The 69,112-nt window shown below is 42.6% G+C and overlaps 7 protein-coding genes across 9 annotated transcripts in view; all 7 read left to right on the top strand.

Moving 5' to 3' along the window:
* Positions 1-1,743, top strand: part of LOC122128523 (transcription termination factor 1-like) — a 4,094-nt gene extending 2,351 nt beyond the window's left edge. Inside the window, exons 6-8 of the mRNA XM_042710132.1 lie at positions 509-574; positions 839-924; positions 1,194-1,743. Coding sequence (XP_042566066.1) covers positions 509-574; positions 839-924; positions 1,194-1,333 — 292 coding nt within the window. The 3' untranslated portion in view covers positions 1,334-1,743. The remainder of the gene's footprint in view (positions 1-508; positions 575-838; positions 925-1,193) is intronic.
* LOC105900814 (transcription termination factor 1-like) overlaps positions 1-13,996 on the top strand; it is an 18,910-nt gene extending 4,914 nt beyond the window's left edge. Inside the window, exons 3-11 of the mRNA XM_031583438.2 lie at positions 4,688-5,081; positions 8,288-8,473; positions 8,694-8,772; positions 9,114-9,238; positions 11,254-11,461; positions 11,777-11,863; positions 12,763-12,828; positions 13,165-13,250; positions 13,524-13,996. Coding sequence (XP_031439298.2) covers positions 4,688-5,081; positions 8,288-8,473; positions 8,694-8,772; positions 9,114-9,238; positions 11,254-11,461; positions 11,777-11,863; positions 12,763-12,828; positions 13,165-13,250; positions 13,524-13,663 — 1,371 coding nt within the window. The 3' untranslated portion in view covers positions 13,664-13,996. The remainder of the gene's footprint in view (positions 1-4,687; positions 5,082-8,287; positions 8,474-8,693; positions 8,773-9,113; positions 9,239-11,253; positions 11,462-11,776; positions 11,864-12,762; positions 12,829-13,164; positions 13,251-13,523) is intronic.
* Positions 13,997-23,526: 9,530 nt separating this feature from the next.
* Positions 23,527-24,835, top strand: LOC122128517 (transcription termination factor 1-like). Its single transcript, XM_042710133.1, has 4 exons — positions 23,527-23,538; positions 23,755-23,820; positions 24,102-24,187; positions 24,453-24,835. Exons 2-4 carry the CDS (start codon positions 23,765-23,767, stop codon positions 24,584-24,586), a joined length of 276 nt encoding a protein of 91 aa, XP_042566067.1. The 5' UTR covers positions 23,527-23,538; positions 23,755-23,764; the 3' UTR covers positions 24,587-24,835.
* Positions 24,836-26,906: 2,071 nt separating this feature from the next.
* Positions 26,907-37,298, top strand: LOC105910998 (transcription termination factor 1-like). Its single transcript, XM_031583440.2, has 10 exons — positions 26,907-26,991; positions 27,441-28,197; positions 29,598-29,783; positions 30,004-30,082; positions 30,402-30,526; positions 34,484-34,691; positions 34,983-35,069; positions 36,021-36,086; positions 36,479-36,564; positions 36,830-37,298. The coding sequence occupies exons 2-10, from the start codon at positions 27,498-27,500 to the stop codon at positions 36,964-36,966; spliced, it is 1,674 nt and encodes a 557-aa protein (XP_031439300.1). The 5' UTR covers positions 26,907-26,991; positions 27,441-27,497; the 3' UTR covers positions 36,967-37,298.
* Positions 37,299-41,246: 3,948 nt separating this feature from the next.
* LOC105906091 (transcription termination factor 1-like) lies at positions 41,247-46,381 on the top strand. The gene is made up of 9 exons (XM_031583443.1): positions 41,247-42,008; positions 42,381-42,566; positions 42,778-42,856; positions 43,200-43,324; positions 43,788-43,995; positions 44,316-44,402; positions 44,990-45,055; positions 45,478-45,563; positions 45,833-46,381. Exons 1-9 carry the CDS (start codon positions 41,354-41,356, stop codon positions 45,967-45,969), a joined length of 1,629 nt encoding a protein of 542 aa, XP_031439303.1. The 5' UTR covers positions 41,247-41,353; the 3' UTR covers positions 45,970-46,381.
* Positions 46,382-50,100: 3,719 nt separating this feature from the next.
* LOC116224218 (transcription termination factor 1-like) lies at positions 50,101-55,527 on the top strand. Of its 2 annotated transcripts, XM_031583442.2 has the most exons (10): positions 50,101-50,173; positions 50,709-51,393; positions 51,766-51,951; positions 52,163-52,241; positions 52,586-52,710; positions 53,173-53,380; positions 53,621-53,707; positions 54,141-54,206; positions 54,626-54,711; positions 54,981-55,527. In XM_031583442.2, the coding sequence occupies exons 2-10, from the start codon at positions 50,733-50,735 to the stop codon at positions 55,112-55,114; spliced, it is 1,632 nt and encodes a 543-aa protein (XP_031439302.1). In that variant the 5' UTR covers positions 50,101-50,173; positions 50,709-50,732; the 3' UTR covers positions 55,115-55,527. The 2 variants fall into 2 exon arrangements, with proteins under 2 accessions (XP_031439302.1, XP_031439301.1); XM_031583441.2 differs by lacking the exon at positions 50,101-50,173 and having other exon boundaries at positions 50,213-51,393.
* Positions 55,528-59,724: 4,197 nt separating this feature from the next.
* On the top strand, positions 59,725-66,126 carry LOC116224079 (transcription termination factor 1-like). 2 transcript variants are annotated; one of them, XM_042710131.1, is made up of 10 exons: positions 59,725-60,171; positions 60,751-61,429; positions 61,816-62,001; positions 62,222-62,300; positions 62,715-62,839; positions 63,311-63,518; positions 63,791-63,877; positions 64,514-64,579; positions 65,141-65,226; positions 65,496-66,126. In XM_042710131.1, the coding sequence occupies exons 2-10, from the start codon at positions 60,778-60,780 to the stop codon at positions 65,630-65,632; spliced, it is 1,626 nt and encodes a 541-aa protein (XP_042566065.1). In that variant the 5' UTR covers positions 59,725-60,171; positions 60,751-60,777; the 3' UTR covers positions 65,633-66,126. The 2 variants fall into 2 exon arrangements, with proteins under 2 accessions (XP_042566065.1, XP_031438592.2); XM_031582732.2 differs by having other exon boundaries at positions 59,726-60,171; positions 60,670-61,429.
* Positions 66,127-69,112: the final 2,986 nt, after the last annotated feature.

Raw genomic sequence — 69,112 nt, 5'->3', positions numbered from 1 at the left:
GTACGTTTCAAACTGTTACTCTGGTTACCTGTAGATCCAGCTGATCAAAGCGTAGGTTTCAAACTGTTACTATGGTTACCTGTAGATCCAGCTGATCAAAGCGTACGTTTCAAACTGTTACTCTGGTTACCTGTAGATCCAGCTGATCAAAGCGTACGTTTCAAACTGTTACTCTGGTTACCTGTACATCCAGCTGATCAAAGCGTACGTTTCAAACTGTTACTCTGGTTACCTGTCTGCCTTCTTGTCCTGGTCCTCTGTCTCGCCCTCCTTGCTTCTGTCTGGTAGGCAAAGACAGATAACCACTAACTCTCATCCAAAAAGCAACTTCCTTAAGCCTCACTTCTCAAGCTTCACGTGTCTCTAACTTCACTCGAAACAGCTGCTTTGAGTAATGCTCCAGATTCAAATACCTCCGTCTGGACATTCAAGAGATGCCGCTTGTGTGAGAGTCTCCTGTGATCACCTTATTTCTGAAGTTAACTCAGTTTCTGTGTGCCCCGCCCAGGATCAATGAAATGGCTGTGGAGGAATCTGGAGACATTGTCTGGGATGACCTCACTCATCTCTTTGGGTAAGGGGCTCATGTTAGCAAGTACATGGGAGACTGACAAGTACAACGCTTCTGTTCTTGAGTGCTGGTTACTTCCTGTCCTGCTAAGGTCATAATCAAAATGGGTTGGCCTATTGGCCTTAAATATGCGTTTGCATTGAAACTAGTCTTTGACCCGGCTGTTAGACTCCCTGTTTATGCACAATTGTGTGTTAGTGTGATATTCGAGTGAGTTGTGTGTCAGTGTGATGTTGAGTGAAAGTTTCCTGTGATTTCTCTATGAAGCAACACCCCACCTGCCTACTTACAGAAGAAGTTCTACCAGCTGAAGGTGACCTATATACCACACGTGAACAGAAAGTCCTTCCGTGGTGAGTACTGACCCCTGCTGGTTCATGTATCTCTCTCGGTCATGTCTAATACTGTTGTCTGTTTTCTGGTGGAGTATGCAAAAGTGATCTTGGGTTTGAGAAAAGCACTACATCACGAAAACAACAACTTCACATTTGTTGTCTTCTTCCCTTCTCCTCTGCTTCTCCACCTTCTCCTTTCTTCTGTCTTGCTCTTCTTCCCCTGATGCATTGTCTCTCTGTCTGTCCCCTTCTTCAACCTCCCTCCCTCCCTCTGTCTCTGATGGCAGACATCATTGATTTCCTGTATGAGAAGACCCTGCCAAAGCTGGAGAAGGACCTGAAGGGCTGTAAGGATGCTGAAGATGCTGATGAGCCCGCAGAGCTGCGACAGTCTTACAAGCTGTCAGAGATCTTCCCCAACCTCTGAAACACCCCAACGCCACCCCCACTCATCACCAGAGAGACAAGTCACTCTTCCAAGATGTCAGAGATCTTCCCTGGTCTCTGAAACACCCCAACCCTGACCCCACTCATCACCAGAGAGACAAGACTCTTACAAGCTATCAGAGATCTTCCCCAACCTCTGAAACACCCCAACCCTGACCCCACTCGCCTAACCTCCTCACTAGGGGCCGTGTGAAGTTTGAAACACTAGTGACTGAATTAACATTTAATTGCTCAGGCCTTTTCCAAAGAAGTTCAGATATTTGTAAATGATTGAAGAAAATATTAGCTTTGTCATTTTTTTTTTACATTTCCTGAAACTGGTGTATTTTAGTATTTTTGTAAAATGTATTTTTATGCACTGAGTTCAATAGTAAATCAAGGAGTTTTAAACCCAGTGTCTGTTGACCATTTTGTTTTATGTGGATTTTCTTCTGGTCACCAGTGGAGAAAGACATTAGGCCTTTTCACCAGAGTTTTACTTCATCAGTGTCATCACCGGTTAGCCCTTTGCCATCAGACTGGCCAAACTGTGTCTGTCACAATCGGGCCGGTCATATAAGCATGTAACCTCGGCCCTAATCTCATATTAGTTGTTGGCGCTGTAAGGGCTTCTGTGGCTTGACTATTAACAATCAGTATAATAACCAGTGTGGGTAGAATATTAACAATCAGAATAAACACTAGGATATTCATAACAAGCTATTAAGACTACTATACTACTACAAAATGATTGACACTATTGATATGAGTTACATTATGGGCACTCTGTTTGAATATGTATCAAGTCTGGGCCTAGGGATATGTGGGGAGCCTTAGGGGTGACCATGATAACTATCTACACTCATGCCCTCTGAAGGGGTGACCATGATAACTATCTACACTCATGCCCTCTGAAGGGGTGACCATGATAACTATCTACAGTCATGCCCGCTGAAGGGGTGACGATGATAACTATCTACAGTCATGCCCGCTGAAGGGGTGACGATGATAACTATACACTCATGCCCACTGAAGGGGTGACCATGATAACTATCTACAGTCATGCCCGCTGAAGGCCGCTAAAACCTTCCCTGATTATTCCTGAACAACCAAGAACAAAGAGTTTTATTCGGATCAGAAAAGATTAATGTTTTTCTCCATCACAGACCTACATATCAGACACAACACTTGGTTGAGCTGTAAGGGCTTCTGTGTCTTGGTTGAGCTGGAGGCCCTAGAGCAGGGGTACTCAATTAGAAACCCAAAAGGTCCACTCGCCAAATGTCCATTCAGTCCAGGGTCCGGAACAGTGACTCCAACAAAAACGTTCAAACTACCGTATGCACAAAAGGTTATGTGGTCTGGCCTTATTTGTGTGAAAGGTGACACTTTTTTGTGGTTTAAACTTGGGCATAAAAGGTGTGACGGCCAGGGGGAGGCACTGATGTAAGTGTTCATTGGGTGTGCTCCTGTATTTGTTTTTCACCATATTCATGGTTGAAAAGGCAGACTCACAACAGTATCTCTATCCTAAACTGTTGTGTTATACTGCATATTTTCAGTTTAAGTACATTGAGAGCAACTAAAGCCAGAAAAAATTCCTTGTATATGAAAATGTACTTGGCCAATAAACATGATTCTGATGTATGTTGAGGTATGCACGCTCTTGTTGTGTGGCTGATCTAACTATTACACTGCATGTTGCTTGGTATGATTGCAGATGGTTTATTTTTCTGCCCCTTACCTCAGAGTATTTTTGTTCGAAGTGTGCATGCTTTGTTTCATAGTGACGTTTCACGTTACCACTTTTGACAAGGGCAACCGTCTCGTTACAGATTAAACACATCGGTTTTGTGCTCCCCACAGGCAGCACAAATGCATACTTGTCAGTCCACTCTGTCTTAAATTCGCGATTTTTGGAATCAACTTTTCTCTTTTTGTCGGGTTTAAAGCACGCCATGATTTTCGTTTGCTGAGAAAAAAATACCGTTCACATATCTATCTGCCAGCATTGTTGCCATTGACACACACAACCTGCGTGACCCACAGAGCTCGCGGCCAACATTGAGTGAGTGAGTTGTCATAGTGATGTTATTATTACAGCTCCTGATTGGACCTCTAGATTGGACACGGAAGATAGAAACCACATCGAATAGGACAAAAATATATAGCACGAAATCACGCAACAATGAAAACTCGCTTGGATCATGATTTAAATTAAAATTTTGATTTTGGCTTCGGTCCACATTTGATTGCGTCTGGGTCCGGATCTGGACCGGGGTCCGCCTATTGAGTACCCCTGCTGTAGTGGATTATCAAATGTGAGTCGTTAAAATTAATTACAGCTACCAGCCAGTGTCCATGGTCGTCTACCTTTACTTCAATTGATATCCCACGTTTACTTTGTTACATTGCTGAAATGGTACTAAAGTGTCTAAACCATAGACATATGTCTGAACCACTGATGACTGATGATTTGAATCTGCTTGCTTCCGATTCTATCTGCCCCAGGTACAACTCCAGACCACGAGGTGGTGGTAAGATACATCTTTGTGAAAATGTGCCAATTCAGAGTCATCGCCGAGAAACACAAAATCACATGGATTAAGTTGTATTGGTCTGTTTGGGTTGTCGGAGCAAAACAACAATGCTTTATATATTTAACAACACACTGGCTATGCTAGTTTTGATTACATAGTGTATAATGTTGCTTACATTGTGTGCGAAAAACATATGCCGTACTACTGTCTGTAATTCCTAACTAGTTTAACGTTAGTCTAAACATTCGCTAGCTAGCTACATTCAAATTACATACCCAGCCATTGAACAAGCATATCTTGCTTGGAGGAGAAAATACAGTTGTGGTTTCGGACCCTCAAGTTAGCATTTCATCTAAATACTAATTTAACTAATTTAATTTTCATTTAATATATGTATTATCACTATGAAATATGTTCTCAGATGTCTCTTCCTCTACATTTTGAAGTAAACTGCAGATCAGTTTTAAGTGGCACAAAGATTCAGCGAAGACACGGGGATTTCCATGTTCCTTTATTGACGCTGTTATAGGGGGGAAAAACGACTTGAGGTGACCATGACGGAGGCAGAGCTGGTCTTTCATAAAAAGAAGAACAAGAACAAGAAGCAACTTTTAGAGGCGGTGACGGACCCCGGCAATCCTCCTGAGACAACCACTACGGAAGTCGACTCTCATAAGAAACATAAACACAAAAAGAAGAAAACAAAGAGTGAGAAAGATGACTGTAGACCCGTCGAGGGCCAGTGTGACACAAGAGAAGGGCAGAACAAAAAGAAAAGAAAACACGATGTAGGGAACGTAAGTGTGACACAAGAGGCTGCAGATGCTGCTGCTGCTCAGGAGAGAGAGGTGAAGAAAAAGAAGAAGAAGAAAAGGAGAATTGAAGAGCCAGACCGTCCTGGAGAGAACTCAGAAGCAGAGGCGGCACTCACAGCGGTGCAAACCAACCTTGAACCAGTCCCCCAGAAACGAGTGAAGCGCAAGGTGAAGGTCAGAAAGACACACACACAGCCTGCTGCAGACACACACTCTCCCACAGACGCACGGTTTCACCCAGATGATGTGCCTGAAGCGCCTGTGCTGGGCGTTGACGATGCCATCCGGCAGGAGATCCTGGAGTTCCTGCCTCACTTCACGTTTCACAGCACCGTCATGGTTAAGAATGTCATCAGGTACGACCTGCCCCGCTTCAGGGTATACAAGAAGCAAGGTGAGTAAGCAAGCTTTATTTTAGCCATTGGGAGTATCCAAAGCCTGCAGTGCCCTGTGAAACAGGGTGATTAAGTTTGCATTTTGGGGGGAAGGAGTTTATCTTCATTCAGGCATTGGGAATATGTGAGGCCTGCAGCAGTGTTATGTATATGTTGCCCAGGACGTTTTCTCAATGCATAGTTGCATGATTCTGGTATGGTATTAGGGGTGTAAAAAATAACCAATACGTATCGATATCCGTTTTTAGTGTGTAAGATACGACTACATCGATGCGTGAAGTTATGAATTGGTTCACAAGCGTTTGTCTCTCCAAAACACTCGCTGACCTGTTGCATTTGATCTCAGTCAGAACAATGACAGCCTGTCATTGGCCAAAGCCCGCATAGCATAAACCAATCATGCTACGTTTCCATTTGGACGATATTCGTGCCGCTCTCATTGGGAATGAATGGAGACGAAGTCCCGTCCGACGCGCAACGAACCGTCGACTCCTCCCTTCCAAAGTTGACGAACCTTTAACTCTATGCAAATGCGGACCAGGCGGTAACCAATCAGTTTGACGTGTGTGAGAATTGACAGCTGAAGTTGTGCAGATGGGCGGGAGTAATCAAAAAAATCAAAGCAAGATGGCGGAGTCTCGGGATTCTGTTACTGGGAAATATTTTATGTGAATAAAGGTGAATACAGGTGTTCACACGACTTTTATATGTCTACATCGACTCGGTTTGTTGTTTATATACTACACGAACACTGTCAGGGCAAACAGAATATTGTAGGTCTTATCTGAAGCTCTCGAACATTATTGTTAGCTTGCTGCTAACACTTTAATTGAAGATCAATGTAGAAGCTAGCTGGTTTGTAACCTGTAGCCTCATCGGTGCGTTTTGCCTCTGGTATGTGTGATATCGTGATTTAACTGGCTGATATAAATGAATCAGAGAACACAAATGTATAAAGGAATACATTTAATGGATAAGTAAATGAATGAGAGCACGAGTGACAGCCGCAACATCTATCATATTTTCATGACTTCACAAGCTAATCTGCTATATTAGCGCTGCACTGCAACCGAACTTGCTACTTAACAGAGAAACTTGATTTTTCTGACAATGCCCCCTAGACGAAATACCGGCTGCCGATAATTCGCCTGAATGGAAACGTAGAGTCACGGTACGTGTCCACGGCACAAATGACATGCGTTAAATCGCTATGCGTAAAGTCGCATGGGGGGCGTGGTCAGGAAAATCATGTTTGGCTGTAGCAAAGTTGGGCTTTGGTAGGGATAGCTAGGTGGGCTTTGCTTTTTAGCGCTCGCGGTTATGTTGGAAGCACCCACAGTTTTGTGCTGTCAATAAAGTCATCATTAAATACATGATTAGATACTCAAACTCCGCGTAGTGACTGAGATCGCTAATATTGGATTGGGTCATTCGTCCCAAAATGTGCTCATGTGCAAAGTAAACAACAATCAATTAAACGTTATAAGTAACTTATTAGCAGCTAGCTAGCTAGCCACTATGTGTTCCAATGGGTTTTCGGTTAAAGTGTTAGCGGCAAGCTAGTCCGCGAGTCCAGAGCTTGAGTTCAAGACCTACAATATTCTGTTTGACCTCACAGCATTCGTGTAGCATATAAACAACAAACCGAGTAGACATATACAAAGTCCTGTAAAAGAGGACGTGTCCGGGTAAAAGAGGACGTCTGGTCACCCTAGTTATAGGTAACTTATTAGCAGCTAGCTAGCCACTATGTGTTCCAATGGGTTTTTGGTTAAAGTGTTAGCGGCAAGCTAACAGTAATAGTCGAGAGCTTGAGTTCAAGACCTACAATATTCTGTTTGACCTCACAGCATTCGTGTAGCATATAAACAACAAACCGAGTCGATTAGACATATAAAAAGTCCTGTAGATAACCTTTATTCACATACAATATTTCCCAGTAACAGAGTCCAGAGACGCCGCCATCTTGTTTCGATATTTTTGATTACTCCCGCCCCTATGAACTACGTTGGCTTCCAAATAACACACACGCCGAACTGATTGGCTCTCAGCATGCAGCAAATCGCACTCATTTGCATAAAGTTAAAGCAAGCCCAACTTTTTGCAGGCAGCAGACACGATTTTTTCCTCAGTATGCAGCAAATCGCATCCATTCTATCCCAATGAGAGCAGCACGATATCGCATGCCGTGGACACGTACCGTCAGGCTGTATTCTCACAAATAACGCCAAGACCTGGATTGAATGACAGATTACAACTAGCTACACTAGTCATTTCAATGGCCAATGCTATGCTAGCTACCCCATTCATTTCAATTGACTATGCTATGCTACTTTAGCCAAGGAAGATAAATCGTTGTTGATTGCGTGTTTCTACAGACATCCTCGGATTTAAATAATTATTATAATAATAATAAATAGGAGAATATTTGTATCATTAATAATTATGTTTAACATTTATAGTCATGATTCCGAGACCGAGCCATCGTGATGTCCTAACATAAATAAAAGCACTATATGAACATTGCAAATGGCAGTGAATAAATAAATAAGCACTAAACTCAATCGCGTGGATATAGACATAGTGGAATAGAATGGACACTATGTCTAAATTCTGAATTCTGCAACAGTACCTCCACCTCTTCCCTGGTGAAATTCGGTCTGGGTTTACCGGTGCTTGCTTTGAAATGATTGAATAGCATGCCCTTATAAGGAGCTGGCGGGGCGTTTCTGTATGCAAGTTCAGGTGCATGAGAAAGCGTTTTCTATTAAGAACACATTTCCAGGTGTTCATGAATCCAGCGGAGATCTTTTCTGAGGTTGGTAAGAAGATATTTAATAAGACACTTAAGAAAATGTTCGAGAATGAGGTCCATTGTTTCCTGACAACTCAGTGTTTTCAATTATTGAACTGCATCGAATCGTACTGAAACCTTTTTTATCAACATGCATCTTTTCTTGTATCGTGCAAATGTATCGAGATTCGGATCGTCTTTGTCATGAGAGATTTACACCCCTATATGGTATGGTATGACATTCTGAGTTAAACATGTCATCCTGGATTCATGTGTTCTCCATCATTTAGCTTTTTGGGTGGACAGTGTTTGAGAAGTTGAAGGACCACTGACCACTTGAGGGAAAACTTCAGTCATGTGATCCAGGGTTTTTGTGTTTACTGCTTTCCCTCCGCCCCCACCATGCCACAGGGATCCCTCTGCGAACAGGGTGGTTCACCGCGGCCGAGAACAAGCAGCTGAAACAGAACGTAAAGGACTTCCTGGACGTTTCCGGGATCGACACCGAGTTCAAGCTTTTTAGACCCCAACGCTTCCCAGATGAGAAGGTTACCATCCAAAGGCTGAAGAGGAAGTTCAACTTCCTCAGGTGTTTATGTGAGTATAGATATCAGATGTCATGTCATGTATGAGTATGAGACATGTGAGTGAGTGACACAGGCCGAGTTTGTTCGGTGAGTGTGCCCACTGCCGTCATGCTTACATTAATATTTTTTTGAGATGTGACTTGTCAAATTGTATCAAGTGACTGGAAGTTAAAGGTGTACAACAGTCCAGCCTGCAATGCAGCAGTGAATGGTGTCTTGTGCCTGAACAGGCGCTGGGATCCCTCGTTCCTGGCATAATATACACAACCGAGCCATGAGGTTTTGCAACAGGGAGAATTACATGGGGAGGTAAACACAAACTTCTCAACAACGGGTTATCTTTATAAAGAAATGTGCCCAGACAGACATTTTAATGTGGCCTCAGGTGACTTAAAGTTCCCCCACCAGGTGAGCAGCACAGTGGGGCTCAGTGTGTGTGTGTGTGTGAGAGCAGCATCATGTTGGGGGTGTTTCATCAGTGTTATGACTCTGTGTGTGTGTGTGTGTGTGTGTGTGTGTGAGAGCAGCATCATGCTGGGGGTGTGTCTTCAGTGTTATGACTGTGTGTGTGTGTGTGTGTGTGTGTGTGTGAGCAGCATCATGTTGGGGGTGTTTCATCAGTGTTATGACTGTGTGCCCCTCATCCGCAGGTTTACAGAAGATGAGAACAAGGTCTTGAAGGAACTGTATGCGCTGCATGGGTCAAACTGGACGACCATATCAGACAAGATGGGCCGCAGTTGTGAAGCCGTGAAGGGTCGCTTTGGCCAGATGTGTGAGTGATCAGATGCACACCAGAACATCCATAGTGTTAAAGGTTCTAATCCCATACACTTTTTGTCAATTTCAGCTAATTGCTCCTCATGGTCCAATAGCTGTCCTTTCAGTGTTTGCTCTGAAAAGAAATCTGATGTTTGTACAGAGTAATTTGTAAATGGCAAACAAACAGTGAATTCCAGCCATAAAACATTTCCAGGCAATCAATGCATTGCTTCAGGGTTAGGCTGGAAGGGAGGGGTATAATGTGACTGGCGGTTTAGCTTAAATATTAGTTTGCGTTAACGCCGTTACAGTTTTTCTCGATTGCTTACACATATTTTTTGAAAGCATGCCTCGTTTTCTCAAAACTCTAAACACAAATCCCTAAACCACTCACACAAAATGCAAAACCCTTTATATCTCCTGCAAAATGCTACCTTGCTTTCAAAACAGTGTTATGTCACCTCAAAAGGGTATTTTGTTTTCAAATGACAAACGCAGATCATTATATGAGTAGACATTCTAAGCATTGATTGAACACTGATGTGCTCAATGGAAAACACTACTATTAAATGGGAAAACACCAGTATGAAGGCCTTATCAGGAGCATTATGCCTTTTCATGTCCAGTGTTACTGGACGCTTTCTCCTCTTTTAAAATATTGTAACTGTATAATGTTTTTACTCAAATATAACACACAAATATACAGTAGCAACTAAAGTATTTCTTTATTTTTTCCAAAAGTGCTGTAGCCTATACATCACAGCAAACACAACTGAATGTGTAAATGATTTGCACAGAACAAACAATAGGATATAGGCCAGTACAGTCAACAAAAAAAGAAAGAAAAATGTAAAATGTTGTATCAGAAATAGACCTACACAGTGTTGTGAAACACTTGAAAATAACATTGGATGGATTACAATACAGTACAGTAATGTGTCAGTGCTGATAGGACGCAATCAGTTGTGGAAATTTATATGACTTACTTGCACATAGTCATAGCATAATTGTTTGACTGTTTGAGTTTCTGACAAAAGGCACCCTATACACCTGCTCCATTCTCAAGGTGTTCCGCCTTAGAACACAGTCCACTGTGGCTAGGCTCACTGTATTGATGTTTAGGAATATGTCTTGGTCATCAATGGTTGCACTTTGTATTTGTTTACGTAATTTTACAAATACAGTACAATGGAAAATACTCTAAATACAAGAATGCTATGCTCCTGATAAGGCATTCAAACTAGTGTTTTCCTGTCATAGTAGTGTTTCTTACCTATTCCCTCATCTGAATGTACGGAGAATGGATGCAACTGAGAAGCGGCTTATGTTTGGTTGAACCCTCTGGCCAGCCTCCTGCATGGTCAAACCATGGTTGACCACATGGTTGACCACAGTGGCCCGAATCTCATCAGAGATAATGGCTCTCCTTCTTGTTTTTTCTCTTCATCCTCTTCCTCTTCTTCCTCTTCCTCTCACTTCTCTGCCTTTCTGATCACCTCTCACTTCAATGTTGCCATCAATTGTTCTCCAAACCAGGAGCTAACCTGTGGCCATCATATTGCTAAAGCTTTGATTTCAAATTGCACAACAGCCTTGGAAATGGAAGTTTTGCCATTTGAATAGCAGTGTGTTCTGTCTGAAAACAAGGAGGTTTTGGCATTGATGAATTGTGCAAAGTAGAGAGGATGGTGTTTAGTGTTTTGAAGAAAGTGTGGTTAACAATTGAAATCTGTGTTTAAAGCAGATAATTGTGTGTTGTGTTTTGAAGAAAGTGTGGCTAACAATTGAAATCTGTGTCTAAAGCAGATAATTGTGCTTATAGTTGAGCAGAATTGGTTTAGGGAGTTGGCACATGAGTTACAGGTTGTGGTCATTGTGTTATAAGTTCCAGTTTTTGTGTGTAATCAATCGAGAAAAACTGTAATAACGCGTTTAACTGACAGCACTAATTAAAACTAATGCAGACGAATGAGGTGTGTGAATACTGACCCAGTCTTGTTTTATGCTTTTTCACTTCCTGTCCCTCAGGTGAGAACCATGGGCCATGGTCAGAGGCAGAGTTGAAGGTCCTCCTGACGTGCTTACACCAGCAGCTGCTGAAGAGGGCTGAGCCTGGAGGAGAGGGTGGCGACGGGTCTGCGGTCATCCAAAAGATGGACTTGTATAAGAATCTGGCCTGGATGCGTGTTGCCAAGCAGGTCAAGACTCGCAGCTGGTTCAAGTGCCAGCACAAGTGGTGAGAGCTCATGTGACAGTCACATTACATTGCACACAAAACATGTTCAGTTCAGGTACATTTTTCTGTGACAGGCTGAATAATCCATGAGAACATAAACGACACTGGAAAGGAACAGTTTTCCTTCAACACAAAGACCATATGCAGATCCTGCTTCTGTCTGACACAGCTTTGACCTGTGTGTGTGTGTGTGTGTGTGTCTGTGTGTGTGTGTGTGTGTGTGTCTGTGTGTGTGTGTGTGTGTGTGTGTGTGTGTCCTTGCCTTTGTGAGCTAAGAGAAACCGTGTTGATGCTCTCCCTGCCTGTGTTGTGTAGGATGAATTACCTGAAGGGTAAAATGAAGACTGGTGGAAAGATCCACGGGAGGAAGAACATAGAGGGGCAGATCCAGCTGATCAAAGCGTACGTTTCAAACTGTTACTCTGGTTACCTGAAGATCCAGCTGATCAAAGCGTACGTTTCAAACTGTTACTCTGGTTACCTGTAGATCTGATGGAATATAATTTATACCATATATTGAAGATTCAGTCTTAGGTTTGATCAGTCACGATTCAGGTTTATTCTTGAAGAATGGCGGCCGACCACTGTGAGACAGAGACTGAGGATCCATCCTCCCTCACAGAACTTCACCTCAGTATATCTGACTTATTCCTTGAGGAACAGTCTGTTAAATACACTGATATCTAAGGGGTGTTACCGTCTATTCAAATGGGCCATGCATGCAGGGTTCTTTGTCTCGACCTGGGGGGAAGGTGAGAGTCTAATATCACACCTCACTCCCCAGGTCAGCCCAAAGTATATTCACCAAGGAAAGTTTACATGCTAGTTAAATCCAAATAAAAGTAACAATTATAACTAGGTATAATATCATTGAATTATTGACTATGGCATATTCTTATGACCTATGCCGGTCCCTTCAGATCCAGCTGATCAAAGCGTACGTTTCAAACTGTTACTCTGGTTACCTGTACATCCAGCTGATCAAAGTGTACGTTTTAGACTGTTACTATGGTTACCTGTCTGCCTTCTTGTCCTGGTCTTCTGTCTCGCCCTCCTTGCCTCTGTCTGGTAGGCAAAGACAGGTAACCATAGTAATCCAAATAGACACTTCCTTAAGCCTCACTTCTCAAGCTTCACGTGTCTTCACTCTGTTATCGAAACAGCTGCTTTGAGTAATATTCCAGGTGGCATTTTCTATTCAAATACTTCCGTCTGGACATTCAAGAGATCCCGCTTGTGTGAGAGTCTCCTGTGATCACCTTATTTCTGAAGTTAACCCAGTTTCTGTGTGCCCCGCCCAGGATCAATGAAATGGCTGTGGAGGAATCTTCAGACATCGTGTGGGATGACCTCACTCATCTCTTTGGGTAAGGGGCTCATGTTAGCAAGTACATGGGAGACTGACAAGTACAACGCTTCTGTTCTTGAGTGCTGGTTACTTCCTGTCCTGCTAAGGTCATAATCAATATGGGTTGGCCTATTGGCCTTAGATATGCGTTTGCATTAAAACTAGTCTTTGACCCGGCTGTGATATTTGAGTGAATCTTATGTCCGTGTGATATTTGAGTGAATCGTTTGTCAGTGTGATATTGAGTGAATTTTGTGTTAGTGTGATATTGAGTGAATCTTGTGTCGGTGTGATATTGAGGGAGTTGTGTGTTAGTGTGTGTTGAATGAAAGTTTCCTGTGATTTCTCTATGAAGCAACACCCCACCTGTCTACTTACAAATGAAGTTCCACCAGCTGAAGATGACCTATGTACCAGACTGGAACAGAAAGTCTTTCTGTGGTGAGTACTGACCCCTGCTGGTTCATGTATCTCTCTCGGTCATGTCTAATACTGTTGTCTGTTTTCTGGTGGAGTATGCAAAAGTGACCTTGGGTTTGAGAAAAGCACTACATCATGAAAACAACAACTTCACATTCGTTGTCTTCTTCCCTTCTCCTCTGCTTCTCCACCTTCTCCTTTCTTCTGTCTTGCTCTTCTTCCTCTGCTGCATTGTCTCTCTGTCTGTCCCCTTCTTCAACCTCCCTCCCTCCCTCCCTCTGTCTCTGATGGCAGACATCATTGATTTCCTGTATGAGAAGACCCTGCCAAAGCTGGAGAAGGACCTGAAGGGCTGTAAGGATGCTGAAGATGCTGATGAGCCCGCAGAGCTGCGACAGTCTTACAAGCTGTCAGAGATCTTCCCCAACCTCTGAAACACCCCAACGCCACCCCCACTCATCACCAGAGAGACAGGTTACTCTTCCAAGCTGTCAGAGATCTTCCCCAACCTCTGAAACACCCCAACCCTGACCCCACTCGCCTAACCTCCTCACTAGGGGCCGTGTGAAGTTTGAAACACTAGTGACTGAATTAACATTTAATTGCTCAGGCCTTTTCCAAAGAAGTTCAGATATTTATAAATGATTGAAGAAAATATTAGCTTTGTCATTTTTTTTTTTTACATTTCCTGAAACTGGTGTATTTTAGTATTTTTGTAAAATGTATTTTTATGCACTGAGTTCAATAGTAAATCAAGGAGTTTTAAACCCAGTGTCTGTTGACCATTTTGTTTTATGTGGATTTTCTTCTGGTCACCAGTGGAGAAAGACATCAGGCTCTTTCACCAGAGTTTTACTTCATCAGTGTCATCACCGGTTAGCCCTTTGCCATCAGACTGGCCAACCTGTGTCTGTCACAATCGGGCCGGTCATATAAGCATGTAACCTCTGCCCTAATCTCATATTAGTTGTTGGAGCTGTAAGGGCTTCTGTGGCTTGACTATTAACAATCAGTATAATAACCAGGGTGGGTAGAATATTAACAATCAGTATAAACTCTAGGATATTCATGATAGCAAGCTATTAAGACTACTATACTACTACAAAATGATTGACACTATTGATATGAGTTACATTATGGGCACTCTGTTTGAATATGTATCAAGTCTGGGCCTAGGGATATGTGGGGAGCCTTAGGGGTGACCATGATAACTATCTACAGTCATGCCCTCTGAAGGGGTGACCATGATAACTATCTACAGTCATGCCCTCTGAAGGGGTGACCATGATAACTATCTACAGTCATGCCCGCTGAAGGGGTGACCATGATAACTATCTACACTCATGCCCTCTGAAGGGGTGACCATGATAACTATCTACACTCATGCCCTCTGAAGGGGTGACCATGATAACTATCTACACTCATGCCCTCTGAAGGGGTGACCATGATAACTATCTACAGTCATGCCCTCTGAAGGGGTGACCATGATAACTATCTACAGTCATGCCCACTGAAGGGGTGACCATGATAACTATCTACACTCATGCCCACTGAAGGCCGCAAAAACCTTCCCTGATTATTCCTGAACCACCAAGAACAAAGAGTTTTATTCGGATCAGAAAAGAGGAATGTTTTTCTCCATCACAGACCTACATATCAGACACAACACTTGGTTGAGCTGTAAGGGCTTCTGTGTCTTGGTTGAGCTGGAGGCTCTAGGGGCAGATGTCCTTCTCTGAGGATTATGGGATGTTGATATGATATGCGTGTATTTATATAATTATATAGATTATGCATATGGGTCATGTTTATATGTGTGTGTGTGTTGATGCGTGTGTTATATATATATATATATACAGTGCTAAGTATTTGCCCCCTTCCCGATTTCTTCTATTTTTTTTCATATTTGTCACACTTAAATGTTAGAGCACCATATCTGCAATTGTACGTCATAGAACTTGTGCCGTTTTGAGTATCCAGACCTCATTTGATAAAGCAGCAATAAGGAGTTCTGTTCCAAAACTAGCAAGCTAACTACCTACAAGGCATGCAAAAACCTTGCAAACACCACCAACAACCCATTTGACACTGATAGAAGTTTGCCAACACACTAACTGGTGTCTTTTGGCAGTATAGCTGGCAATGTCATGAAAGTTTTTCTTCCATTTTTACAGGGTATTCCAGCCTGGTACACAGAACAACATAGGGTATATCCTGGATGGCTAGTGGGAAAGATACAGGTGTTCATCTGTCCTTCACATGAAGCATTGTTGCATAGTGTTGCTTTAATAACGGTTCCTGTCTTTCAAGACCTCTATACCCTTTAGCAGTGTGTCTTTCAGGGGGCAGTTTCTTTAGAAGAGGAAGTGGATGCTTTCCCGTCTCTGCCTCTCAGCAAAACCAGTATCTCTCTGGGAAACTTTGTCTCCACACAACAGTACTGTATACTTGTACTGTTACATTTATGTTTGTCTGATTTTACAGCATTCAATGGTTTGAAGATAGGGTTATCTGGATGACAGTCAATGGTTTGATGCTAAACATGGGCATACAGTGAGTTACACAAACTCAACATGGTACGATATTTGCTTTCCAAGGTGTTTTTATTTGAAGTAGCCATCACTGTGACATGATTCTGGTGAGGGACGTTATTTTATGTGGATGTTTTATTTCATGTGAGTGTCTAATGTTCACTATAATACAGTTTGCTTCATCTCCATTGTCTGCAATATATTATTTATTGAACATATGAAACATGAAGTGTATCAAGTGAATACAGGTTCTGTCTCTTTGTTACATCTTTTGGCCACAGCTGTGTCATGTTCAGACTACTCTGTCAATATGCCCCCAACTTTGGAAACAACCCATGGCTCCTGCATCTTCATCCCGTGCTCCTTCATCACCAAAGACTCAAGTGTGAGAAGTCCTGCCACAGGAGTGTGGAGAAAAGGCTCCCAGTGGTTTAAAGACGGTGTTGATGTGTTCAATTCTTCTAAAAGCCAGATACTTGGCGACCTCACCCAGGAGAACTGCACCTCAGTCTTATACAATATCACAAAAGATTATGAGGACAAATACTTCTTCAGACTGGAGTGGGGAGACGAGAAAGTAACTTTTCCTGAAAATGTTTTGATAAAAGTCAATGGTAAGAAAAATTATATAACTTCAATGATAAGATCTGAGAAGACTTCTCCATTTTGCTAGGTGTTCTAAAGTGAAATTATTCCTGTGTGTAGGCCTACCTATTTTTAATTCTGCAAATATGTGAGACTTTTATCTCTCGGAAACCTAATGGCTAATTTGCTGTTTATTTCAAAATCGACCTGAACCGATAACAGAGATGCACATAATGCAACTTCTTGGCATGTCTTCCTCCAGATGCTCCACCTAAGCCACATCTGAGCTCACCACAACCCCTTCAGGAGGGCACCCCTCGCCCGTATGACTTGTGCAGTCCCTTCCCACTGCCCCCAGGATCCCCCTACCCTGGCATGGAGCCCAAAGCTCAACCACAGTATGGAGACCCTGCAGACAAGAGAAGATGGCACTCAGGAGGTCATCTCTGTGCTGAGTTTGATCCCCTCACACTGGGAGGATGGCCTGAATGTAAGCTGTGTGGTGACACACAGGCTACAGAGACAAGGCAGCGTCCCCTTCCAGGAAACAGTACCCCTTACTGTGTTGTGTGAGGCTTTTCACCTTCTTTCTCAATGTCATATGTGAGAACAACTCCATTTGTTTTGGCTGATCTATCTGCCTCTCAGTTCTGCAAACCCTCAGTATCAGTGTGATTCTTAAGTGTTTCCTCTTCCTTTTTCCCATTGAAATGCATGGTCTACTGTACGCCTACTAGGGGTGGGAATCTCTTGGCACCTCACGATTCGATTCGATTCCGATTCAGAGGTCAACGATTCGATTCTAAACCGATTATCGATTCTAAACCGATTATCGATTATCAATTCTAAACCGATAAAACGATTATCGATGCATCTCGATTTTTAAAACATTTGAGTTTGCTACTCAGAGTCTCAAATCACTTCCTACTTTGAGTTTGATAATTAAAGAAAATCAACAGATGAATTACCTTCTCTATTTTTTTATTAGAGAAAAAGTTTTTCTTTGTCACAATTATGACTTTCTATGAACAATGCAATAATCGATGCAGCTTGCATTTCAACACAAAATGAATGTGTAAAAAAAAAAAAAAAAAAAAAATATTTATTAAAAAATCGATTATGAACTTTTCTGAATCGAGACAGAATCGTTCTAGAGAGAATCGAGAGAAATCGAAAAATCGATTTTTTTTTTCCCACCCCTAACGCCTACTGTGATGTTACTCACTCTGCCAGCTGTAGACCAGAGCCATCAAGAACAAAGACTTTAAAGCGTGAAGTCTTTACAAGCCATTCTTTAACGCTCTATATATGTCAGCCTTCCCTTTACAAATCTGTCTGTTTAACCATTAAGATCAAAGATTTGAGCAGAGTGCGCTAAAATCTTAGCTTGTAAACAAGCCATTAATAACATATATTATCTATATTTTACCCTTCCTTGATTGGGTAAGTTATGTAGTTTATTGCACACAAAAAATGAACACTGTCAACTCATTTTGAATACTTAATCTTAAAGTGTACCGTGAGCTGTATGGTCATAATGTTTTGTAAAGTTTGTAAAGTTATTTGCTGTCAATCTGTCAATTTCTCTTGTGGAAATGTATCATTCGTTTTCATTTCTTCTTTCAATCTTCCATCTGTCTCTGTCTTCTTTCAGATGGACCAAAGAATCTGTCTGTGTCACTGAACACCTCCCGCTTTGTAATGGGCATTCCCGTCACATTGATTTGCTTTGGTGCATCCAATCCCCCTATAAACAATTATAGATGGTTCCGGGACACAAGTGGTTACCTGGAGGAGGTGGACTGGACATATCAGAGATATACCAGAGAACCCTTTCAATTTTGGAGCGGATCCAAATCACGAGCTAGATTGTATGATGACCCCTGTTGAGTCAACATCCTTTTTAACTTTAATCAATGGGACTAAACTGAGGAGAGCACACATTTCCCACTTTTCCACTTCCAAAGTAAAACTATTGCATGTCATTTTATTTAATAAAACTTGTTTTGAGTATTTACATGAATATGTTTCTATGATTAGAGATGACAACTAGAGAGTTTGGGTGAAGTTGTCTCAGTTACCAGGAGACAACTTGTCACAAATCAGGGGGAGAATTAAAAGATCTCTGGGGAGAACGGAAATGTCCAAATGAAGTTTTGGACAGAAAAGAGGGCAACAAAGAAGAGGAACATCACAGAGGACCAAGGGCGTCAGCAGCATTTTGAGATTGGGGGGGGGGACATCTTTTGGCGGGGGGTCTAGGGGTTCTCCCCCAGAACATTTTGAAATATGTAGACGCAATTTCCTGCATTCTGGTGCATTTACCATGTTTTTAGATAGAAACTGATCTCTCTCCCCTTTTTTTTCCCCCTTGGAGTCGGCATGGTCTGCAATTACTGACTACTATTATGTTCTGGTAGACTGGGTAAACCCAGCCCGATCTGCAATCTTAAATAAGATTGAGCTTGGTCTGGTGATAGCCAGGATAATGTTTTGGTGTAATACCCAGAGGACTGACACTGACAACTTTGGCACTTTATTCTCCATTTAATGAGAGCAAAAGATTTAAAAAGTCGTTAGAAAAACTAGCATATTAGCTAACGTTAACTCCATATTAGCTCACGGTTGTTATGGTAATAAAAAAAACCACCAGCATTTTTTTTTGTAGCTACTTGAAAAAAACATCCTGGTCATCGCTTTCTGCCCGAAACAGACGCCTAGGTCTGAACACGGCCAAAAGCACAACATATTTTAGACCAAGATTAAGAAATCAACAAATGCTGTTCCACTTGTAATGGGTAAATAAAGTATGGTATTGCCTAGTGCTAGTTGTAGGTAAATATCTTGCTTATCTAGCTATAATCATAATGTTTGCAGAAGGATCTTTGTGACAATGCTATTATAGCCAGAGAATGTCTCATAAGGGTGCTTTGGCCACTAAAGGATAACTTGGGCAACTCTGACTTACTTTCCTCTTCCTCGGAAAAAAACCCCTCCTTTTGTCCATCTCTGTGGAACAGTCGATGATGTCTGAAACCAGGTGCTAGCGCGACACTTCGCTCAAAGAGTATATCTGCGTGCGTGATTAGGCTATGTGTAGGAAACCAGGAAAACGCGGAGTGGATTTCTATTGCTATGGGTATTCCTTCTACTGATAAAGTGGAACGGATTTGATTGTGAAGCAATGGAAAGAACGCTGGACTATCTGCAGCTAGTAGACCAGCCATGCACTAATATTTTGATGGCAAATGTGGGGGGGTCCAAACGAAAAAGTGAGGGGGACGTGACCCCCCCCAAGTTATATTGTGGCGACGCCCATGCCTGAACCACTGATGACTGATGATTTGAATCTGCTTGCTTCTGATTCTATCTGCCCCAGGTACAACTCCAGACCACGAGGTGGTGGTAAGATACATCTTTGTGAAAATGTGCCAATTCAGAGTCATCGCCGAGAAACACAAATTCACATGGAGTTAAGTTGTATTGGTCTGTTTAGGTTGTCGGAGCAAAACAACAATGCTTTATATATTTAACAACACACTGGCTATGCTAGTGTTGATTACATAGTGTATAATGTTGCTTACATTGTGTGCGAAAAACATATGCCGTACTACTGTCTGTAATTCCTAACTAGTTTAACGTTAGTCTCAACATTCGCTAGCTAGCTACATTCAAATTACATACCCAGCCATTGAACAAGCATATCTTGCTCGGAAGAGAAAATACAGTTGTGGTTTCGGACCCTCAAGTTATCTAAATACTAATTTAATTAATTTAACTAATTTCATTTTCATTTAATATATGTATTATCACTATGAAATATGTTCTCAGATGTCTCTTCCTCTCTACATTTTGAAGTAAAATGCAGATCAGTTTTAAGTGGCACAAAGATTCAGTGAAGACACGTGGATTTCCATGTTCCTTTATTCACGCTGTTAGAGGGGGAAAAACGACTTGAGGTGACCATGACGGAGGCAGAGCTGGTCTTTCATAAAAAGAAGAAAAAGAACAAGACCAAGAAGCAACTTTTAGAGGCGGTGCCGGAGCCCGGCAATCCTCCTGAGACAACCACTACGGGAGTCGACTCTCACAAGAAACATAAACACAAAAAGAAGAAAACAAAGAGTGAGAAAGATGACTGTAGACCCGTCGAGGGCCAGTGTGACACAAGAGAAGGGCAAAACAAAAAGAAAAGAAAACACGATGCAGAGACCGTAAGTGTGACACAAGAGGCTGCAGATGCTTTTGCTGCTCAGGAGAGAGAGGTGAAGAAGAAGAAAAGGAGAATTGAAGAGCCACACCGTCCTGGAGAGAACTCAGAAGCAGAGGTGGCACTCACAGCGGTGCAAACCAACCTTGAACCAGTCCCCCAGAAACGAGTGAAGCGCAAGGCGAAGGTCAGAAAGACACACACACAGCCTGCTGCAGACACACACTCTCCCACAGACGCACGGCTTCACCCAGATGATGTGCCTAAAGCGCCTGTGCTGGACGTTGACGATGCCATCCGGCAGGAGATCCTGGAGTTCCTGCCTAACTTCACGTTTTGCCACGTCGTCATGGTGCAGGGGGCCATCAAGTATGACCTGCCCCGCTTCAGGGTATACAAGAAGCAAGGTGAGTAAGCAAGCTTTATTTTAGCCATTGGGAGTATCCAAAGCCTGCAGTGCCCTGTGAAACAGGGTGATTAAGTGTGCATTTTGGGGGGAAGGAGCTTATCTTCATTCAGGCCATAGGGAATATGTGAGGCCTGCAGCAGTTTTTTGTATATGTTGCCAAGGACGTTTTCTCAGTGCATAGTTGCATGATTCTGGTATGGTATGACATTCTGAGTTAAACATGTCACACTGGGTTGATATATTCTCCGTCATCATTTAGATTTTTGGGTGGACTGTGTTTGAGAAGTTGAAGGACCACTGACCACTTGAGGGATAACTTCAGTCATGTGATCCAGGGTTTTTGTGTTTACTGCTTTCCCTCCGCCCCCACCATGCCACAGGGATCCCTCTGCGAACAGGGCGGTTCACCGCGGCCGAGAACAAGCAGCTGAAACAGAACGTGAAGGACTTCCTGGACGTTACCGGTATCGACAGCGAGTTCAAGCTTTTCAGACCCACACGCTTCCCAGATGAGACGCTTACCATCCGAAGGCTGAAGAGGAAGTTCAACTTCCTCAGGAGTTTATGTGAGTATAGATATCAGATGTCATGTCATGTATGAGTATGAGACATGTGAGTGAGTGACACAGGCCGAGTTTGTTCGGTGAGTGTGCCCACTGCTGTCATGCCAACATTCAATTTTTTTTGAGATGTGACTTGTCAAATTGTATCAAGTGACTGGAAGTTAAAGGGTGTACAACAGTCCAGCCTGCAGTGTAGCAGTGAATGGTGTCCTGTGCCTGAACAGGCGCTGGGATCCCTCGTTCCTGGAATATTATACTCAACCGAGCCAGGAGGATGTGCAACAGGGAGAATTACCAGGGGAGGTAAACACAAGCTTCTCAACAACAGGTTCTCTTTATAAAGAAATGTGCCCAGACAGACATTTTAATGTGGCCTCAGGTGACTTAAAGTTCCCCCACCAGGTGAGCAGCACAGTGGGGTTCAGTGTGTGTGTGTGTGTGTGTGTGTGTGTGTGTCTGGTTGTTATGAAACTGCAGTGTCATGTTGGGTGCGTTTCATCAGTGGTGTGTGTGTGTGCGTGTGCGTGTGCGTGTGCGTGCAAGTGTAAGTGTGTGAGAGGGCAGCGTCATGTTTGGGGTGTTTCATCAGTGTTATGACTCTGTGCCCCTCATCCGCAGGTTTACAGAAGATGAGAACAAGGTCTTGAAGGAACTGTATTCGCTGCATGGGTCAAACTGGACGACCATATCAGACAAGATGGGTCGCAGTTGTTCGGCCGTGAAGAATCGCTTTTGGCAGATGTGTGAGTGATCAGATGCACACCAGAACATCCAGAGTGTTAAAGGTTCAGTCCGCGATTCTAATCCCATACACTTTTTGTCAATTTCAGTTAAATGCTCCTCATGGTCCAATAGCTGTCCTTTCAGTGTTTGCTCTGAAAAGAAATCTGATGTTCTTACAGAGTAATTTGAGTAATGGCAAACAAACAATGAATTCCAGCCATAAAACATTTCCACAATTAATGCATTACTTCAGGGTTAGGCTGGAAGGGAGGGGTAGAATGTGACTGGCGGTTGAGCTTAAATATTAATAACTTTTTTCCAGAATTGTGGACTTTACCTTTAAGCTAATTTTGTGATTGGCAGCCAGCTAGACGGACAGTACATAAACTGATAGACACAGGGTAGGTAGACATTAAAACTAATGCAGACAATTGTGGTCTATGAATACTGACCCAGTCTTGTATTATGCTTTGTCACTTCCTGTCCCTCAGCTGAGGTTTATGGGCCATGGTCAGAGGGAGAGTTTAAGGTCCTCCTGACGTGCTTACACCAGCAGCTGCTGAAGAGGGCTGAGCCTGGAGGAGAGGGCGGCGACGGGTCTGCGGTCATCCAGAAGATGGACTTGTATAAGAAACTGGAGTGGAGCCGTGTGGCCAAGCAGGTCCAGACTCGCAGCTGGTTGCACTGCAAGCACAAGTGGTGAGAACGCTCATGTGACAGTCAGATCACGTTGCACACAAAATATGTTCAGATCAGTTAAATTTTGCTCTGACAGGCTGAATAATCCATGAGAACATAGACGACACTGGCAAGGAACAGTTTTCCTTCAACACAGAGACCATATGCAGATCCTGCTTCTGTCTGACACAGCTTTGACCTGTGTGTGTCCTTGCCTTTGTGAGCTAAGAGAAACCGTGTTGATGCTCTCCCTGCCTGTGTTGTGTAGGATGACTTACCTGAAGGGTAAAATGAAGACTGGTGGAAAGATCCAAGGGAGGAAGAGCATAGAGGGGCAGATCCAGCTGATCAAAGCGTACGTTTCAAACTGTTACTCTGGTTACCTGTAGATCCAGCTGATCAAAGCGTACGTTTCAAACTGTTACTCTGGTTACCTGTAGATCCAGCTGATCAAAGCGTACGTTTCAAACTGTTACTCTGGTTACCTGTAGATCCAGCTGATCAAAGCGTACGTTTCAAACTGTTACTCTGGTTACCTGTAGATCCAGCTGATCAAAGCGTATGTTTCAAACTGTTACTCTGGTTACCTGTAGATCCAGCTGATCAAAGCGTACGTTTCAAACTGTTACTCTGGTTACCTGTAGATCCAGCTGATCAAAGTGTCTTCACGTGTCTCTAACTTCACTCTGTTATCGAAACAGCTGCTTTGAGTAATACTCCAGATTCAAATACCTCCGTCTGGACATTCAAGAGATCCCGCTTGTGTGAGAGTCTCCTGTGATTTATTATTTCTGAAGTTAACCCAGTTTCTGTGTGCCCCGCCCAGGATCAATGAAATGGCTGTGGAGGAATCTGGAGACATCGTGTGGGATGACCTCACTCATCTCTTTGGGTAAGGGGCTCATGTTAGCAAGTACATGGGAGACTGACAAGTACAACGCTTCTGTTCTTGAATGCTGGTTACTTCCTGTCCTGCTAAGGTCATAATCAATATGGGTTGGCCTATTGGCCTTAAATATGCGTTGGCATTGAAACTACTGTTTGACCCGGCTGTTAGACACAAGAATAGTGTATTAGTGTGATATTTCAGTGAATCGTGTGTTACTATGATATTAAGTGAGTCGTGTGTTAGTGTGATGTTGAGTGAAAGTTTCCTGTGATTTCTCTATGAAGCAACACCCCACCTGACTACTTACAAAAGAAGTTCTACCAGCTGAAGGTGACTTATATACCAGACTGGAACAGAAAGTCTTTCTGTGGTGAGTACTGACCCCTGCTGGTTCATGTATCTCTCTCGGTCATGTCTAATACTGTTGTCTGTTTTCTGGCGGAGTATGCAAAAGTGACCTTGGGTTTGAGAAAAGCACTACATCACGAAAACAACAATTTTACATTTGTTGTCTTCTTCCCTTCTCCTCTGCTTCTCCACCTTCTCCTTTCTTCTGTCTTGCTCTTCTTCCTCTGCTGCATTGTCTCTCTGTCTGTCCCCTTCTTCAACCTCCCTCTCTCTGTCTCTGATGGCAGACATCATTGATTTCCTGTATGAGAAGACCCTGCCAAAGCTGGAGGAGGACCTGAAGGGCTGTAAGGATGCTGATGATGAGCCTGCAGAGCTGCGACAGTCTTACAAGATGTCAGAGATCTTCCCCAACCTCTGAAACACCCCAACCCTGACCCCACTCGCCTAACCTCCTCACTAGGGGCCGTGTGAAGTTTGAAACACTAGTGACTGAATTAACATTTCATTGCTCAGGCCTTTTCCAAAGAAGTTCAGATATTTGTAAATGATTGAAGAAAATATTAGCTTTGTAATTTTTTTTTACATTTCCTGAAACTGGTGTATTTTAGTATTTTTGTAAAATGTATTTTTATGCACTGAGTTCAATAGTAAATCAAGGAGTTTTAAACCCAGTGTCTGTTGACCATTTTGTTTTATGTGGATTTTCTTCTGGTCACCAGTGGAGAAAGACATCAGGCCTTTTCACCAGAGTTTTACTTCATCAGTGTCATCACCGGTTAGCCCTTTGCCATCAGACTGGCCAACCTGTGTCTGTCACAATCGGGCCGGTCATATAAGCATGTAACCTCTGCACTAATCTCATATTAGTTGTTGGAGCTGTAAGGGCTTCTGTGGCTTGACTATTACCAATCAGTATAATAACCAGTGTGGGTAGAATATTAACAATCAGTATAAACACTAGGATATTCATAACAAGTTATTAAGACTACTATACTACTACAAAATGATTGACACTATTGATATGAGTTACATTATGGGCACTCTGTTTGAATATGTATCAAGTCTGGGCCTAGGGATATGTGGGGAGCCTTAGGGGTGACCATGATAACTATCTACACTCATGCCCACTGAAGGGGTGACCATGATGACTATCTACAGTCATGCCCTCTGAAGGGGTGACGATGATAACTATCTACAGTCATGCCCTCTGAAGGGGTGACCATGATAACTATCTACACTCATGCCCTCTGAAGGGGTGACCATGATAACTATCTACAGTCATGCCCTCTGAAGGGGTGACCATGATAACTATCTACAGTCATGCCCGCTGAAGGCCGCAAAAACCTTCCCTGATTATTCCTGAACCACCAAGAACAAAGAGTTTTATTCGGATCAAAAAAGATTAATGTTTTTCTCCATCACAGACCTACATATCAGACACAACACTTGGTTGAGCTGTAAGGGCTTCTGTGTCTTGGTTGAGCTGGAGGCCCTAGAGCAGGGGTACTCAATTAGAAACCCAAAAGGTCCACTCGCCAAATGTCCATTCAGTCCAGGGTCCGGAACAGTGACGGTCAAAATCCAAAAACATAACTCCAACAAAAACGTTCAAACTACCGTATGCACAAAAGGTTATGTGGTCTGGCCTTATTTGTGTGAAAGGTGACACTTTTTTGTGGTTTAAACTTGGGCATAAAAGGTGTGACGGCCAGGCGGAGGCACTGATGTAAGTGTTCATTGGGTGTGCTCCTGTATTTGTTTTTCACCATATTCATGGTTGAAAAGGCAGACTCACAACAGTATCTCTATCCTAAACTGTTGTGTTATACTGCATATTTTCAGTTTAAGTACATTGAGAGCAACTAAAGCCAGAAAAAATTCCTTGTATATGAAAATGTACTTGGCCAATAAACATGATTCTGATTCTGATGTATGTTGAGGTATGCACGCTCTTGTTGTGTGGCTGATCTAACTATTACACTGCATGTTGCTTGGTATGATTGCAGATGGTTTATTTTTCTGCCCCTTACCTCAGAGTATTTTTGTTCGAAGTGTGCATGCTTTGTTTCATAGTGACGTTTCACGTTACCACTTTTGACAAGGGCAACCGTCTCGTTACAGATTAAACACATCGGTTTTGTGCTCCCCACAGGCAGCACAAATGCATACTTGTCAGTCCACTCTGTCTTAAATTCGCGATTTTTGGAATCAACTTTTCTCTTTTTGTCGGGTTTAAAGCACGCCATGATTTTCGTTTGCTGAGAAAAAAATACCGTTCACATATCTATCTGCCAGCATTGTTGCCATTGACACACACAACCTGCGTGACCCACAGAGCTCGCGGCCAACATTGAGTGAGTGAGTTGTCATAGTGATGTTATTATTACAGCTCCTGATTGGACCTCTAGATTGGACACGGAAGATAGAAACCACATCGAATAGGACAAAAATATATAGCACGAAATCACGCAACAATGAAAACTCGCTTGGATCATGATTTAAATTAAAATTTTGATTTTGGCTTCGGTCCACATTTGATTGCGTCTGGGTCCGGATCTGGACCGGGGTCCGCCTATTGAGTACCCCTGCTGTAGTGGATTATCAAATGTGAGTCGTTAAAATGAATTACAGCTACCAGCCAGTGTCCATGGTCGTCTACCTTTACTTCAATTGATATCCCACGTTTACTTTGTTACATTGCTGAAATGGTACTAAAGTGTCTAAACCATAGACATATGTCTGAACCACTGATGACTGATGATTTGAATCTGCTTGCTTCTGATTCTATCTGCCCCAGGTACAACTCCAGACCACGAGGTGGTGGTAAGATACATCTTTGTGAAAATGTGCCAATTCAGAGTCATCGCCGAGAAACACAAAATCACATGGATTAAGTTGTATTGGTCTGTTTGGGTTGTCGGAGCAAAACAACAATGCTTTATATATTTAACAACACACTGGCTATGCTAGTTTTGATTACATAGTGTATAATGTTGCTTACATTGTGTGCGAAAAACATATGCCGTACTACTGTCTGTAATTCCTAACTAGTTTAACGTTAGTCTAAACATTCGCTAGCTAGCTACATTCAAATTACATACCCAGCCATTGAACAAGCATATCTTGCTTGGAGGAGAAAATACAGTTGTGGTTTCGGACCCTCAAGTTAGCATTTCATCTAAATACTAATTTAACTAATTTAATTTTCATTTAATATATGTATTATCACTATGAAATATGTTCTCAGATGTCTCTTCCTCTACATTTTGAAGTAAACTGCAGATCAGTTTTAAGTGGCACAAAGATTCAGCGAAGACACGGGGATTTCCATGTTCCTTTATTCACGCTGTTATAGGGGGAAAAAACGACTTGAGGTGACCATGACGGAGGCAGAGCTGGTCTTTCATAAAAAGAAGAACAAGAACAAGAAGCAACTTTTAGAGGCGGTGACGGACCCCGGCAATCCTCCTGAGACAACCACTACGGAAGTCGACTCTCATAAGAAACATAAACACAAAAAGAAGAAAACAAAGAGTGAGAAAGATGACTGTAGACCCGAGGGCCAGTGTGACACAAGAGAAGGGCAAAACAAAAAGAAAATGAAACACGATGCAGAGAACGTAAGTGTGACACAAGAGGCTGCAGATGCTGCTGCTGCTCAGGAGAGAGAGGTGAAGAAAAAGAAGAAGAAAAGGAGAATTGAAGAGCCAGACCGTCCTGGAGAGAACTCAGAAGCAGAGGCGGCACTCACAGCGGTGCAAACCAACCTTGAACCAGTCCCCCAGAAACGAGTGAAGCGCAAGGTGAAGGTCAGAAAGACACACACACAGCCTGCTGCAGACACACACTCTCCCACAGACACACGGTTTCACCCAGATGATGTGCCTGAAGCGCCTGTGCTGGGCGTTGACGATGCCATCCGGCAGGAGATCCTGGAGTTCCTGCCTCACTTCACGTTTCACAGCACCGTCATGGTTAAGAATGTCATCAGGTACGACCTGCCCCGCTTCAGGGTATACAAGAAGCAAGGTGAGTAAGCAAGCTTTATTTTAGCCATTGGGAGTATCCAAAGCCTGCAGTGCCCTGTGAAACAGGGTGATTAAGTTTGCATTTTGGGGGGAAGGAGTTTATCTTCATTCAGGCATTGGGAATATGTGAGGCCTGCAGCAGTGTTATGTATATGTTGCCCAGGACGTTTTCTCAATGCATAGTTGCATGATTCTGGTATGGTATTAGGGGTGTAAAAAATAACCAATACGTATCGATATCCGTTTTTAGTGTGTAAGATACGACTACATCGATGCGTGAAGTTATGAATTGGTTCACAAGCGTTTGTCTCTCCAAAACACTCGCTGACCTGTTGCATTTGATCTCAGTCAGAACAATGACAGCCTGTCATTGGCCAAAGCCCGCATAGCATAAACCAATCAGGCTGTATTCTCACAAATAACGCCAAGACCTGGAGAGAATGACAGATTACAACTAGCTACACTAGTCATTTCAATGGCCAATGCTATGCTAGCTACCCCATTCATTTCAATTGACTATGCTATGCTACTTTAGCCAAGGAAGATAAATCGTTGTTGATTGCGTGTTTCTACAGACATCCTCGGATTTAAATAATTATTATAATAATAATAAATAGGAGAATATTTGTATCATTAATAATTATGTTTAACATTTATAGTCATGATTCCGAGACCGAGCCATCGTGATGTCCTAACATAAATAAAAGCACTATATGAACATTGCAAATGGCAGTGAATAAATAAATAAGCACTAAACTCAATCGCGTGGATATAGACATAGTGGAATAGAATGGACACTATGTCTAAATTCTGAATTCTGCAACAGTACCTCCACCTCTTCCCTGGTGAAATTCGGTCTGGGTTTACCGGTGCTTGCTTTGAAATGATTGAATAGCATGCCCTTATAAGGAGCTGGCGGGGCGTTTCTGTATGCAAGTTCAGGTGCATGAGAAAGCGTTTTCTATTAAGAACACATTTCCAGGTGTTCATGAATCCAGCGGAGATCTTTTCTGAGGTTGGTAAGAAGATATTTAATAAGACACTTAAGAAAATGTTCGAGAATGAGGTCCATTGTTTCCTGACAACTCAGTGTTTTCAATTATTGAACTGCATCGAATCGTACTGAAACCTTTTTATCAACATGCATCTTTTCTTGTATCGTGCAAATGTATCGAGATTCGGATCGTCTTTGTCATGAGAGATTTACACCCCTATATGGTATGGTATGACATTCTGAGTTAAACATGTCATCCTGGATTCATGTGTTCTCCATCATTTAGCTTTTTGGGTGGACAGTGTTTGAGAAGTTGAAGGACCACTGACCACTTGAGGGAAAACTTCAGTCATGTGATCCAGGGTTTTTGTGTTTACTGCTTTCCCTCCGCCCCCACCATGCCACAGGGATCCCTCTGCGAACAGGGCGGTTCACCGCGGCCGAGAACAAGCAGCTGAAACAGAACGTAAAGGACTTCCTGGACGTTTCCGGGATCGACACCGAGTTCAAGCTTTTTAGACCCCAACGCTTCCCAGATGAGAAGGTTACCATCCAAAGGCTGAAGAGGAAGTTCAACTTCCTCAGGTGTTTATGTGAGTATAGATATCAGATGTCATGTCATGTATGAGTATGAGACATGTGAGTGAGTGACACAGGCCGAGTTTGTTCGGTGAGTGTGCCCACTGCCGTCATGCTTACATTAATATTTTTTGGAGATGTGACTTGTCAAATTGTATCAAGTGACTGGAAGTTAAAGGTGTACAACAGTCCAGCCTGCAATGCAGCAGTGAATGGTGTCTTGTGCCTGAACAGGCGCTGGGATCCCTCGTTCCTGGCATAATATACACAACCGAGCCATGAGGTTTTGCAACAGGGAGAATTACATGGGGAGGTAAACACAAACTTCTCAACAACGGGTTATCTTTATAAAGAAATGTGCCCAGACAGACATTTTAATGTGGCCTCAGGTGACTTAAAGTTCCCCCACCAGGTGAGCAGCACAGTGGGGCTCAGTGTGTGTGTGTGTGTGAAAGCAGCATCATGTTGGGGGTGTTTCATCAGTGTTATGACTGTGTGTGTGTGTGAGAGCAGCATCAGGTTGGGGGTGTTTCATCAGTGTTATGACTCTGTGTGTGTGTGTGTGTGTGTGAGAGCAGCATCATGTTGGGGGTGTTTCATCAGTGTTATGACTGTGTGTCCTTCATCCGCAGGTTTACAGAAGATGAGAACAAGGTCTTGAAGGAACTGTATTCGCTGCATGGGTCAAACTGGACGACCATATCAGACAAGATGGGCCGCAGTTGTGAAGCCGTGAAGGGTCGCTTTGGCCAGATGTGTGAGTGATCAAATGCACACCAGAACATCCAGAGTGTTAAAGGTTCAGTCCGTGATTCTAATCCCATACACTTTTTGTCAATTTCAGCTAATTGCTCCTCATGGTCCAATAGCTGTCCTTTCAGTGTTTGCTCTGAAAAGAAATCTGATGTTTGTACAGAGTAATTTGTAAATGGCAAACAAACAGTGAATTCCAGCCATAAAACATTTCCAGGCAATCAATGCATTGCTTCAGGGTTAGGCTGGAAGGGAGGGGTATAATGTGACAGGCGGTTTAGCTTAAATATTAGTTTGCGTTAACGCCGTTACAGTTTTTCTCGATTGCTTACACATATTTTTTGAAAGCATGCCTCGTTTTCTCAAAACTCTAAACACAAATCCCTAAACCACTCACACAAAATGCAAAACCCTTTATATCTCCTGCAAAATGCTACCTTGCTTTCAAAACAGTGTTATGTCACCTCAAGGGTATTTTGTTTTCAAATGACAAACACAGATCATTATATGAGTAGACATTCTAAGCATTGATTGAACACTGATGTGCTCAATGGAAAACACTACTATGAAATGGGAAAACACCAGTATGAAGGCCTTATCAGGAGCATTATGCCTTTTCATGTCCAGTGTTACTGGACGCTTTCTCCTCTTGTAAAATATTGTAACTGTATAATGTTTTTACTCAAATATAACACACAAATATACAGTAGCAACTAAAGTATTTCTTTATTTTTACCAAAAGTGCTGTAGCCTATACATCACAGCAAACACAACTGATTGTGTAAATGATTTGCACAGAACAAACAATAGGATATAGGCCAGTACAGTCAACAAAAAAAGAAAGAAAAATGTAAAATGTTGTATCAGAAATAGACCTACACAGTGTTGTGAAACACTTGAAAATAACATTGGATGGATTACAATAAAGTACAGTAATGTGTCAGTGCTGATAGGACGCAATCAGTTTATGACTTACTTGCACATAGTCATAGCATAATTGTTTGACTCTAACTGATTGTTTGAGTTTCTGACAAAAGGCACCCTATACACCTGCTCCATTCTCAAGGTGTTCCGCCTTAGAACACAGTCCACTGTGGCTAGGCTCACTGTATTGATGTTTAGGAATATGTCTTGGTCATCAATGGTTGCACTTTGTATTTGTTTACGTAATTTTACAACACACCTTGAGAATAAAGCAGGTGTACAGGGTGCCTTTTGTCAGAAACTCCGACAGTCAAACAGTTATGCTATGACTATGTGCAAGTCATATACATTTCCACAACTGATTGCGTCCTATCAGCACTGACACATTACTGTACTGTATTGCAATCCTATCCAATGTTACAGTTTTTCTCGATTGCTTACACACATGAAGCATGCCTTGTTTTCTCAAAACTCTAAACACAAATCACACTCACACAAAATGCAACAACATTCACAACACTGTGTAGGTCTATTTCTGATAGCACATTGTCAATATTGTCTTGAGCTAGAACAGGATGCAGTAGTTTTTTGTCCTTTTTTATTTTACATTTTTCTTTCTTTTTTTTGTTGACTGTACTGGCCTATATCCTATTGTTTGTTCTGTGCAAATCATTTACACATTCATTTGTGTTTGCTGTGATGTATAGGCTACAGCACTTTTGGAAAAAATAAAGAAATATTTTAGTTGTTACTGTATATTTGTGTGTTGTTTTATATTTGCGTAAAAACATTATACAGTTATATTTTACTACAGGAGTAAGCGTATAGTAACATAATGTTCCTGATAAGGCCTTCATACTGGTGTATTCCCATTTCATAGTAGTGTTTTCCATTGAGCACATCAGTGTTCAATCGATGCTTAGAATGTCTACTCATATAATGGGCTGTATTTGTCATTAGAAAACAAAGTACCCTTTTGAGGTGACATAACACTGTTTTGAAAGCAAAGTTGCCTTTTGCAGGATGTATAAAGGGTTTTGCATTTTGTGTGAGTGGTTTTGGGATTTGTGTTTAGAGTTTTGAGGAAACGAGGCATGCTTTCAAAAAATGTGTGTTAGCATTCGAGAAAAACTGTAATACGGTTGAATGGATATATACATATATGATATAAATAACAATAATTAAAATAAATAGATTGAAATAAATAAATTGTGCAAAGTGCAGTGCAAGGAATAACAATATCAGATGTTTCCTAAACCTTATCCGGGTGCACCCTTATCTAACTAAATCTATACAATTATATTACATACAGTTATACAATGACCTAAATAATTAATAAAATATCAATTCCAATTTGATTAAAAACAATCACAGTGTTGAAAGTACATTCGAAGTATTTGTTCAAGTTCAGTTATATATACAGTGTATCAAAGTACATTCAAAATATTCAAAGTGTTCAAAGTACATTAAAACAATCCAGGGTTCAAAGTATTGGCTCGTCAGAAATTAAAGGATTCATGTAAGTCAAAGTCAGTCAAGTCAAAGGTGTCCTACCACTGTGAAATGAGGGAAAAGGGAAAGTGGTAGGGTTCCGATCCTGGTAATCTTTATGGGTAGCTCGCCATCATTCTTTATCCATTTCATAAAACCTGACCTGTAAATTTACAGGCCAGAAACAATTATGCATCTCTCATTTGACTGAAATCAACAAATTAAAGAAACAAAACAAGTACGTTTGATTCCAGTTGGTCTACGTAACTATTACGGGGAGGTATGCTAAAATTTAATATTACGTTTGGTTACCTAGCTTAGTATTTCTCTAACGGTCAAAAGAACTCACCGAAGCTAGCATTCCATTACCGTTACCGTTAGCGTTGAGTTATTTGTATCAATATTTCGTAATTATTTCATCAATATTCAGGCTCTTATGTTCAGCATTCTCCGGTCAGGTTTTGTTGTCTTCTCTTGGGTTCTATATCAAATCAATAATGTTTAAATTATTCTAATGTTTATCTTATTCAATTATTTAAATTAAAAGGGTTCATAATAATTATTTACCTGTTCACGCGTTCAACTGCCAGTGTCTGTCTGTGTTGGGTGTCAACTGCCTGTCTATCTGTGTTGGGTCAGATTTGGTTGCCACGGCAATGACTGAGCGCAGCTCTGATTGGTGGACGGGGTTCCGAAAGTTCTATGGCATTAACACTTTGTTGTCTGGGCTACATATGCTCCTGATAAGGCATTCAAACTAGTGTTTTCCTGTCATAGTAGTGTTTCTTACCTATTCCCTCATCTGAATGTCCGGAGAATGGATGCAACTGAGAAGCGGCTTATGTTTGGTTGAACCCTCTGGCCAGCCTCCTGCATGGTCAAACCATGGTTGACCACATGGTTGACCACAGTGGCCCCGAATCTCATCAGAGATAATGGCTCTCCTTCTTGTTTTTTCTCTTCATCCTCTTCCTCTTCCTCCTCTTCCTCTCACTTCTCTGCCTTTCTGATCACCTCTCACTTCAATGTTGCCATCAATTGTTCTCCAAACCAGGAGCTAACCTGTGGCCATCATATTGCTAAAGCTTTGATTTCAAATTGCACAACAGCCTTGGAAATGGAAGTTTTGCCATTTGAATAGCAATGTATTCTGTCTGAAAACAAGGAGGTTTTGGCATTGATGAAGTGTGCAAAGTAGAGAGGATGGTGTTTAGTGTTTTGAAGAAAGTGTGGTTAACAATTGAAATCTGTGTTTAAAGCAGATAATTGTGTGTTGTGTTTTGAAGAAAGTGTGGCTAACAATTGAAATCTGTGTCTAAAGCAGATAATTGTGCTTATAGTTGAGCAGAATTGGTTTAGGGAGTTGGCACATGAGTTACATGTTGTGGTCATTGTGTTATAAGTTCCAGTTTTTGTGTGTAATCAATCGAGAAAAACTGTAATAACGCGTTTAACTGACAGCACTAATTAAAACTAATGCAGACGAATGAGGTGTGTGAATACTGACCCAGTCTTGTTTTATGCTTTTTCACTTCCTGTCCCTCAGGTGAGAACCATGGGCCATGGTCAGAGGCAGAGTTGAAGGTCCTCCTGACGTGCTTACACCAGCAGCTGCTGAAGAGGGCTGAGCCTGGAGGAGAGGGTGGCGACGGGTCTGCGGTCATCCAAAAGATGGACTTGTATAAGAATCTGGCCTGGATGCGTGTTGCCAAGCAGGTCAAGACTCGCAGCTGGTTGAAGTGCCAGCACAAGTGGTGAGAGCTCATGTGACAGTCACATTACATTGCACACAAAACATGTTCAGTTCAGGTACATTTTTCTGTGACAGGCTGAATAATCCATGAGAACATAAACGACACTGGCTAGGAACAGTTTTCCTTCAACACAAAGACCATATGCAGATCCTGCTTCTGTCTGACACAGCTTTGACCTGTGTGTGTGTGTGTGTGTGTGTGTGTCTGTGTGTGTGTGTGTGTGTGTGTGTGTCCTTGCCTTTGTGAGCTAAGAGAAACCGTGTTGATGCTCTCCCTGCCTGTGTTGTGTAGGATGAATTACCTGAAGGGTAAAATGAAGACTGGTGGAAAGATCCACGGGAGGAAGAACATAGAGGGGCAGATCCAGCTGATCAAAGCGTACGTTTCAAACTGTTACTCTGGTTACATGTAGATCCAGCTGATCAAAGCGTACGTTTCAAACTGTTACTCTGGTTACATGTAGATCCAGCTGATCAAAGCGTACGTTTCAAACTGTTACTCTGGTTACCTGTAGATCTGATGGAATATAATTTATACCATATATTGAAGATTCAGTCTTAGGTTTGATCAGTCACGATTCAGGTTTATTCTTGAAGAATGGCGGCCGACCACTGTGAGACAGAGACTGAGGATCCATCCTCCCTCACAGAACTTCACCTCAGTATATCTGACTTATTCCTTGAGGAACAGTCTGTTAAATACACTGATATCTAAGGGGTGTTACCGTCTATTCAAATGGGCCATGCATGCAGGGTTCTTTGTCTCGACCTGGGGGGGAAGGTGAGAGTCTAATATCACACCTCACTCCCCAGGTCAGCCCAAAGTATATTCACCAAGGAAAGTTTACATGCTAGTTAAATCCAAATAAAAGTAACAATTATAACTAGGTATAATATCATTGAATTATTGACTATGGCATATTCTTATGACCTATGCCGGTCCCTTCAGATCCAGCTGATCAAAGCGTACGTTTCAAACTGTTACTCTGGTTACCTGTAGATCCAGCTGATCAAAGTGTACGTTTTAGACTGTTACTATGGTTACCTGTCTGCCTTCTTGTCCTGGTCTTCTGTCTCGCCCTCCTTGCCTCTGTCTGGTAGGCAAAGACAGGTAACCATAGTAATCCAAATAGACACTTCCTTAAGCCTCACTTCTCAAGCTTCAGGTGTCTTTACTCTGTTTTCGAAACAGCTGCTTTGAGTAATACTCCAGATGGCATTTTCTATTCAAATACTTCCGTCTGGACATTCAAGAGATCCCGCTTGTGTGAGAGTCTCCTGTGATCACCTTATTTCTGAAGTTAACCCAGTTTCTGTGTGCCCCACCCAGGATCAATGAAATGGCTGTGGAGGAATCTTCAGACATCGTGTGGGATGACCTCACTCATCTCTTTGGGTAAGGGGCTCATGTTAGCAAGTACATGGGAGACTGACAAGTACAACGCTTCTGTTCTTGAGTGCTGGTTACTTCCTGTCCTGCTAAGGTCATAATCAATATGGGTTTGCCTATTGGCCCTAAATATGCGTTTGCATTGAAACTAGTCTTTGACCCGGCTGTGATATTTGAGTTAATTGTTTGTTAGTGTGATATTTGAGTGAATTGTTTGTTAGTGTGATATTTGAGTGAATTGTGTGTTAGTGTGATATTGAGTGAATCGTTTGTCAGTGTGATATTGAGTGAATTGTGTGTTTGTGTGATATTGAGTGAATTGTGTGTCAGTATGATATTGAGGGAGTTGTGTGTTAGTGTGATGTTGAATGAAAGTTTCCTGTGATTTCTCTATGAAGCAACACCCCACCTGTCTACTTACAAATGAAGTTCCACCAGCTGAAGGTGACCTATATACCAGACTGGAACAGAAAGTCTTTCTGTGGTAATTACTGACCCCTGCTGGTTCATGTATCTCTCTCGGTCATGTCTAATACTGTTGTCTGTTTTCTGGTGGAGTATGCAAAAGTGACCTTGGGTTTGAGAAAAGCACTACATCATGAAAACAACAACTTCACATTTGTTTTCTTCTTCCCTTCTCCTCTGCTTCTCCACCTTCTCCTTTCTTCTGTCTTGCTCTTCTTCCTCTGCCGCATTGTCTCTCTGTCTGTCCCCTTCTTCAACCTCCCTCCCTCCCTCCCTGATGGCAGACATCATTGATTTCCTGTATGAGAAGACCCTGCCAAAGCTGGAGGAGGACCTGAAGGGCTGTAAGGATGATGATGATGATGAGCCCGCAGAACAGCGACAGTCTTACAAGCTGTCAGAGATCTTCCCCAACCTCTGAAACACCCCAACGCCACCCCCACTCATCACCAGAGAGACAAGTCACTCTTCCAAGCTGTCAGAGATCTTCCCCAACCTCTGAAACACCCCAACCCTGACCCCACTCGCCTAACCGCCTCACTAGGGGCCGTGTGAAGTTTGAAACACTAGTGACTGAATTAACATTTAATTGCTCAGGCCTTTTCCAAAGAAGTTCAGATATTTGTAAATGATTGAAGAAAATATTAGCTTTGTCATTTTTTTTTTTACATTTCCTGGAACTGGTGTATTTTAGTATTTTTGTAAAATTCATTTTTATGCACTGAGTTCAATAGTAAATCAAGGAGTTTTAAACCCAGTGTCTGTTGACCATTTTGTTTTATGTGGATTTTCTTCTGGTCACCAGTGGTGAAATACATTAGGCCTTTTCACCAGAGTTTTACTTCATCACAGAGTGTCATCACCGGTTAGCCCTTTGCCATCAGACTGGCCAACCTGTGTCTGTCACAATCGGGCCGGTCATATAAGCATGTAACCTCTGCCCTAATCTCATATTAGTTGTTGGAGCTGTAAGGGCTTCTGTGGCTTGACTATTAACAATCAGTATAATAACCAGTGTGGGTAGAATATTAACAATCAGTATAAACACTAGGATATTCATGATAGCAAGCTATTAAGACTACTCTACTACTACAAAATGATTGACACTATTGATATGAGTTACATTATGGGCACTCTGTTTGAATATGTATCAAGTCTGGGCCTAGGGATATGTTGGGTGACTGAGGGGTGACCAAGATAACTATCTACAGTCATGCCCTCTGAAGGGGTGACCATGATAACTATCTACACTCATGCCCTCTGAAGGGGTGACCATGATAACTATCTACAGTCATGCCCCATATCTTAGAACTTTAGTGTTTTGAGTATCCAGTCCTCATTTGTTAAAGCAGCAAAAACCTTGCAAACACCACCAACAACCCAGTTGACACTTTAATAACGGTTCCAGTCTTTCATTTGGGGGACATTGGGCTAAGACCTCTATACCCTTTAGCAGTGTGTCTTTCAGGGGGCAGTTTCTTTAGAAGAGGAAGTGGATGCTCTACTGTCTCTGCCTCTCAGCAAAACCAGTATCTTTCTGGGAAACTCTGTCTCCACACAATAGTACTGTATACTTGTACTGTTACATTGATGTTTGTCTGATTTTACAGCATTCAATGGTTTGAAGATAAAGTAAGGGTTATCTGGATGACAGTCAATGGTTTGATGCTAAAAATGGGCATACAGTGAATTACAGAAACAAACTCAACATGGTACGATATTTGCTTTCCAAGGTGTTTCTATATTTGAAGTAGCCATCACTGTGACATGATTCTGGTGAGGGACCTTATTTTGTGTGGATGTTTTATTTCATGTGAGTGTCTAATGTTCACTATAATACACAGTTTGCTTCATCTCCATTGTCTGCAATATATTATCTATTGAACATGTGAAACATGAAGTGTATCAAGTCAATACAGGTTCTGTCTCTTTGTTACATCTTTTGGCCACAGCTGTGTCATGTTCAGACTACTCTGTCAATATGCCCCCAACTTTGGAAACAACCCATGGCTCCTGCATCTTCATCCTGTGCTCCTTCAAAGATTATGAGGACAAATATTCTTCAGACTGGAGTGGGGAGACGAGAAAGTAACTTTTCCGGAAAATGTTTTGATAAAAGTCAACGGTAAGAAAAATGATACAACTTCAATGATAAGATAAGATCCGAGAATACTTCTCCATCTTGCTAGGTGTTCTCAAGTGAAATTATTCCTGTGTGTAGGCCTACCTATTTTTAATTCTGCAAATATGTGAGTTTTATCTCTCGGAAACCTAATGGCTAATTTGCTGTTTATTTCAAAATCGACCTGAACCGATAACAGAGATGCACATAATGCTGTATGGTCATAATTATAGTCATCATTTTTTGTAAAGTTTGTAGAGTTATTTGCTGTCAATCTGTCAATTTCTCTTGTGGAAATGTATCATTCGTTTTCATTTCTTCTTTCAATCTTCCATCTGTCTCTGTCTTCTTTCAGATGGACCAAAGAATCTGTCTGTGTCACTGAACACCTCCCGCTTTGTAATGGGCAGTCCCGTCACATTGATTTGCCTTGGTGCATCCAATCCCCCTATACACAATTATAGATGGTTCCAGGACACAAGTGGTTACCTGGAGGAGGTGGACTGGACATACCAGAGATATACCAGAGAACCCTTTCAATTTTGGAGCGGATCCAAATCACGAGCTAGATTGTATGATGACCCCTGTTGAGTCAACATCCTTTTTAACTTTAATCAATGGGACTAAACTGAGGAGAGCACACATTTCCCACTTTTCCACTTCCAAAGTAAAACTATTGCATGTCATTTTATTTAATAAAACTTGTTTTGAGTATTTACATGAATATGTTTCTATGATTAGAGATGACAACTAGAGAGTTTGGGTGAAGTTGTCTCAGTTACCAGGAGACAACTTGTCACAAATCAGGGGGAGAATTAAAAGATCTCTGGGGAGAACGGAAATGTCCAAATGAAGTTTTGGACAGAAAAGAGGGCAACAAAGAGGAGGAACATCACAGAGGACCAAGGGCGTCAGCAGCATTTTGAGATTGGGGGGGGGGGGGGGGGGGGGGGACATCTTTTGGCGGGGGGTCTAGGGGTTCTCCCCCAGAACATTTTGAAATATGTAGACGCAATTTCCTGCATTCTGGTGCATTTACCATGTTTTTAGATAGAAACTGATCTCTCTCCCTTTTTTTTTTCCCCCATTGGAGTCGGCATGGTCTGCAATTACTGACTACTATTATGTTCTGGTAGACTGGGTAAACCCAGCCCGATCTGCCATCTAAAATAAGATTGAGCTTGGTCTGGTGATAGCCAGGATAATGTTTTGGTGTAATACACAGAGGACTGACACTGACAACTTTGGCACTTTATTCTCCATTTAATGAGAGCAAAATATTTAAAAAGTCGTTAGAAAAACTAGCATATTAGCTAACGTTAACTCCATATTAGCTCACGGTTGTTATGGTAATAAAAAAAACCACCAGCATTTGTTTTGTAGCTACTTGAAAAAAACATCCTGGTAATCGCTTTCTGCCCGAAACAGACGCCTAGGTCTGAACACGGCCAAAAGCACAACATATTTCAGACCAAGATTAAGAAATCAACAAATGCTGTTGCACTTGTAATGGGTAAATAAAGTATGGTATTGCCTAGTGCTAGTTGTAGGTAAATATCTTGCTTATCTAGCTATAATCATAATGTTTGCAGAAGGATCTTTGTGACAATGCTATTATAGCCAGAGAATGTCTCATAAGGGTGCTTTGGCCACTAAAGGATAACTTGGGCAACTCTGACTTACTTTCCTCTTCCTCGAAAAAACCCCCCTCCTTTTGTCCATCTCTGTGGAACAATCGATGATGTCTGAAACCAGGTGCTAGCGCGACACTTCGCTCAAAGAGTATATCTGCGTGCGTGATTAGGCTATGTGTAGGAAACCAGGAAAACGCGGAGTGGATTTCTATTGCTATGGGTATTCCCTCTACTGATAAAGTGGAACGGATTTGATTGTGAAGCAATGGAAAGAACGCTGGACTATCTACAGCTAGTAGACCAGCCATGCACTAATTTTGATGGCAAATGTGGGGGGGTCCAAACGAAAAAGTGAGGGGGACGTGACCCCCCCAAGTTATATTGTGGCGACGCCCATGCCTGAACCACTGATGACTGATGATTTGAATCTGCTTGCTTCTGATTCTATCTGCCCCAGGTACAACTCCAGACCACGAGGTGGTGGTAAGATACATCTTTGTGAAAATGTGCCAATTCAGAGTCATCGCCGAGAAACACAAAATCACATGGGTTAAGTTGTATTGGTCTGTTTAGGTTGTCGGAGCAAAACAACAATGCTTTATATATTTAACAACACACTGGCTATGCTAGTGTTGATTACATAGTGTATAATGTTGCTTACATTGTGTGCGAAAAACATATGCCTAACTACTGTCTGTACTACTGTCTGTAATTCCTAACTAGTTTAACGTTAGTCTCAACATTCGCTAGCTAGCTACATTCAAATTACATACCCAGCCATTGAACAAGCATATCTTGCTCGGAAGAGAAAATACAGTTGTGGTTTCGGACCCTCAAGTTATCTAAATACTAATTTAATTAATTTTACTAATTTAATTTTCATTTAATATATGTATTATCACTATGAAATAAGTTATCAGATGTCTCTTCCTCTACATTTTGAAGTAAACTGCAGATCAGTTTTAAGTGGCACAAAGATTCAGTGAAGACACGTGGATTTCCATGTTCCTTTATTCACGCTGTTAGAGGGGAAAAAACGACTTGAGGTGACCATGACGGAGGCAGAGCTGGTCTTTCATAAAAAGAAGAAGAAGAAGAACAAGAAGCAACTTTTAGAGGCGGTGCCGGAGCCCGACAATCCTCCTGAGACAACCACTACGGGAGTCGACTCTCACAAGAAACATAAACACAAAAAGAAGAAAACAAAGAGTGAGAAAGATGACTGTGGACCCGTCGAGGGCCAGTGTGACACAAGAGAAGGGCAAAACAAAAAGAAAATGAAACACGATGCAGAGAACGTAAGTGTGACACAGGAGGCTGCAGATGCTGCTGCTCCTCAGGAGAGAGAGGTGAAGAAAAAGAAGAAGAAAATGAGAATTGAAGAGCCAGACCGTCCTGGAGAGAACCCAGAAGCAGAGGCGGCACTCACAGCGGTGCAAACCAACCTTGAACCAGTCCCCCAGAAACGAGTGAAGCGCAAGGCGAAGGTCAGAAAGACACACACACAGCCTGCTGCAGACACACACTCTCCCACAGACGCACGGCTTCACCCAGATGATGTGCCTAAAGCGCCTGTGCTGGACATTGACGATGCCATCCGGCAGGAGATCCTGGAGTTCATGCCTCACTTCACGTTTCGCCACGTCGACACAGTGAAGAATGTCATCAGGTACGACCTGCCCCGCTTCAGGGTATACAAGAAGCAAGGTGAGTAAGCAAGCTTTATTTTAGCCATTGGGAGTATCCAAAGCCTGCAGTGCCCTGTGAAACAGGCTGATTAAGTGTGCATTTTCAGAGGGGAAGGAGTTTATCTTCATTCAGGCCATAGGGAATATGTGAGGCCTGCAGCAGTGTTATGTATATGTTGCCCAGGACGTTTTCTCAGTGATTCTGGTATGGTATGACATTCTGAGTTAAACATGTCATCCTGGGTTCATGTGTTCTCCATCATCATTGAGATTTTTGGGTGGACTGTGTTTGAGAAGTTGAAGGACCACTGACCACTTGAGGGAAAACTTTAGTCATGTGATCCAGGGTTTTTGTGTTTACTGCTTTCCCTCCGCCCCCACCATGCCACAGGGATCCCTCTGCGAACAGGATGGCTCACCGCGGCCGAGAACAAGCAGCTTAAACAGAACGTGAAGGACTTCCTGGCCGTTTCCGGGATCGGCAGCGAGTTCAAGCTTTTTAGACCCCAACGCTTCCCAGATGAGATGGTTACCATCCGAAGGCTGAAGAGGAAGTTCAACTTCGTCAGGAGTTTATGTGAGTATAGATATCAGATGTCATGTCATGTATGAGTATGAGACATGTGAGTGAGTGACACAGGCCGAGTGAGTGTGCCCACTGCTGTCATGCCGACATAAATTTTTTTTTGAGATGTGACTTGTCAAATTGTATCAAGTGACTGGAAGTTAGAGGTGTACAACAATCCAGCCTGCAGTGCAGCAGTGAATGTTTTCCTGTGCCTGAACAGGCGCTGGGATCCCTCGTTCCTGGATATCTATAATGAAACGAGCCAGGAACTTCTGCAACAGGGAGAATTACTTGGGGAGGTAAACACAAGCTTCTCAACAATGGGTTCTCTTTATAAAGAAATGTGCCCAGACAAACATTTTAATGTGGCCTCAGGTGACTTTAAAGTTCCCCCACCAGGTGAGCAGCACAGTGGGCTTCAGTGTTTGTGTGTGTCCGGTTGTTATGAAACTGCAGCGTCATGCTGGGGGTGTTTAATCAGTGTTATGACTCTGTGTCCGTGTATAAGTGTGAGAGAGCAGCATCAGGTTGGGGGTGTTTCATCAGTGTTATGACTCTGTGTGAGTGCGTGTGTGTGTGTATGAGCAGCATCATGTTGGGGGTGTTTCATCAGTGTTATGACTCTGTGCCCCTCATCCGCAGGTTTACAGAAGATGAGAACAAGGTCTTGAAGGAACTGTATGCGCTGCATGGGTCAAACTGGACGACCATAGCAGACAAGATGGGCCGTAGTTGTTCAGCCGTGCAGAGTCGCTTTGGCTTGATGTGTGAGTGATCAGATGCACACCAGAACATCCATAGTGTTAAAGGTTCAGTCCGCGATTCTAATCCCATACACTTTTTGTCAATTTCAGCTAATTGCTCCTCATGGTCCTCTAGCTGTCCTTTCAGTGTTTGCTCTGAAAATAAATCTGATGTTCGTACAGAGTAATTTGTGAATGGCAAACAGTGAATTCCAGCCATAAAACATCTCCACAATCAATGCATTACTTCAGGCTTAGGCTGAAAGGGAGGGGTAAAATGCGGCTGGCGGTTGAGCTTAAATATTAATAACTTTTTTCCAGAATTATGGACTTTACCTTTAAGCTAATTTTGTGATTGGCCAGCTAGACGGACAGTACATAAACTGATAGACACAGGGTAGGTAGACATTAAAACTAATGCAGATGAATGAGGTCTGTGAATACTGACTCAGTCTTGTATTATGCTTTGTCACTTCCTGTCCCTCAGCTGAGGTTTATGGGCCATGGTCAGAGGCCGAGTTTAAGGTCCTCCTGACGTGCTTACACCAGCAGCTGCTGAAGAGGGCTGAGCCTGGAGGAGAGGGCGGCGACGGGTCTGCGGTCATCCAGAAAATGGACTTGTATAAGAAACTGCCCTGGAGGCGTGTGGCCAAGCAGATCAAGACTCGCAGCTGGATGCAGTGCAGGGATAAGTGGTGAGAAAGCTCATGTGACAGTCAGATCACAAAACATTTTCAGTTCAGTTACATTTTGCTCTGACAGGCTGAATAATTCCTGAGAACATAGACGACACTACCAAGGAACAGTTTTCCTTCAACACAGAGACCATATGCAGATCGTGTGTGTGTGTGTGTGTGTGTGTGTGTGTGTGTGTGTGTGTGTGTGTGTGTGTGTGTGTGTGTGTGTGTGTGTGTGTGTGTGTGTGTGTGTGTGTGTGTGTGTGTGTGTGTGTGTGTCATTGCCTTTGTGAGCTAAGAGAAACCGTGTTGATGCTCTCCCTGCCTGTGTTGTGTAGGATGAAATACCTGATGGGTAAAATGAAGACAGGTGGAAAGATCCACGGGAGGAAGAACATAGAGGGGCAGATCCAGCTGATCAAAGCGTACGTTTCAAACTGTTACTCTGGTTACCTGTAGATCCAGCTGATCAAAGCGTACGTTTCAAACTGTTACTCTGGTTACCTGTAGATCCAGCTGATCAAAGCGTACGTTTCAAACTGTTACTCTGGTTACCTGTAGATCCAGCTGATCAAAGCGTACGTTTCAAACTGTTACTCTGGTTACCTGTAGATCCAGCTGATCAAAGCGTACGTTTCAAACTGTTACTCTGGTTACCTGTAGATCCAGCTGATCAAAGCTTACGTTTTAGACTGTTACTATGGTTACCTGTAGATCCAGCTGATCAAAGCGTACGTTTCAAACTGTTACTCTGGTTACCTGTAGATCCAGCTGATCAAAGCGTACGTTTCAAACTGTTACTCTGGTTACCTGTAGATCCAGCTGATCAAAGCTTACGTTTTAGACTGTTACTATGGTTACCTGTAGATCCAGCTGATCAAAGCGTACGTTTCAAACTGTTAATCTGGTTACCTGAAGATACAGATGACATTCAAGAGATCCCGCTTGTGTGAGAGTCTCCTGTGATCACCTTATTTCTGAAGTTAACCCAGTTTCTGTGTGCCCCGCCCAGGATCAATGAAATGGCTGTGGAGGAATCTGGAGACATTGTCTGGGATGACCTCACTCATCTCTTTGGGTAAGGGGCTCATGTTAGCAAGTACATGGGAGACTGACAAGTACAACGCTTCTGTTCTTGAGTGCTGGTTACTTCCTGTCCTGCTAAGGTCATAATCAAAATGGGTTGGCCTATTGGCCTTAAATATGCGTTGGCATTGAAACTAGTCTTTGACCCGGCTGTTAGACACAATAATAGTGTATTAGTGTGATATTTAAGTGAAATTTGAGTGAATGATGTGTTAGTGTGATATTTGAGTGAATCGTGTGTTACTATGATATTAAGTGAGTCGTTTGTTAGTGTGATGTTGAGTGAATCGTGTGTTAGTATGATATTTGAGTGAGTTGTGTGATATTTGAGTGAATCGTGTGTTACTATGATATTAAGTGAGTCGTGTGTTAGTGTGATGTTGAGTGAAAGTTTCCTGTGATTTCTCTATGAAGCAACACCCCACCTGACTACTTACAAAAGAGGTTCTACCAGCTTAAGGTGACCTATATACCAGACTGGAACAGAAAGTCTTTCTGTGGTGAGTACTGACCCCTGCTGGTTCATGTATCTCTCTCGGTCATGTCTAATACTGTTGTCTGTTTTCTGGTGGAGTATGCAAAAGTGACCTTGGGTTTGAGAAAAGCACTACATCACGAAAACAACAACTTTACATTTGTTGTCTTCTTCCCTTCTCCTCTGCTTCTCCACCTTCTCCTTTCTTCTGTCTTGCTCTTCTTCCTCTGCTGCATTGTCTCTCTGTCTGTCCCCTTCTTCAACCTCCCTCCCTCCCCCTGTCTCTGATGGCAGACATCATTGATTTCCTGTATGAGAAGACCCTGCCAAAGCTGGAGGAGGACCTGAAGGGCTGTAAGGATGATGATGATGATGAGCCCGCAGAGCTGCGACAGTCTTACAAGCTGTCAGAGATCTTCCCCAACCTCTGAAACACCCCAACGCCACCCCCACTCATCACCAGAGAGACAAGTCACTCTTCCAAGCTGTCAGAGATCTTCCCCAACCTCTGAAACACCCCAACGCCACACCCACTCATCACCAGAGAGACAAGTCACTCTTACAAGCTGTCAGAGATCTTCCCCAACCTCTGAAACACCCCAACCCTGACCCCACTCGCCTAACCTCCTCACTAGGGGCCGTGTGAAGTTTGAAACACTAGTGACTGAATTAACATTTAATTGCTCAGGCTTTTTCCAAAGAAGTTCAGATATTTATAAATGATTGAAGAAAATATTAGCTTTGTCATTTTTTTTTTACATTTCCTGAAACTGGTGTATTTTAGTATTTTTGTAAAATGTATTTTTATGCACTGAGTTCAATAGTAAATGAAGGAGTTTTAAACCCAGTGTCTGTTGACCATTTTGTTTTATGTGGATTTTCTTCTGGTCACCAGTGGAGAAAGACATCAGGCCTTTTCACCAGAGTTTTACTTCATCAGTGTCATCACCGGTTAGCCCTTTGCCATCAGACTGGCCAAACTGTGTCTGTCACAATCGGGCCGGTCATATAAGCATGTAACCTCTGCCCTAATCTCATATTAGTTGTTGGAGCTGTAAGGGCTTCTGTGACTTGACTATTAACAATCAGTATAATAACCAGTGTGGGTAGAATATTAACAATCAGTATAAACTCTAGGATATTCATGATAACAAGCTATTAAGACTACTATACTACTACAAAATGATTGACACTATTGATATGAGTTACATTATGGGCACTCTGTTTGAATATGTATCAAGTCTGGGCCTAGGGATATGTGGGGAGCCTTAGGGGTGACCATGATAACTATCTACACTCATGCCCTCTGAAGGGGTGACCAAGATAACTATCTACGGTCATGCCCACTGAAGGGGTGACCATGATAACTATCTACAGTCATGCCCACTGAAGGGGTGACCATGATAACTACATGCCCACCGAAGGGGTAACCATGATAACTATCTACACTCATGCCCTCTGAAGGGGTGACCATGATGACTATCTACAGTCATGCCCACTGAAGGGGTAACCATGATAACGATCTACAGTCATGCCCGCTGAAGGGGTGACCATGATAACTATCTACAGTCATGCCCTCTGAAGGGGTGACCATGATAACTATCTACACTCATGCCCACTGAAGGCCGCATAAACCTTCCCTGATTATTCCTGAACCACCAAGAACAAAGAGTTTTATTCGGATCAGAAAAGAGGAATGTTTTTCTCCATCACAGACCTACATATCAGACACAACACTTGGTTGAGCTGTAAGGGCTTCTGTGTCTTGGTTGAGCTGGAGGCTCTAGGGGCAGATGTCCTTCTCTGAGGATTATGGGATGTTGATATGATATGCGTGTAATTATATAATTATATAGATTATGCATATGGGTCATGTTTATATGTGTGTGTGTGTTGATGCGTGTGTTATATATATATATATATACAGTGCTAAGTATTTGCCCCCTTCCCAATTTCTTCTATTTTTTCATATTTGTCACACTTAAATGCTAGAGCACCATATCTGCAATTGTACGTCATAGAACTTGTGCCGTTTTGAGTATCCAGACCGCATTTGTTAAAGCAGCATACAGTGAGTTACAGAAACTAACTCAACATGGTACGATATTTGCTTTCCAAGGTGTTTCTATTTGAAGTAGCCATCACTGTGACATGATTCTGGTGAGGGACCTTATTTTGTGTGGATGTTTTATTTCATGTGAGTATGTCTAATGTTCACTATGATACACAGTTTGCTTCATCTCCATTGTCTGCAATATATTATTTATTGAACATATGAAACATGAAGTGTATCAAGTGAATACAGGTTCTGTCTCTTTGTTACATCTTTTGGCCACAGCTGTGTCATGTTCAGACTACTCTGTCAATATGCCCCCAACTTTGGAAACAACCCATGGCTCCTGCATCTTCATCCCGTGCTCCTTCAAAGATTATGAGGACAAATACTTCTTCAGACTGGAGTGGGGAGACGAGAAAGTAACTTTTCCGGAAAATGTTTTGATAAAAGTCAACGGTAAGAACAATGATATAACTTCAATGATAAGATAAGATCCGAGAATACTTCTCCATCTTGCTAGGTGTTCTCAAGTGAAATTATTCCTGTGTGTAGGCCTACCTATTTTTAATTCTGCAAATATGTGAGTTTTATCTCTCGGAAACCTAATGGCTAATTTGCTGTTTATTTCAAAATCGACCTGAACCGATAACAGAGATGCACATAATGCTGTATGGTCATAATTATAGTCATCATTTTTTGTAAAGTTTGTAGAGTTATTTGCTGTCAATCTGGCAATTTCTCTTGCGGAAATGCATCATCAGTTTTCATTTCTTCTTTCAATCTTCCATCTGTCTCTGTCTTCTTTCAGATGGACCAAAGAATCTGTCTGTGTCACTGAACACCTCACGCTTTGTAATGGGCAGTCCCGTCACATTGTTTTGCCTTGGTGCATCCAATCCCCCTATACACAATTATAGATGGTTCCGGGACACAAGTGGTTACCTGGAGGAGGTGGACTGGACATACCAGAGGTATACCAGAGAACCCTTTCAATTTTGGAGCGGATCCAAATCACGAGCTAGATTGTATGATGAGCCCTGTTGAGTCAACATCCTTTTTAACTTTAATCAATGGGACTAAACTGAGGAGAGCATACATTTCCCACTTTTCCACTTCCAAAGTAAAACTATTGCATGTCATTTTATTTAATAAAACTTGTTTTGAGTATTTACATGAATATGTTTCTATGATTAGAGATGACAACTAGAGAGTTTGGGTGAAGTTGTCTCAGTTACCAGGAGACAACTTGTCACAAATCAGGGGGAGAATTAAAAGATCTCTGGGGAGAACGGAAATGTCCAAATGAAGTTTTGGACAGAAAAGAGGGCAACAAAGAAGAGGAACATCACAGAGGACCAAGGGCGTCAGCAGCATTTTGAGATGGGGGGTGGGGGGGGGACATCTTTTGGCGGGGGGTCTAGGGGTTCTCCCCCAGAACATTTTGAAATATGTAGACGCAATTTCCTGCATTCTGGTGCATTTACCATGTTTTTAGATAGAAACTGATCTCTCTCCCTTTCCCCCCCCCCCCCCCCCCCTTGGAGTCGGCATGGTCTGCAATTACTGACTACTATTATGTTCTGGTAGACTGGGTAAACCCAGCTCGATCTGCAATCTTAAATAAGATTGAGCTTGGTCTGGTGATAGCCAGGATAATGTTTTGGTGTAATACACAGAGGACTGACACTGACAACTTTGGCACTTTATTCTCCATTTAATGAGAGCAAAAGATTTAAAAAGTCGTTAGAAAAACTAGCATATTAGCTAACGTTAACTCCATATTAGCTCACGGTTGTTATGGTAATAAAAAAAAACACCAGCATTTTTTTTTGTAGCTACTTGAAAAAAACATCCTGGTCATCGCTTTCTGCCCGAAATAGACGCCTAGGTCTGAACACGGCCAAAAGCACAACATATTTTAGACCAAGATTAAGAAATCAACAAATGCTGTTCCACTTGTAATGGGTAAATAAAGTATGGTATTGCCTAGTGCTAGTTGTAGGTAAATATCTTGCTTATCTAGCTATAATCATAATGTTTGCAGAAGGATCTTTGTGACAATGCTATTATAGCCAGAGAATGTCTCATAAGGGTGCTTTGGCCACTAAAGGATAACTTGGGCAACTCTGACTTACTTTCCTCTTCCTCGAAAAAACCCCCCTCCTTTTGTCCATCTCTGTGGAACAGTCGATGATGTCTGAAACCAGGTGCTAGCGCGACACTTCTCTCAATGAGTATATCTGCGTGCGTGATTAGGCTATGTGTAGGAAACCAGGAAAACGCGGAGTGGATTTCTATTGCTATGGGTATTCCCTCTACTGATAAAGTGGAACGGATTTGATTGTGAAGCAATGGAAAGAACGCTGGACTATCTACAGCTAGTAGACCAGCCATGCACTAATATTTGGATGGCAAATGTGGGGGGGTCCAAACGAAAAAGTGAGGGGGACGTGACCCCCCCCCCCCCCCAAGTTATATTGTGGCGACGCCCATACCTGAACCACTGATGACTGATGATTTGAATCTGCTTGCTTCTGATTCTATCTGCCCCAGGTACAACTCCAGACCACGAGGTGGTGGTAAGATACATCTTTGTGAAAATGTGCCAATTCAGAGTGATCGCCGAGAAACACAAATTCACATGGGTTAAGTTGTATTGGTCTGTTTAGGCTGTCGGAGCAAAACAACAATGCTTTATATATTTAACAACACACTGGCTATGCTAGTGTTGATTACATAGTGTATAATGTTGCTTACATTGTGTGCGAAAAACATATGCCGTACTACTGTCTGTAATTCCTAACTAGTTTAACGTTAGTCTCAACATTCGCTAGCTAGCTACATTCAAATTACATACCCAGCCATTGAACAAGCATATCTTGCTCGGAAGAGAAAATACAGTTGTGGTTTCGGACCCTCAAGTTATCTAAATACTAATTTAATTAATTTTACTAATTTAATTTTCATTTAATATATGTATTATCACTATGAAATAAGTTCTCAGATGTCTCTTCCTCTCTACATTTTGAAGTAAACTGCAGATCAGTTTTAAGTGGCACAAAGATTCAGTGAAGACACGGGGATTTCCATGTTCCTTTATTCACGCTGTTAGAGGGGAAAAAACGACTTGAGGTGACCATGACGGAGGCAGAGCTGGTCTTTCATAAAAAGAAGAAAAAGAACAAGACCAAGAAGCAACTTTTAGAGGCGGTGCCGGAGCCCGGCAATCCTCCTGAGACAACCACTACGGGAGTCGACTCTCATAAGAAACATAAACACAAAAAGAAGAAAACAAAGAGTGAGAAAGATGACTGTAGACCCGTCGAGGGCCAGTGTGACACAAGAGAAAGGCAGGACAAAAAGAAAAGAAAACACGATGCAGAGAATGTAAGTGTGACACAAGAGGCTGCAGATGCTGCTGCTGCTCAGGAGAGAGAGGTGAAGAAAAAGAAAAAGAAGAAAAGGAGAATTGAAGAGCCAGACCGTCCTGGAGAGAACTCAGAAGCAGAGGCGGCACTCACAGCGGTGCAAACCAACCTTGAACCAGTCCCCCAGACACGAGTGAAGCGCAAGGCGAAGGTCAGAAAGACACACACACAGCCTGCTGCAGACACACACTCTCCCACAGACGCACGGCTTCACCCAGATGATGTGCCTAAAGCGCCTGTGCTGGACATTGACGATGCCATCCGGCAGGAGATCCTGGAATTCCTGCCTCACTTTACGTTTTGCAACACCGCCCATGTGAAGAATGTCATCAGGTACGACCTGCCCCGCTTCAGGGTATACAAGAAGCAAGGTGAGTAAGCAAGCTTTATTTTAGCCATTGGGAGTATCCAAAGCCTGCAGTGCCCTGTGAAACAGGCTGATTAAGTGTGCATTTTCAGAGGGGAAGGAGTTTATCTTCATTCAGGCCATAGGGAATATGTGAGGCCTGCAGCAGTGTTATGTATATGTTGCCCAGGACGTTTTCTCAGTGATTCTGGTATGGTATGACATTCTGAGTTAAACATGTCATCCTGGGTTCATGTGTTCTCCATCATCATTGAGATTTTTGGGTGGACTGTGTTTGAGAAGTTGAAGGACCACTGACCACTTGAGGGAAAACTTTAGTCATGTGATCCAGGGTTTTTGTGTTTACTGCTTTCCCTCCGCCCCCACCATGCCACAGGGATCCCTCTGCGAACAGGATGGCTCACCGCGGCCGAGAACAAGCAGCTTAAACAGAACGTGAAGGACTTCCTGGCCGTTTCCGGGATCGGCAGCGAGTTCAAGCTTTTTAGACCCCAACGCTTCCCAGATGAGATGGTTACCATCCGAAGGCTGAAGAGGAAGTTCAACTTCGTCAGGAGTTTATGTGAGTATAGATATCAGATGTCATGTCATGTATGAGTATGAGACATGTGAGTGAGTGACACAGGCCGAGTGAGTGTGCCCACTGCTGTCATGCCGACATAACATTTTTTTTTAGATGTAACTTGTCAAATTGTATCAAGTGACTGGAAGTTAGAGGTGTACAACAGTCCAGCCTGCAGTGCAGCAGTGAATGTTTTCCTGTGCCTGAACAGGCGCTGGGATCCCTCGTTCCTGGATATCTATATCGAAACGAGCCAGGAACTTCTGCAACAGGGAGAATTACTTGGGGAGGTAAACACAAGCTTCTCAACAACGGGTTCTCTTTATAAAAAAATGTACCCAGACAGACATTTTAATGTGGCCTCAGGTGACTTAAAGTTCCCCCACCAGGTGAGCAGCACAGTGGGCTTCAGTGTTTGTGTGTGTCTGGTTGTTATGAAACTGCAGCATCATGCTGGGGGTGTTTAATCAGTGTTATGACTCTGTGTCCGTGGATGAGTGTGAGAGAGCAGCATCAGGTTGGGGCTGTTTCATCAGTGTTATGACTCTGTGTGAGTGCGTGTGTGTGTGTGTGTGAGCAGCATCATGTTGGGGGTGTTTCATCAGTGTTATGACTCTGTGCCCCTCATCCGCAGGTTTACAGAAGATGAGAACAAGGTCTTGAAGGAACTGTATTCGCTGCATGGGTCAAACTGGACGACCATAGGAGACAAGATGGGCCGCAGTGGTTCAGCCGTGCAGAGTCGCTTTGGCTTGATGTGTGAGTGATCAGATGCACACCAGAACATCCATAGTGTTAAAGGTTCAGTCCGCGATTCTAATCCCATACACTTTTTGTCAATTTCAGCTAATTGCTCCTCATGGTCCTCTAGCTGTCCTTTCAGTGTTTGCTCTGAAAATAAATCTGATGTTCGTACAGAGTAATTTGTGAATGGCAAACAGTGAATTCCAGCCATAAAACATCTCCACAATCAATGCATTACTTCAGGCTTAGGCTGAAAGGGAGGGGTAAAATGCGGCTGGCGGTTGAGCTTAAATATTAATAACTTTTTCCAGAATTATGGACTTTACCTTTAAGCTAATTTTGTGATTGGCCAGCTAGACGGACAGTACATAAACTGATAGACACAGGGTAGGTAGACATTAAAACTAATGCAGATGAATGAGGTCTGTGAATACTGACTCAGTCTTGTATTATGCTTTGTCACTTCCTGTCCCTCAGCTGAGGTTTATGGGCCATGGTCAGAGGCCGAGTTTAAGGTCCTCCTGACGTGCTTACACCAGCAGCTGCTGAAGAGGGCTGAGCCTGGAGGAGAGGGCGGCGACGGGTCTGCGGTCATCCAGAAAATGGACTTGTATAAGAAACTGCCCTGGAGGCGTGTGGCCAAGCAGATCAAGACTCGCAGCTGGATGCAGTGCAGGGATAAGTGGTGAGAAAGCTCATGTGACAGTCAGATCACAAAACATTTTCAGTTCAGTTACATTTTGCTCTGACAGGCTGAATAATTCCTGAGAACATAGACGACACTACCAAGGAACAGTTTTCCTTCAACACAGAGACCATATGCAGATCGTGTGTGTGTGTGTGTGTGTGTGTGTGTGTGTGTGTGTCATTGCCTTTGTGAGCTAAGAGAAACCGTGTTGATGCTCTCCCTGCCTGTGTTGTGTAGGATGAAATACCTGATGGGTAAAATGAAGACAGGTGGAAAGATCCACGGGAGGAAGAACATAGAGGGGCAGATCCAGCTGATCAAAGCGTACGTTTCAAACTGTTACTCTGGTTACATGTAGATCCAGCTGATCAAAGCGTACGTTTCAAACTGTTACTCTGGTTACCTGTAGATCCAGCTGATCAAAGCGTACGTTTCAAACTGTTACTCTGGTTACCTGTAGATCCAGCTGATCAAAGCTTACGTTTTAGACTGTTACTATGGTTACCTGTAGATCCAGCTGATCAAAGCGTACGTTTCAAACTGTTACTCTGGTTACCTGTAGATCCAGCTGATCAAAGCGTACGTTTCAAACTGTTACTCTGGTTACCTGTAGATCCAGCTGATCAAAGCTTACGTTTCAAACTGTTAATCTGGTTACCTGAAGATACAGATGACATTCAAGAGATCCCGCTTGTGTGAGAGTCTCCTGTGATTTATTATTTCTGAAGTTTACCCAGTTTCTGTGTGCCCCGCCCAGGATCAATGAAATGGCTGTGGAGGAATCTTCAGACATCGTGTGGGATGACCTCACTCATCTCTTTGGGTAAGGGGCTCATGTTAGCAAGTACATGGGAGACTGACAAGTACAACGCTTCTGTTCTTGAGTGCTGGTTACTTCCTGTCCTGCTAAGGTCATAATCAATATGGGTTGGCCTATTGGCCTTAAATATGCGTTGGCATTGAAACTAGTCTTTGACCCGGCTGTGATATTTGAGTGAATTGTTTGTCAGTGTGATATTTGAGTGAATTGTGTGTTAGTGTGATATTGAGTGAATCGTTTGTCAGTGTGATATTGAGTGAATCTTATGTCCGTGTGATATTTGAGTGAATCGTGTGTTAGTATGATATTGAGTGAATTTTGTGTTAGTGTGATATTGAGTGAATCTTGTGTCAGTGTGATATTGAGGGAGTTGTGTGTTAGTGTGATGTTGACTGAAAGTTTCCTGTGATTTCTCTATGAAGCAACACCCCACCTGTCTACTTACAAATGAAGTTCCACCAGCTGAAGATGACCTCTATACCAGACTGGAACAGAAAGTCTTTCTGTGGTGAGTACTGACCCCTGCTGATTCCTGTATCTCTCTCGGTCATGTCTAATACTGTTGTCTGTTTTCTGGTGGAGTATGCAAAAGTGACCTTGGGTTTGAGAAAAGCACTACATCACGAAAACAACATCTTCACATTTGTTTTCTTCTTCCCTTCTCCTCTGCTTCTCCACCTTCTCCTTTCTTCTGTCTTGCTCTTCTTCCTCTGCTGCATTGTCTCTCTGTCTGTCCCCTTCTTCAACCTCCCTCCCTCCCTCTGTCTCTGATGGCAGACATCATTGATTTCCTGTATGAGAAGACCCTGCCAAAGCTGGAGGAGGACCTGAAGGGCTGTAAGGATGATGATGATGAGCCCGCAGAGCTGCGACAGTCTTACAAGCTGTCAGAGATCTTCCCCAACCTCTGAAACACCCCAACGCCACCCCCACTCATCACCAGAGAGACAAGTCACTCTTCCAAGCTGTCAGAGATCTTCCCCAACCTCTGAAACACCCCAACCCTGACCCCACTCATCACCAGAGAGACAGGTCACTCTTACAAGCTGTCAGAGATCTTCACCAACCTCTGAAACACCCCAACCCTGACCCCACTCGCCTAACCTCCTCACTAGGGGCCGTGTGAAGTTTGAAACACTAGTGACTGAATTAACATTTAATTGCTCAGGCCTTTTCCAAAGAAGTTCAGATATTTGTAAATGATTGAAGAAAATATTAGCTTTGTCATTTTTTTTTTTACATTTCCTGAAACTGGTGTATTTTAGTATTTTTGTAAAATGTATTTTTATGCACTGAGTTCAATAGTAAATCAAGGAGTTTTAAACCCAGTGTCTGTTGACCATTTTGTTTTATGTGGATTTTCTTCTGGTCACCAGTGGAGAAAGACATCAGGCCTTTTCACCAGAGTTTTACTTCATCAGTGTCATCACCGGTTAGCCCTTTGCCATCAGACTGGCCAACCTGTGTCTGTCACAATCGGGCCGGTCATATAAGCATGTAACCTCGGCCCTAATCTCATATTAGTTGTTGGCGCTGTAAGGGCTTCTGTGGCTTAACTATTAACAATCAGTATAATAACCAGTGTGGGTAGAATATTAACAATCAGAATAAACACTAGGATATTCATAACAAGCTATTAAGACTACTATACTACTACAAAATGATTGACACTATTGATATGAGTTACATTATGGGCACTCTGTTTGAATATGTATCAAGTCTGGGCCTAGGGATATGTGGGGAGCCTTAGGGGTGACCAAGATAACTATCTACAGTCATGCCCTCTGAAGGGGTGACCATGATAACTATCTACACTCATGCCCTCTGAAGTGGTGACCAAGATAACTATCTACAGTCATGCCCGCTGAAGGGGTGACCATGATAACTGTACATGCCCACTGAAGGGGTGACCATGATGACTATCTACACTCATGCCCTCTGAAGGGGTGACCATGATAACTATCTACAGTCATGCCCTCTGAAGGGGTGACCATGATAACTATCTACACTCATGCCCTCTGAAGGGGTGACCATGATCACTATCTACACTCATGCCCTCTGAAGGGGTGACCATGATAACTATCTACAGTCATGCCCGCTGAAGGCCGCAAAAACCTTCCCTGATTATTCCTGAACAACCAAGAACAAAGAGTTTTATTCGGATCAGAAAAGAGGAATGTTTTTCTCTATCACAGACCTACATATCAGACACAACACTTGGTTGAGCTGTAAGGGCTTCTGTGTCTTGGTTGAGCTGGAGGCTCTAGGGGCAGATGTCCTTCTCTGAGGATTATGGGATGTTGATATGATATGCGTGTAATTATATAATTATATAGATTATGCATATGGGTCATGTTTATATGTGTGTGTGTCTTGATACGTGTGTTATATATATATATATATATATATATACAGTGCTAAGTATTTGCCCCCTTCCCGATTTCTTCTATTTTTTCATATTTGTCACACTTAAATGTTAGAGCACCATATCTGCAATTGTACGTCATAGAACTTGTGCCGTTTTGAGTATCCAGACCGCATTTGTTAAAGCAGCATACAGTGAGTTACAGAAACTAACTCAACATGGTACGATATTTGCTTTCCAAGGTGTTTCTATTTGAAGTAGCCATCACTGTGACATGATTCTGGTGAGGGACCTTATTTTGTGTGGATGTTTTATTTCATGTGAGTATGTCTAATGTTCACTATAATACACAGTTTGCTTCATCTCCATTGTCTGCAATATATTATTTATTGAACATATGAAACATGAAGTGTATCAAGTGAATACAGGTTCTGTCTCTTTGTTACATCTTTTGGCCACAGCTGTGTCATGTTCAGACTACTCTGTCAATATGCCCCCAACTTTGGAAACAACCCATGGCTCCTGCATCTTCATCCCGTGCTCCTTCATCACCAAGGACTCAAGTGTGAGGGGTCCTGCCACAGGAGTGTGGAGAAAAGGCTCCCAGTGGTTTAAAGATGGTGTTGATGTGTTCAATTCTTCTGAAAGCCAAAACAAACTTCACGGCAAGATACTTGGTGACCTAACCCTGATGTTTTGATAAAAGTCAATGGTAAGAAAAATTATATAACTTCAATGATAAGATAAGATCCGAGAAGACTTCTCCATCTTGCTAGATGTTCTAAAGTGAAATAATTCCTGTGTGTAGGCCTACCTATTTTAATTCTGCAAATGTGTGAGTTTTATCTCTCGGGAACCTAATGGCTAATTTGCTGTTTATTTCTAAATCGACCTGAACCGATAACAGAGATGCACATAATGCAACTTCTTGGCATGTCTTCCTCCAGATGCTCCACCTAAGCCACATCTGAGCTCACCACAACCCCTTCAGGAGGGCACCTCCGCCCGTATGACTTGTGCAGTCCCTTCCCACTGCCCCCAGGATCCCCCTACCCTGGCATGGAGCCCAAAGCTCAACCACAGTATGGAGACCCTGCAGACAAGAGAAGATGGCACTCAGGAGGTCATCTCTGTGCTGAGTTTGATCCCCTCACACTGGGAGGATGGCCTGAATGTAAGCTGTGTGGTGACACACAGGCTACAGAGACAAGGCAGCGTCCCCTTCCAGGAAACAGTACCCCTTACTGTGTTGTGTGAGGCTTTTCACCTTCTTTCTCAATGTCATATGTGAGAACAACTCCATTTGTTTTGGCTGATCTATCTGCCTCTCAGTTCTGCAAACCCTCAGTATCAGTGTGATTCTTAAGTGTTTCCTCTTCCTTTCCCATTGAAATGCATGGTCTACTGTACGCCTACTGTGAGGTTACTCACTCTGCCAGCTGTAGACCAGAGCCATCAAGAACAAAGACTTTAAAGCGTGAAGTCTTTACAAGCCATTCTTTAACACTCTATATATGGCAGCCTTGCCTTTACAAATCTGTCTGTTTAACCATTAAGATCAAAGATTTGAGCACAGAGTGCTCTAACATCTTAGTTTGTAAACAAGCCCTTAATAACATATATCATCTATATTGTACCCTTCCTTGATTGGGTAAGTTATGTAGTTTATTGCACACAATAAATTAACACTCAACTCATTTTTAATACTTAATCTTAAAGTGTACCGTGAGGTCATTATTATGGTCATCATTTTTTGTAAAGTTTGTAAAGTTATTTTCTGTTAATCTGTCAATTTTTCTTGTGGAAATGTATCATTCGTTTTCATTTCTTCTTTCAATCTTCCATCTGTCTCTGTCTTCTTTCAGATGGACCAAAGAATCTGTCTGTCACTGAACACCTCACACTTTGTAATGGGCAGTCCCGTCACATTGTTTTGCCTTGGTGCATCCAATCCCCCTATAAACAATTATAGATGGTTCCGGGACACAAGTGGTTACCTGGAGGAGGTGGACTGGACATACCAGAGGTATACCAGAGAACCCTTTCAATTTTGGAGCGGATCCAAATCACGAGCTAGATTGTATGATGACCCCTGTTGAGTCAACATCCTTTTTAACTTTAATCAATGGGACTAAACTGAGGAGAGCATACATTTCCCACTTTTCCACTTCCAAAGTAAAACTATTGCATGTCATTTTATTTAATAAAACTTGTTTTGAGTATTTACATGAATATGTTTCTATGATTAGAGATGACAACTAGAGAGTTTGGGTGAAGTTGTCTCAGTTACCAGGAGACAACTTGTCACAAATCAGGGGGAGAATTAAAAGATCTCTGGGGAGAACGGAAATGTCCAAATGAAGTTTTGGACAGAAAAGAGGGCAACAAAGAAGAGGAACATCACAGAGGACCAAGGGCGTCAGCAGCATTTTGAGATGGGGGGGACATCTTTTGGCGGGGGGTCTAGGGGTTCTCCCCCAGAACATTTTGAAATATGTAGACGCAATTTCCTGCATTCTGGTGCATTTACCATGTTTTTAGATAGAAACTGATCTCTCTCCCTTTCCCCCCCCCCCCCCCCCCCCCTTGGAGTCGGCATGGTCTGCAATTACTGACTACTATTATGTTCTGGTAGACTGGGTAAACCCAGCCCGATCTGCAATCTTAAATAAGATTGAGCTTGGTCTGGTGATAGCCAGGATAATGTTTTGGTGTAATACACAGAGGACTGACACTGACAACTTTGGCACTTTATTCTCCATTTAATGAGAGCAAAAGATTTAAAAAGTCGTTAGAAAAACTAGCATATTAGCTAACGTTAACTCCATATTAGCTCACGGTTGTTATGGTAATAAAAAAACCACCAGCATTTTTTTTGTAGCTACTTGAAAAAAACATCCTGGTAATCGCTTTCTGCCCGAAACAGACGCCTAGGTCTGAACACGGCCAAAAGCACAACATATTTCAGACCAAGATTAAGAAATCAACAAATGCTGTTGCACTTGTAATGGGTAAATAAAGTATGGTATTGCCTAGTGCTAGTTGTAGGTAAATATCTTGCTTATCTAGCTATAATCATAATGTTTGCAGAAGGATCTTTGTGACAATGCTATTATAGCCAGAGAATGTCTCATAAGGGTGCTTTGGCCACTAAAGGATAACTTGGGCAACTCTGACTTACTTTCCTCTTCCTCGGAAAAAAAACCCCTCCTTTTGTCCATCTCTGTGGAACAGTCGATGATGTCTGAAACCAGGTGCTAGCGCGACACTTCGCTCAAAGAGTATATCTGCGTGCGTGATTAGGCTATGTGTAGGAAACCAGGAAAACGCGGAGTGGATTTCTATTGCTATGGGTATTCCCTCTACTGATAAAGTGGAACGGATTTGATTGTGAAGCAATGGAAAGAACGCTGGACTATCTACAGCTAGTAGACCAGCCATGCACTAATATTTTGATGGCAAATGTGGGGGGGTCCAAACGACTTTTTTTTTCAAAGTGAGGGGGACGTGACCCCCCCCAAGTTATATTGTGGCGACGCCCATGCCTGAACCACTGATGACTGATGATTTGAATCTGCTTGCTTCTGATTCTATCTGCCCCAGGTACAACTCCAGACCACGAGGTGGCGGTAAGATACATCTTTGTGAAAATGTGCCAATTCAGAGTCATCGCCGAGAAACACAAATTCACATGGGTTAAGTTGTATTGGTCTGTTTGGGTTGTCGGAGCAAAACAACAATGCTTTATATATTTAACAACACACTGGCTATGCTAGTTTTGATTACATAGTGTATAATGTTGCTTACATTGTGTGCGAAAAACATATGCCTAACTACTGTCTGTACTACTGTCTGTAATTCCTAACTAGTTTAACGTTAGCCTAAACATTCGCTAGCTAGCTACATTCAAATTATATACCCAGCCATTGAACAAGCATATCTTGCTTGGAGGAGAAAATACAGTTGTGGTTTCGGACCCTCAAGTTAGCATTTCATCTAAATACTAATTTAATTAATTTTACTAATTTAATTTTCATTTAATATATGTATTATCACTATGAAATAAGTTCTCAGGTGTCTCTTCCTCTCTACATTTTGAAGTAAACTGCAGATCAGTTTTAAGTGGCACAAAGATTCAGTGAAGACACGTGGATTTCCATGTTCCTTTATTCACGCTGTTAGAGGGGGAAAAAACGACTTGAGGTGACCATGACGGAGGCAGAGCTGGTCTTTCATAAAAAGAAGAAGAACAAGACCAAGAAGCAACTTTTAGAGGCGGTGCCGGAGCCCGGCAAACCTCCTGAGACAACCACTACGGGTGTCGACTCTCATAAGAAACATAAACACAAAAAGAAGAAAACAAAGAGTGAGAAAGATGACTGTAGACCCGAGGGCCAGTGTGACACAAGAGAAGGGCAACTCAAAAAGAAAATGAAACACGATGCAGAGAACGTAAGTGTGACACAGGAGGCTGCAGATGCTGCTGCTCCTCAGGAGAGAGAGGTGAAGAAAAAGAAGAAGAAAAGGAGAATTGAAGAGCCAGACCGTCCTGGAGAGAACTCAGAAGCAGAGGCGGCACTCACAGCGGTGCAAACCAACCTTGAACCAGTCCCCCAGAAACGAGTGAAGCGCAAGGTGAAGGTCAGAAAGACACACACACAGCCTGCTGCAGACACACACTCTCCCACAGACGCACGGCTTCACCCAGATGATGTGCCTAAAGCGCCTGTGCTGGACATTGACGATGCCATCCGGCAGGAGATCCTGGAGTTCATGCCTCGCTTCACGTTTTGCAACACCGTCGATGTGAAGAATGTCATCAGGTACGACCTGCCCCGCTTCAGGGTATACAAGAAGCAAGGTGAGTAAGTAAGCTTTATTTTAGCCATTGGGAGTATCCAAAGCCTGCAGTGCCCTGTGAAACAGGCTGATTAAGTGTGCATTTTCAGAGGGGAAGGAGTTTATCTTCATTCAGGCCATTGGGAATATGTGAGGCCTGCAGCAGTGTTATGTATATTTTGCCCAGGATTTTTTCTCAGTGCATAGTTGCATGATTCTGGTATGGTATGTTATGACATTCTGAGTTAAACATGTCATCCTGGGTTAATTTGTTCTCCATCATTGAGATTTTTGGGTGGACTGTGTTTGAGAAGTTGAAGGACCACTGACCACTTGAGGGAAAACTTTAGTCATGTGATCCAGGGTTTTTGTGTTTACTGCTTTCCCTCCGCCCCCACCATGCCACAGGGATCCCTCTGCGAACAGGATGGCTCACCGCGGCCGAGAACAAGCAGCTTAAACAGAACGTGAAGGACTTCCTGGCCGTTTCCGGGATCGACAGCGAGTTCAAGCTTTTTAGACCCCAACGCTTCCCAGATGAGATGGTTACCATCCGAAGGCTGAAGAGGAAGTTCAACTTCCTCAGGAGTTTATGTGAGTATAGATATCAGATGTCATGTCATGTATGAGTATGAGACATGTGAGTGAGTGACACAGGCCGAGTTTGTTCGGTGAGTGTGCCCACTGCCGTCATGCCGACATTAAAAATGCTTTGAGATGTGACTTGTCAAATTGTATCAAGTGACTTGAAGTTAGAGGTGTACAACAGTCCAGTCTGCAGTGCAGCAGTGAATGTTGTCCTGTGCCTGAACAGGCGCTGGGATCCCTCGTTCCTGGATATCTATATTGAAACGAGCCAGGAACTTCTGCAACAGGGAGAATTACTTGGGGAGGTAAACACAAGCTTCTCAACAACGGGTTCTCTTTATAAAAAAATGTACCCAGACAGACATTTTAATGTGGCCTCAGGTGACTTAAAGTTCCCCCACCAGGTGAGCAGCACAGTGGGGCTTAGTGTTTGTGAGTGTGTGTGTGTGTGTGCCGTCATGTTGGCGATGTTTCATCAGTGTTATGACTCTTTGTTTGTTTGTGTGCGTCCGCATGTGCGTGTGCAAGTGTTTGTGAGAGAGCAGCGTCATGTCGGGGGTGTTTCATCAGTGTTATGACTCTTTGTGTGTGTGTGAGAGCAGCATCAGGTTGGGGGTGTTTCATCAGTGTTATGACTCTGTTTGAGTGCGTGTGTGAGAGAGCAGCGTCATGTTGGGGGTGTTTCATCAGTGTTATGACTCTGTGCCCCTCATCCGCAGGTTTACAGAAGATGAGAACAAGGTCTTGAAGAATCTGTATGTGCTGCATGGGTCAAACTGGACGACCATATCAGACAAGATGGGCCGCAGTGGTGCTGCCGTGAGGAATCGATTTTGCCAGATGTGTGAGTGATCAGATGCACACCAGAACATCCAGAGTGTTAAAGGTTCAGTCCGCGATTCTAATCCCATACACTTTTTGTCAATTTCAGTTAAATGCTCCTCATGGTCCAATAGCTGTCCTTTCAGTGTTTGCTCTGAAAAGAAATATGATGTTCTTACAGAGTAATTTGAGTAATGGCAAACAAACAGTGAATTCCAGCCATAAAACATTTCCACAATCAATGCATTACTTCAGGGTTAGGCTGGAAGGGAGGGGTAGAATGTGACTGGCGGTTGAGCTTAAATATTAATAACCTTTTTCCAGAATTGTGGACTTTACCTTTAAGCTAATTTTGTGATTGGCAGCCAGCTAGACGGACAGTACATAAACTGATAGACACAGGGTAGGTAGACATTAAAACTAATGCAGACAATTGTGGTCTTTGAATACTGACCCAGTCTTGTATTATGCTTTGTCACTTCCTGTCCATCAGCTGAGGTTTATGGGCCATGGTCAGAGGGAGAGTTTAAGGTCCTCCTGACGTGCTTACACCAGCAGCTGCTGAAGAGGGCTGAGCCTGGAGGAGAGGGCGACGACGGGTCTGCGGTCATCCAGAAGATGGACTTGTATAAGAAACTGGAGTGGAGCCGTGTGGCCAAGCAGGTCCAGACTCGCAGCTGGTTGCACTGCAAGCACAAGTGGTGAGAACGCTCATGTGACAGTCAGATCACGTTGCACACAAAATATGTTCAGATCAGTTAAATTTTGCTCTGACAGGCTGAATAATCCATGAGAACATAGACGACACTGGCAAGGAACAGTTTTCCTTCAACACAGAGACCATATGCAGATCCTGCTTCTGTCTGACACAGCTTTGACCTGTGTGTGTGTGTGTGTGTGTGTGTGTGTCCTTGCCTTTGTGAGCTAAGAGAAACCGTGTTGATGCTCTCCCTGCCTGTGTTGTGTTGTGTAGGATGACTTACCTGAAGGGTAAAATGAAGACTGGTGGAAAGATCCAAGGGAGGAAGAGCATAGAGGGGCAGATCCAGCTGATCAAAGCGTACGTTTCAAACTGTTACTCTGGTTACCTGTAGATCCAGCTGATCAAAGCGTACGTTTCAAACTGTTACTCTGGTTACCTATAGATCCAGCTGATCAAAGCGTACGTTTCAAACTGTTACTCTGGTTATCTGTACATCCAGCTGATCAAAGCGTACGTTTCAAACTGTTACTCTGATTACATGTAGATCCAGCTGATCAAAGCGTACGTTTCAAACTGTTACTCTGGTTACCTGTAGATCCAGCTGATCAAAGCGTACGTTTCAAACTGTTACTCTGGTTACCTGTAGATCCAGCTGATCAAAGCGTACGTTTTTAACTGTTACTCTGGTTACCTGTAGATCCAGCTGATCAAAGCGTACGTTTTTAACTGTTACTCTGGTTACCTGTAGATCCAGCTGATCAAAGCGTACGTTTCAAACTGTTACTCTGGTTACCTGTAGATCCAGCTGATCAAAGTGTCTTCACGTGTCTCTAACTTCACTCTGTTATCGAAACAGCTGCTTTGAGTAATACTCAAGAAGGCATTTTCTATTCAAATACCTCCATCTGGACATTCAAGAGATCCCGCTTGTGTGAGAGTCTCCTGTGATTTATTATTTCTGAAGTTAACCCAGTTTCTGTATGCCCCGCCCAGGATCAATGAAATGGCTGTGGAGGAATCTTCAGACATCGTGTGGGATGACCTCACTCATCTCTTTGGGTAAGGGGCTCATGTTAGCAAGTACATGGGAGACTGACAAGTACAACGCTTCTGTTCTTGAGTGCTGGTTACTTCCTGTCCTGCTAAGGTCATAATCAATATGGGTTGGCCTATTGGCCTTAAATATGCGTTGGCATTGAAACTAGTCTTTGACCCGGCTGTTAGACACAATAATAGTGTATTAGTGTGATATTTAAGTGAAATTTGAGTGAATGATGTGTTAGTGTGATATTTGAGTGAATCGTGTGTTACTATGATATTAAGTGAGTCGTTTGTTAGTGTGATGTTGAGTGAATCGTGTGTTAGTATGATATTTGAGTGAGTTGTGTGATATTTGAGTGAATCGTGTGTTACTATGATATTAAGTGAGTCGTGTGTTAGTGTGATATTTGAGTGAATTGTGTGTTAGTGTGATATTTGAGTGAATTGTGTGTTAGTGTGATATTTGAGTGAGTTGTGTGTTAGTGTGATATTTGAGTGAATTGTGTGTCAGTATGATATTGAGGGAGTTGTGTGTTAGTGTGATGTTGAATGAAAGTGTCCTGTGATTTCTCTATGAAGCAACACCCCACCTGACTACTTACAAAAGAGGTTCTACCAGCTTAAGGTGACCTATATACCAGACTGGAACAGAAAGTCTTTCTGTGGTGAGTACTGACCCCTGCTGGTTCATGTATCTCTCTCGGTCATGTCTAATACTGTTGTCTGTTTTCTGGTGGAGTATGCAAAAGTGACCTTGGGTTTGAGAAAAGCACTACATCACGAAAACAACAACTTTACATTTGTTGTCTTCTTCCCTTCTCCTCTGCTTCTCCACCTTCTCCTTTCTTCTGTCTTGCTCTTCTTCCTCTGCTGCATTGTCTCTCTGTCTGTCCCCTTCTTCAACCTCCCTCCCTCCCCCTGTCTCTGATGGCAGACATCATTGATTTCCTGTATGAGAAGACCCTGCCAAAGCTGGAGGAGGACCTGAAGGGCTGTAAGGATGATGATGATGATGAGCCCGCAGAGCTGCGACAGTCTTACAAGCTGTCAGAGATCTTCCCCAACCTCTGAAACACCCCAACGCCACCCCCACTCATCACCAGAGAGACAAGTCACTCTTCCAAGCTGTCAGAGATCTTCCCCAACCTCTGAAACACCCCAACGCCACACCCACTCATCACCAGAGAGACAAGTCACTCTTACAAGCTGTCAGAGATCTTCCCCAACCTCTGAAACACCCCAACGCCACACCCACTCATCACCAGAGAGACAAGTCACTCTTACAAGCTGTCAGAGATCTTCACCAACCTCTGAAACACCCCAACCCTGACCCCACTCGCCTAACCTCCTCACTAGGGGCCGTGTGAAGTTTGAAACACTAGTGACTGAATTAACATTTAATTGCTCAGGCCTTTTCCAAAGAAGTTCAGATATTTATAAATGATTGAAGAAAATATTAGCTTTGTCATTTTTTTTTTTACATTTCCTGAAACTGGTGTATTTTAGTATTTTTGTAAAATGTATTTTTATGCACTGAGTTCAATAGTAAATGAAGGAGTTTTAAACCCAGTGTCTGTTGACCATTTTGTTTTATGTGGATTTTCTTCTGGTCACCAGTGGAGAAAGACATCAGGCCTTTTCACCAGAGTTTTACTTCATCAGTGTCATCACCGGTTAGCCCTTTGCCATCAGACTGGCCAAACTGTGTCTGTCACAATCGGGCCGGTCATATAAGCATGTAACCTCTGCCCTAATCTCATATTAGTTGTTGGAGCTGTAAGGGCTTCTGTGGCTTGACTATTAACAATCAGTATAATAACCAGTGTGGGTAGAATATTAACAATCAGAATAAACACTAGGATATTCATAACAAGCTATTAAGACTACTATACTACTACAAAATGATTGACACTATTGATATGAGTTACATTATGGGCACTCTGTTTGAATATGTATCAAGTCTGGGCCTAGGGATATGTGGGGAGCCTTAGGGGTGACCATGATAACTATCTACAGTCATGCCCTCTGAAGGGGTGACCATGATAACTATCTACACTCATGCCCGCTGAAGGGGTGACCATGATAACTATCTACAGTCATGCCCGCTGAAGGGGTGACCATGATAACTCTACATGCCCGCTGAAGGGGTGACCATGATAACTATCTACACTCATGCCCGCTGAAGGGGTGACCATGATAACTCTACATGCCCGCTGAAGGGGTGACCATGATAACTATCTACACTCATGCCCACTGAAGGGGTGACCATGATAACTATCTACAGTCATGCCCTCTGAAGGGGTGACCATGATAACTATCTACAGTCATGCCCGCTGAAGGGGCGACAGTGGTACAGGAGGTAGAGAAGTCGTTTAGTAATTAGAAGGTTGCTAGTTCGATTCCCTGTCGAAGCGTCCTTGAGCAAGACATTTAACCCCTAATTGCTCCTGATGTGCAGTGTGCCATCAGTGTAAATGTAAAAAATGTGTATACATCCTTGTAAGTCGCTTTGGATAAAAGCGTCTGCTAAATGACTAAATGTAAATGTAAATGAAGGCCGCAAAAACCTTCCCTGATTATTCCCGAACCACCAAGAACAAAGAGTTTTATTCGGATCAGAAAAGATGAATGTTTTTCTCCATCACAGACCTACATATCAGACACATCACTTGGTTGAGCTGTAAGGGCTTCTGTGTCTTGGTTGAGCTGGAGGCTCTAGGGGCAGATGTCCTTCTCTGAGGATTATGGGATGTTGATATGATATGCGTGTAATTATATAATTATATAGATTATGCATATGGGTCATGTTTATATGTGTGTGTGTGTGTTGATGCGTGTGTTATATATATATATATATATACAGTGCTAAGTATTTGCCCCCTTCCCGATTTCTTCTATTTTTTTTTCATATTTGTCACACTTAAATGCTAGAGCACCATATCTGCAATTGTACGTCATAGAACTTGTGCCGTTTTGAGTATCCAGACCTCATTTGATAAAGCAGCAATAAGGAGTTCTGTTCCAAAACTAGCAAGCTAACTACCTACAAGGCATGCAAAAAACTTGCAAACACCACCAACAACCCATTTGACACTGATAGAAGTTTGCCAACACACTAACTGGTGTCTTTTGGCAGTATAGCTGGCAATGTCATGAAAGTTTTTCTTCCATTTTTACAGGGTATTCCAGCCTGGTACACAGAACAACATAGGGTATATCCTGGATGGCTAGTGGGAAAGATACAGGTGTTCATCTGTCCTTCACATGAAGCATTGTTGCATAGTGTTGCTTTAATAACGGTTCCTGTCTTTCAAGACCTCTATACCCTTTAGCAGTGTGTCTTTCAGGGGGCAGTTTCTTTAGAAGAGGAAGTGGATGCTTTCCCGTCTCTGCCTCTTACAAGAGCATTTAGGTAGGTGGGAGCAGAACCAGTAAGCACTCTGTAGGCAATCTCTCTGGGAAATTTTGTCTCCACACAACAGTACTGTATACTTGTACTGTTACATTTATGTTTGTCTGATTTTACAGCATTCAATGGTTTGAAGATAGGGTTATCTGGATGACAGTCAATGGTTTGATGCTAAACATGGGCATACAGTGAGTTACACAAACTCAACATGGTACGATATTTGCTTTCCAAGGTGTTTTTATTTGAAGTAGCCATCACTGTGACATGATTCTGGTGAGGGATGTTATTTTATGTGGATGTTTTATTTCATGTGAGTGTCTAATGTTCACTATAATACAGTTTGCTTCATCTCCATTGTCTGCAATATATTATCTATTGAACATATGAAACATGAAGTGTATCAAGTCAATACAGGTTCTGTCTCTTTGTTACATCTTTTGGCTACAGCTGTGTCATGTTCAGACTACTCTGTCAATATGCCCCCAACTTTGGAAACAACCCATGGCTCCTGCTTCTTCATCCCGTGCTCCTTCATCGCCAAGGACTCAAGTGTGAGGAGTCCTGCCGCAGGAGTGTGGAGAAAAGGCTCCAGGTGGTTTAGAGACGGTGTTGATGTGTTCAATTCTTCTAAAAGCCAAAACAAACTTCACGGCAAGATAGATATTTTTAGACTGGAGTGGGGAGACGAGAAAGTAACTTTTCTGGAAAATGTTTTGATGAAAGTCAATGGTAAGAAAAACTTCAATGATAACATAAGATCCCGAGAAGACTTCTCCATGCTAGGTGTTCTTAAGTGAAATAATTCCTGTGTGTAACAGACCCAGTTCTAAAAACAGTCATTGAGTGTGATGGATTATTTTACAAAGTACATTAATTTGTATGCACTGCCTGACCGAAGAGCATCGACTGTTGCACAGTGCTTGTTTGAGGACTGGGGTGCCACATAATCTTCATACAGATCAAGGTCGCCAGTTTGACTCAGATCTTGTCAAAGAATTGTGCACATACCTTGGAATTCACAAAACACGGCCTATCACCCGATGTCAGATGGTATGGTCGAGCGAGCCAATTGCTCTATTAAAGACCAGTTAGCCAAGTTCCTCTACACTGAAGGGGGTGAATGGGGTTATTATCTGTGACGT

This window comes from Clupea harengus, chromosome 16, assembly GCF_900700415.2.
Source record: "Clupea harengus chromosome 16, Ch_v2.0.2, whole genome shotgun sequence".
Taxonomy (NCBI): Eukaryota; Metazoa; Chordata; class Actinopteri; order Clupeiformes; family Clupeidae; genus Clupea; species Clupea harengus.
The sequence above is the reverse complement of the archived record's forward strand: the minus strand, read 5'-3'. Positions and strand labels throughout refer to the sequence as shown.

Excerpts from the sequence above, each read along its gene's own strand:
- LOC122128517 (XM_042710133.1), top strand. The coding sequence starts at position 23,765 with ATGGCTGTGGAGGAATCTGGAGACATCGTGTGGGATGACCTCACTCAT. Across the intron at positions 23,821-24,101 it reads GACCTCACTCATCTCTTTGG|CAACACCCCACCTGACTACT; the intron begins GTAAGGGGCTCA and ends TTCTCTATGAAG. Across the intron at positions 24,188-24,452 it reads GAACAGAAAGTCTTTCTGTG|ACATCATTGATTTCCTGTAT; the intron begins GTGAGTACTGAC and ends CTCTGATGGCAG.
- LOC105910998 (XM_031583440.2), top strand. The coding sequence starts at position 27,498 with ATGTTCCTTTATTCACGCTGTTATAGGGGGAAAAAACGACTTGAGGTG. Across the intron at positions 28,198-29,597 it reads CAGGGTATACAAGAAGCAAG|GGATCCCTCTGCGAACAGGG; the intron begins GTGAGTAAGCAA and ends ACCATGCCACAG. Across the intron at positions 30,527-34,483 it reads GGGTCGCTTTGGCCAGATGT|GTGAGAACCATGGGCCATGG; the intron begins GTGAGTGATCAA and ends CCTGTCCCTCAG.
- LOC116224218 (XM_031583442.2), top strand. The coding sequence starts at position 50,733 with ATGACGGAGGCAGAGCTGGTCTTTCATAAAAAGAAGAAAAAGAACAAG. Across the intron at positions 51,394-51,765 it reads CAGGGTATACAAGAAGCAAG|GGATCCCTCTGCGAACAGGA; the intron begins GTGAGTAAGCAA and ends ACCATGCCACAG. Across the intron at positions 53,381-53,620 it reads ATGCAGTGCAGGGATAAGTG|GATGAAATACCTGATGGGTA; the intron begins GTGAGAAAGCTC and ends TGTGTTGTGTAG.
- LOC116224079 (XM_042710131.1), top strand. The coding sequence starts at position 60,778 with ATGACGGAGGCAGAGCTGGTCTTTCATAAAAAGAAGAAGAACAAGACC. Across the intron at positions 62,301-62,714 it reads AGGGAGAATTACTTGGGGAG|GTTTACAGAAGATGAGAACA; the intron begins GTAAACACAAGC and ends CCTCATCCGCAG. Across the intron at positions 62,840-63,310 it reads GAATCGATTTTGCCAGATGT|CTGAGGTTTATGGGCCATGG; the intron begins GTGAGTGATCAG and ends CCTGTCCATCAG.
- LOC105906091 (XM_031583443.1), top strand. The coding sequence starts at position 41,354 with ATGACGGAGGCAGAGCTGGTCTTTCATAAAAAGAAGAAGAAGAAGAAC. Across the intron at positions 45,056-45,477 it reads GACCTCACTCATCTCTTTGG|CAACACCCCACCTGACTACT; the intron begins GTAAGGGGCTCA and ends TTCTCTATGAAG. Across the intron at positions 45,564-45,832 it reads GAACAGAAAGTCTTTCTGTG|ACATCATTGATTTCCTGTAT; the intron begins GTGAGTACTGAC and ends CTCTGATGGCAG.